This window comes from Phalacrocorax carbo, chromosome Z (genome assembly GCF_963921805.1).
Source record: "Phalacrocorax carbo chromosome Z, bPhaCar2.1, whole genome shotgun sequence".
NCBI classification, from domain to species: domain Eukaryota; kingdom Metazoa; phylum Chordata; class Aves; order Suliformes; family Phalacrocoracidae; genus Phalacrocorax; species Phalacrocorax carbo.
This window is the reverse complement of record NC_087548.1, coordinates 61,974,531-62,046,619: the sequence shown is the minus strand read 5'-3', so window position 1 is coordinate 62,046,619 and position 72,089 is coordinate 61,974,531. Positions and strand designations below refer to the sequence as shown.

Here is a 72,089-nt window from a genome sequence, read left to right as displayed (position 1 = left end):
CAATTTTAAAAAATAATATTTTCCTGTAAGAAGTCCAGTATGTAATGACCAAATCCTACATTTTAGCTGTAACCTTCAAGGACCTAACTCAGAGTGAGATAAATGGTCAGATTATGTGTTGCAATGTGATTTTGTGTCCCAATCTGATAGCAAATAAAGACTATTATACATGAAAGTACATTGGCCCAGCCGCATTGGTTCATGAAAGGCAGGTCCTGCCTGACCAACCTGAACTCCTTCTATGACCAGGTGACCCACCTAGTGGATGAGGGAAAGGCTGTGGATGTTGTCTACCTGGACTTTAGCAAAGCCTTTGACACTGTCTCCCACAGCATTCTCCTAGAGAAGCTGGTGGCTCATGGCTTAGACAGGTGTACTCTTTGCTGGGTAAAAAACTGGCTGGATGGCTGAGCCCAGAGAGTTGTGGTGAATGGAGCTAAATCCAGTTGGTGGCCAGTAACAAGCGGTGTTCCCCAGGACTCGGTTTTGGGGCCAGTCTTGTTTAATATCTTTATTAATGATCTGGAGGAAGGGATTGAGTGTGCCCTCAGTAAGTTTGCAGGTGACACCAAGCTGGGTTGGAGTGTTGATCTGCTCAAGGGTAGGAAGGCTCTGCAGAGGGACCTGGACAGGCTGGATCATTGGGCTGGAGCCAACGGTATGAGATTCAACAAGGCTCAGTGCCGGGTCCTGCACTTCGGTCACAACAACCCCATGCAACGCTACAGGCTTGGGGAAGAGTGGCTGGAGAGCTGCCTGGAGGAAAAGGACCTGGGGGTGCTGGCTGACAGCTGCCTGAACATGAGCCAACAGTGTGCCCAGGTGGCCAAGAAGGCCAATGGCATCCTGGCTTGTATCAGGAATAGTGTGGCCAGCAGGAGCAGGGAGGTGATCATGCCCCTGTACCCGGCACTGGTGAGGCCGCACCTCGAGTACTGTGTTCAGTTTTGGGCCCCTCACTACAAGAAGGACATTGTGGTGCTGGAACGTGCCCAGAGAAGGGCAACAAAGGTGGTGAAGGGTATAGAGAACAAGTCTTATGAGGAGCGGCTGATGAGCTGGGTTTGTTTAGCCTGAAGAAGAGGAGACTGAGGGGAGACCTTATTGCTCCCTACAACTACCTGAAAGGAAGTTGTAGTGAGGTGGGTGTTGGTCTCTTCTCCTTAGTTACAAGTGATAGGAGAAGAGAAAATGGCCTCAAGTTGTGCCAGGGGAGGTTTAGATTGGGTATTAGGAAAAATGCCTTTACTGAAAGAGTGGTCAGTCAGGCATTGGAACAGGCTGCCCAGAGAGGTGGTGGAGTTGCCATCCATGGAGGTGTTCAAAAACCGTGTAGACATGGCACTTTGGGACATCATTTAGGAAGAGTGGTGGTGTTGGTTGGCATGATGGTTGAACTTGATGATCTAAGAGGTCTTTTCCAAGCTTAATGATTCTATGATTCTGTGATTATATAATAAGGCTGCCACTGAACTGGAATGAGAGTAAGCTGCCATGCTTTATTAATGTTGCTGCTGAAACTAAAATAGAAGTAGGAAAGCCAGATTCTACCCTGTGTCCTCAGTCTACCCTGGCAAGAACGTGCCAGAAGGGTCATTCAGCCTATGGGTACTGCTGCTGGCGGACTATGTAAACTTCAGCACCTTCTTGTCCAGAGGAGATTGCAGCAGAACCATGAGATGACAGCATAATGGGAAGGCTATTTTAGCTTTCCCACAGACCATGGTGTCCCTGCAGGTTGAAGACTGCAGATGGTTTATGTGGCCGTTGGCCTACCTGGAGTAGATTTTCTTCTGCATGTATGTTTCATATATTTTATTTAATACAATTAAGGCTGAATCAGAATTTGGCTTGCAGCTAAGAATGCCATGCATTCCAATTCCAGCGTGTGATGTCTAAGGCATTGTAGCACAGGCTGCAAGTGTGTTTGTCACAGCCCTTGGAAGCCCTCAGACTAGGTATAGACAGCTACAGCTACTGTGTTGTTTCATATGTGTAAGATAAAGTTCACCCTGCAAATCCATAACACACTACAGTGACAGCTGCAGCTAAATAATGAGCAAAAACTGGTTTCTGCTTTCAATTACATTTGCACAGCACTTCTTCTCTTTCCCAGGATTTGTCAGACTACAGCTGGAACAAGAATCTGACCCCAAGATCTGCACTGTGGAAGATTTGCATCTGTCTGTGTTAGACCAGAAATAGATAATATTTCTGTTACTTCTTATAGTCAGGTAGCATCTATATCAAGTACTGTTTTACTACTTCAGCTGGGAAATGCATGACATTTTATGTTTTTACAGTTTGCCTGACTGAGTTTCCAACTGAGAATTGTTTTTCGAAGCTAAGCACAACAGACGCATAGATGAGCAACTGTAAAAAGTTTATAGAAATAAGACATCAGCCTCCAAAAACTACTTTAAATGTTTTGTGCATATGCTCATGATTGTCAGTAAAAAAATGCAGATGGGCCAAATCCCTGTCCCAGTGAAATAAACTCCCATTATGCTGGTAAAAAGTGGTGTTGCCCGTGACTTTTATCAGGACAACTTTATAAATATTTACTTGATAAAACTATACACCAGAGAAATTTTTAAGGTACCCAGAACTCCCTTCTTCCTTCCATCAGGCCACTTAGCCTAGCCACCATTTTAGTGATTCTTCCTAGATAGGGTTTGGCAACATGAAAGCAGTAGTAAGTGCACCAAGAAGATTAGAATTAGCAAATGTACAACAGTATACTAGAAAAGTTGCAAACCCAAATAAGATGCTAGCTTGAAAATTCTTTGCAAATATTACAAAACTCTGTGAAATAGAAGTGGAAATGATACTGAAAAATAGGGATTATGGCCTTTTTATAGACAGAAGAGTTAAAGCAGAGTGTTTGGTTTGGTTTTTCTTTTAATATTTCCTGATAAGTTGTAAAGTTTTGAGGACATTGACTTTTTTGACAATTACAACAGTAAATCAAGGAAAAAAAAGTTCTGTTTTGCTGTATAACTTTGAAATGTGTTTGATTTCCATGATTTCTAATAAGAAAGTTTCAGTTGGAGTTTGTTTTTCCTATCATAATCTGTAAATTATTTGTCTGCTCATATATTTTCAGCAAATGTAATGTCCTTTTTAAAGAGTGCAGAGATTGCAATTGCATTTACCTTACTATGCAGTCAAATGTATGGTACAGTGGAGGCTGTATTATGACTCACACAGAACAGCAACTATTTAAATTCACATTTCACATTAACTGAAATAAAAATATATTTATTAATTGCTATTAAATACAAACACTATCTAACACCCCTTTATCAGTCCAGTTCAGCTTTAGGTGCCCCTAATAGCCTAACGCAAATGCTTAAATACAGTATGAATGCAGTACTTCTAGTGCATAGAGGCATTGGTGTCAGAGCATAGGCACCATCACCCACAGGCACATTTCCTGCATGTCTGGCAGCCTCGTGAGAGAAGTAGCTGACAGTAGGCCAAAAGCCACCTTTGGACATCTGGACATAATTTCTGGTTAGAAAAACAATAAACTTTCTGGAGCATCTGTATGTATAACAGATGTCATTCTTTCAGTATTTGAACTATGCCCCTTCATCTGCACTTTTTGCCAAAGAGTGGGAAGTATCCTGATAGTTCAGTTTGCCTTAGAAACAGGAGTGATGCTGAGAATTAAACATAAGGCTTCATTCGCACAAAAATCATAATTACATCAGTGAGTTACAACCCTTATTAAACACAGATGGTAATTTTCCTAGGGGCAATACTAACACTGAGATAAAATCCTTACTCATTTACAATCCCTTCTACATCATATCAATTATTGGCATTCATCAGCAGTCTGGCTTCCTCACGGAGCATATTAAGCTCTTACAAGTAATGCTTCAGCTTAGGCACTTGATGTCTCAGGAAGCTAGTTTGTTCTCCCAAGAGTGTTTAAACAAAGGAAACTCAAGAAGTTTAAGTAGAAGGTATTGTGCTAATTCTCTGTGGTATCTGCTAGGACTAAGATGACAGGACCCTGCACACAGATGCCTAGCAACCATACCCCTGTATATGCTACCGCTCTTATTAAGCTTGTCATGGGCTTAATTGCAACCCCAAAGCAAAATAACATGTTTCAGAAAATTCAAACATTTTCAAACAGCTACAGGTAATTATTTTGGCTACATTATAGTGACTTATACTAGGTGGACAATCTTATTTTAAGGCTTTGGTAGAGCATTAAGTAGATAAGAGATTTTCCTAACACCAAGCCATTAAATTTATTAGTACTGTGTGATAAACAGATGGTCAATGCCCACCCCACAGTGACACCCAGGCTGGCATAGTGCTGTTGCGATATAAAAATAATGGGCATCTTTTGGATAGGAAAGACCAATATAATGTAATTATACACATCAGTAAAAATCATGCCATGTTGCACACTGTAGCATAGTGAATTCAAGTGAAAAGACTTTTTTTTCAAGATAGTATATTTAGCAAGAGAGATTTTAGTGATACTTTTGAACTATAAAATATAATGTGTAGGTGTTTTGCTTACCATTTCCTCAAATTTATGGAATGAATGAACTTGTTACAAGAATACCCCTTTCTGGAATGATCAAGCGCTTCAATGTGAATCATGCTGAGCCAAGCACATGGAAGGGCACAGCATAACTCTGCAGATATCAGGGTGGGATACTGGCATGCAACCGATGAACACATGATATGATCTTGTGAGCATGAGTTTGGGATAGCTGTAAAAGGGGCAAATGGCTACACTGCAGTGGACCTAGCCAGACACCCAGGCACATGACCACCTAATGCTGTTTTATTAAAAAATGGCCCTTTCAGTCTTTGCTCTCAACCTACCCAATATGTTTCAGAAAGTGCAAACTGCATCTCCTTGTCCTGTACAGACAGTGTGTCAAATAACAAGGACTCAATGGTGGGAGCTAGTGGCTAGTTTTTCCACCGGGAGAGTATTTTCTCATGGATTCAGTAACAGCCTGTCTAGAGGAGGTGGCATTGGGAATGTGGTGAATATGTACCTCTACCAACAGTCTTAATTGTCTTCACTTCAAAGGGGATGCTTGTTTTTTGAACGGTTCTGGCAACCAGTCAGCCCCACAACACACAAGCAGTGTGTTGGCATCACAGGTAGCTGCAACACCCATCTCTGGCTTTTCCTGTGATGAGCCTGTTTGCCAACAGGTATTGTCCCTGAATTGATTCTGGACATTCTGTATCTCTCTGTCACCTACTGCCAGCCAGATGATGCCTGCCAACATACACCACAATGGTTTTTCTCTTAGTGAAAAAACCAGAAAATGTAAGTATCAGAGATAGCATTTTTTATCTGGTGGTATATTCATTAATTGTGGCTGCAATACAGAGTTTATATGTTGACCTACTTTGTATGTACTTTTCTGCTATCTTCAACTTACAATAAGGGCACAATTAGGGGTTAAATATAAAAAAAAACCCAGTTAACAGATAATGACTAAAAATCCAGGTGTTTAGTCTGGCAGACACCTCTGCCTGGAAATTGTGCTTCACTCCACAGAGTATTTCCAACGAGGTTGCTAAGTGTTGTATGCAGCTCCCCATGCCACACAGCTTTCATATTTTGGATATGCATCATAGGAATGCAAACATGTTATTTATCTATCATATGTGAGCAAGAATATTTTATCTTTTCCACCTACAAGTACGAGGGTCATTGGCTAACCAGTATGAAAAATTAGGTGCTTTTAGTTCAGCACAAATTAAGACTGACTCCTCCCACTTCATTTCTATTGCTCTTCTCCCCCGCCTTGTCACTGTTCTTGACTCATAATATATTCACCTAGTTTAGATAGGAAATATGTGTTATGTATTTCAGCCTCTTACAGAGAATAATAAATAGGAATGAAGGGTTAGATTCATGCTGTTGCTTCCAACTTCCAGCAGTGGGAAAGCTACTTCAACTTTTGCCTCTATCAAGGATATTTTACCCTCTGTCTTCCAGGAGAACATCTCAACATTCATTTGTTATGGGTCAGTGAGTACTTCCTTGTATCATGCACAGTGTGAACAGGGGAAGTGGAAGGATGCCTGCTTAGATATTGGCTGGGGGGAGGCTTAGGTTGGTCAATGTCCAGATGTCAGCTGGACCTGCTCTAGTCTGTGTTTACTTACTGAAGTAAGGACAGTTCCAAAAAATGCACACTGGCACCTCAGCACCCCCAAACATGCCACAGCATGCTGTTTGAGACATTTTCCGGGAGGGGGAAGACCAGAAAATCAAGTCTATGTCTCCCATATCCTAACTTACCATCAGGCTGTACCTTTTTCACAGTAAAGTCAATATTGAAAATACGGGTTTCTTTTATTGTATGGAAAGTACTGGCTGAGACGGGTACATACCCGTAGAAGTTTCAGGGTGACTGCAGTGCCACATTTTGGTGAGTAAACTCTGCTTACATGGTCTGCATCCAGCTGAAGTCAGGTGGTTCTCTTGGTCTACACAGGCTCAGCTGCTCCACTGACTGTGAGGACACTGTCCCCTTCTACAGGGGCCTCCCATGACAGGGAGGTGGACAGTGCTGGCGTGCTTTATTCTTTTTCCCCAAGATCCAACCAGCAGATCTGAATCAGAACTAAGACCTTCCTCAGGTCCTTGCTAGGACCTGCTGACCTTGATCAGTCCCAGACACATCACGCTTCTCCAAAGGAACTGTGAGATGGACTTTGGTCCCCAAGAGATACTTCTGCTCCAGGAGGAGCCCACAGACAGTGCTGGCCCTTACTCAAATTGTATATAAATCAGTTTGGCATTCTTTCATGTACATCTGTAAGTCTGTGTGTCCTGAGTGAGGAACACATTTTAACACCACATCCCAGGAAAGGCCTCCAGAATTAAAAAGTCTCATGTAAAGTGTGGTGGATTCTGAAATGCTTTTACTCTTCTTTTACTCATTCCTTTTCTGTTGCCTCTCTCCTTCCACCACACCTTCTGCACACCTGGCTGTTAAAACCAGACACACTTAAGTGCAGATATGTTTAATGCTGTCTAGACAAGCACCCTATTAATCTGGGCTGGGGCAGCAGTTGCCTTAGTGATGAACAAATAAGGTCTTGTAGCTGAAAATGAGGTAGCGGGAGATTCATACTTTCTTCACAATATAGTGGCAATGTCAGAATGAATTTACAGTATGAGAAATGACAACTCTGTGTTAACTACTAGCAGAAGAGCCATAAATAGAAAGTGATACAATTGGTTAAGGGCTAGACCTTTCTAGTTCACAAAGAAGGTGAAAAATCTAAGTTTTGAAATAACTGAAAACTGCTCCTGAATCAAAGACGACTACTAAGTTTGCAGTATTTCAGTTTCTGTTTGGTATAAAGCATAACCTTATCTCATATGCTGCTAACATTTGAAGTTTATACTGAAGTTTTTTTCTTAACAGGTGGTAGTTCTTCACCGTTAGAGGGGCCCAGAAAGTCCTTTCCAGTTTTCACACCATTTCTGACTGAAACAGCAGTGCTGGGGAATTTCTGGGGCAGGCTCCAAGAGAAACCACGAGATTTTTCTCACTGCAACAAAGATTCAAGTGAAAAACCTTTCTCCTTTTCACTACATTGCATAACACAAAGACAAAAACACCTCTCATTTCTTATGGAAGAAGTTAAGCTACAGCAATCCGTTTACAGGCTGCCAAGGGGAAGGGAAAGCAGCCTGGAAGCAGCAGCACCCCAGCTCTCGCTCCCCAGCCACCCCTCGCCATGGTAGTGCCTGGGACATGGCACCACTGCAGCCCCTCCATGGCTCACACCCACGTCCTGCCCCGCAGATGGTGGCATGGGGTCCATTATAAACCCTTTTTCGTTGTACAGGAAATGAATCACAGCGTTCACATGGCACATTTCCTGCACAAATTGTTTTTATTTTCATCTGTAGTTCCTGAAATATGCTTGAATTAAGAGAAAAAAAAATTACAACATAATTGTGCTCGGAGGTAATAAAGCAAGGAAGTAGCATTTCAGAGGTATTATGGCATGCTTATGAGTTCCTTTTCTCTTTATCCCTTTTGTATAATTTTTATATCAGACTGTTAGATGTAGCTAAGCTGTATTTTTTAATGTATATGTTAATGTACACAAGCCTGTGAGCTGTAAGACATGGAGAAGATATTTTCCTAATAGAACAAGTTGAAACAAATACTAAATTACCACATTTAATCTTAATCCCAAATTTTTCAACTATAGAGTAGAACTTTTCTCTGTTTCAGAAACAAGCAGATGTGCACTCACAGATTTCAGGTGCAAAAATACTTGTAGAAGCCCAGATGTCTTAAAGTTCTCATGCTGAGGGGTATACTTGACCTCAGTGCTGCTTGTTTACTTCAAAGTGGGGTAAATAAACTGACCATTTATGGAAGTTTCACTTCAAAAGGGGAATCACAGGGATTATAAATCACCTGAAAATTCCATGGAATAGACTGATGATTAGATAGATTGGGCTAGACGATTCAGTTGTAATTATATTTACAAATATTTTAGAACTAATGGATTAAAAATTAGCAAAAGTAGTGAAGATGTTTATTAGTACATATGGATAAAATACCAATGTTTTCCCAAACACCTAATTTTATTGATGTTTGGTTGCTGACTGAGATGAAATGCATACTATTAGAATTACTGTTTCCACCCATTTCTCATGTTAACTTTAGACCAGGGTCAAAAGTTTGCTATTTTTGGTGTACATTTAAGAAGGCTTGTAGGTAGAGTGAGATGTGTAGAAAGTACTGTAGCTGATTGTAGCAAAAGCAGTATTTTTGCCAGTATGCCCTAAACCAGGTCCCTAACGAGTACAACTTGTATCACTGAAAAGACTTTTGCGACAGGATAACTGAATCTCTAAAATCTTTCTGTTGCCAAAGCGCCGTTGATGAGGGGTGTATGCTCTCCTGGCTCCTTGCCAATGTAGTTATGTGGCAAAAACTTGCTGGTGTGGCCCGCATCTCAAAACTGGATTACGTTCAGAGAGAACTGAGACTTGGCACTCCTCCTCAGATACACTGCTACAGAGTTAGGCAAACTCAGAAGTTAAGGGCATTTTCCTCAGGAGTATGTTAAATAAATTATTGTCGGTGTTCCTACTGAACTATAAATATCCCGGTTAGTAACTTCATAACATATGTGGGCATTTTGCTGCTACTGAGGATGTATCCATCCACTCTACAAGAATGAGCTTCTTAAATAAATACTGCAATATCTACCACTGTTATTTCCAATAAATGCCCCTGTTCAAGGATTAGCTGCAGCATTATGAATAGTGAACACCGGGGTGGGGGGGGAGGAACGGTGGTGGTGGAGGGAGACGAGACGCTTCTGGATTATGTATTTAGAGTATATATCAAAACCTTGCCTTCAAGGCCCCAAAGGCTGCGATTTTTGAAGATTTTGTGATTTTGAATCACAAGCTGATTTTCTGCAAAATGAGAAACAATTTCTATGTAAAAGCCTCAGTTTTGGCCTATGCTAAGAGTTTTCTAAACACATAAAAATTGCTAGGTCCTTATGCATGCCCCTGATTTCAGCATGTTACAAAACTTGAACAATTTTTGACACAGTAGTATTTTATGTATCCTTGGATGGTCAATATATTAATACGTATGTTTCTCAGTATATGTGCATTTACCAAAGTACTTCTGGTTTGTCAATGTGTTTTACTTACCTTCACTAGAATTTACAGTCTTTTAAATGATCCTTCTTCAGCTTCTAAGACTCAGATTCTAATTCATTACAGCGTAAACTTTCTAAATTGATTTGAATCTTTTCTCAGCAGAAGTGGAAATAGAAGCAATACATTTTGATTAGCCTTTCATAATACAATTACAAAAGTTTCTATATAATTTCTGCAAAGTTCCCGCAAAGGCTTTCTTCAAAACTATTACTGATAAAGGAATCATTATTTTCCCCAACCTACATGTCCTGGTTTCAGCTGGGGTAGAGTTAAATTTCTTTGTAGTAGCTAGTATGGGACTATGTTTTGGATTTTTGCTGGAAACAGCGGTGATAATGTGGAGATGTTTTGGCTGTTGCTAAGTAGTGCTGGCACTGGTCAAGGACTTTTTCAGCTCCCCGTGCTCTGCCGGGTGCACAAGAAGCTGGGAGGGGACACAGCCGGGACAGCTGACCCCAACTGACCAATGGGATATTCCATACCATATGACGTCATGCTCAGTATATAAAGCTGGGGAAGAAGAAGGAAGGGGGGGACGTTTGGAGTGATGGTGTTTGTCTTCCCAAGTAACCGTTACATGTGATGGAGCCCTGCTCTCCTGGAGATGGCTGAACACCTGCCCGCCCATGGGAATGAGTGAATGAATCCCTTGTTTTGCTTTGCTTGCATGCACAGCTTTTGCTTTACCTATTAAACTGTCTTTATCTCAAACCATGAGTTGCCTCACATTTACACTTCCAATTCTCTACCATGTCCCACCAGGTAGAAGTGAGAGAGCAGCTGCGTGGAGCTTGGTTGCTGACTGGGGCTAAACTACAACACTACATTACTTGCACGTAGGTTTTGCATCTGGTTGGATAACCTATTTTGGAAATCTGTTTATCTTGCTTGCAGTTCTGTAAGAGAAAAGAAAATCTCGCTCAGGTATGTAAACTGTAATGATTGCTAAAAGCCTCATCCCAAGTTATTGAAAGTCAACAAGAACGTGGCCAGCTTAAATGAGCTTCAGATTGGGTCCAAGGTGAAACATAAGTGATTCATTAACTGAAGAGGTGCACAGTTTTACTGAGTACCTTTATGCATACACATGCGGAAGGTGCTGCAGTTCCTGCATACTCCTACAACACTGGCTGGTCTATCCCAGCACCAATACTACTGCCAGAAATAGTATGTAATCAACCCTTAAGACAAGTTTTTCTGGATTGTTTCATTTAGCACTGCTTCATTCTTAGATGAGAGAAAAAGAAACAGGAATATACTTCAGGGCAATAGAAGTATCATATACACTTCCAAATATATAATGTGGCTTCATGAAAATCAGTGATTATGGTTGAGACCTCTTATGCTTCCTAAAAACTCACATGCCTTATTTTACATAGAATCCCTTATATATCTTTTATTCACTTTTCTGGGAAAAAAAAAATCTAGTAAATGTGTGATTTTTGTCCATTATTCTAGAGCGTAGCTGGGAATGTATTCAAACTTCTGTTCACCACTACCTCTTGGCTATTCGGGTCCAGCCTGTGAGGCTTCCCCTATCCCTCTTTTCTTGCATTCTGGGAAGGACAAAAGTAAGATAGTAGGAGAGAGACTGATACATTGTGAAAATTTCTCTTCCAGTTGTGAAAGGAAGGCAGTTCATGTATTAGTGAGTGCCTCAGAAAAAAACAGTTCCCAGATGTGGCATCCTTCCCATTTTCTACAGGATGCTCTCCCACACTCTTATGCCCTTCTGTCCCACCCTTAAATACCACTGTCAGTTGACAAAAATAAACAAGAAATAATCAGTGTTCCATTTTTCCTGAAAAGTTTAAGACAAGGAATGAAGGAGAAACTGCGAGAAGAAGATGCAGAGGAAAATGGCAGAGAAATTGACCTCCAGGATTATTGAGTCTAGTCTTTTGCTCTGAGAGGTATCACAACATATAATCTCTTTCAGAAATATATCAAATTCGGTAATAAATTTACTCCCTTTACTCCCACCACTTCTGTGGAAGTTGTTCCAGAAACTCATGTTCACTCCTAGCTCATCTCTGGCTACATCTTCTCCAGCTTGCCATTTGCCGTCCCAGAGAGTGCCCCAAGCCGGCCAGCTGCGAGAAGCACTTCTCCCCTAGAATGAAACTGCCATCCTTTGACGCAACTAGCCTCTTATCTCCCGCTCTCTCTGCTGAGTAACCTTGATCTCCAGTCTTGGCTCATTCTGAACGTAAGCTGCCCCATTAGTAGCTACTTACTCTTTGGAGGCACAACAGTGAGCCTTTCCAAAAGTGTACATAATCTGCAGAAATAAGTCTGAAAATTGTCTGTCTCTTCCACCTGCTTAGAGATGGCTAATGCTGTCTGTCAAGGTTAACAATGGTTCTAGCATGATTCAATTTTTTAATATTTTATCTAGTGAATCTCCTGTGCTGGTTTTGGTTGAGAAGGGGTTAATTCTCCTCACCGTGGGGGGGCGGCTACCTTTCCAGCTTCCCGCGCTCTGCCGCGTGGCGGGGGGGGGGGGGGCTGGGAAGGGCGGGGCCATGGCGGGGCCGGCTGACCCCGACTGGCCAATGGCACGTTCATTCCATACCACGTGACACCATGACCAGGATATTGAGGGGGGGGTCAGTGGCAGCTCGGGCGCGGCGTCGGGTTGGCGGGCGGCGAGCGGCTGCGGCGCGTGCGGTTTGTTTCGGTGGTTCATTCCCCTCCCAACTCCCCCGGGGCTTTGCGCCTCTCGTTGTTCTCCTTTACATTGCATTTCTGTTGTTGTTTCTTTTAATTATTAAACTGTTCTTATCCCAACTCATGAGCGTTACCCTTCTGATTCTCTCCCCCATCTACTGGTGGGGGAGTGAGCGAGCGGCTGTGTGGGGCTGAGCTGCCGGCTAAACCACGACAGCTCCAAAAAGATCAGGTCTCTCTTCTGACATTAAAACTAGTGACTGTCTCTTCTGCAGCGTGATAGGTTTGTTATTGAACTCCACAGTCTTGGGACAACACAAATAACTGAAAGTCCTCAAGTTGACTGAAAATGCTTCAGAAGCTTACAGATAACATAGTCTTCAGATAACATAAGTTAGTATGAGCTCAGTAGTAAAACTTATACCATATGCTGTAATATTGCTTGACAAAATATTTTTTCATTTATCAGCTGATAGAAGTGTGGGTTCTCCTGCTGCTGCCACACTGGAATTAAGATTCTGGAACTGTTGGCTTCCTTTGTCCATTGTAAAATATGTATGACATCTTAGGGCTGAGTAAACAATCAAGTAAGATGGAGCCAGGCCCTTCCTCGTGGTGCACAGAAAGATGACAGACAACAGGCATGAGTTGAAATGAGTGGTTCAGTCTGGATTTAAGAAAAAACTTTTTCCCCATGATGACAGTCAGGCAGCGGCAGAGCTCACCAGAGAGGTGGTGCAGTGTCTGTCCTTGGAGAGTTTCAACCCCAACTGGACAAGGCACTCAGCGACGCTCTCTGACCTCAGATGCTGACTCTGCTTGAGCACAAGGATGGACTAGAAAACTCCTGAGGGCTCTTCAAGCCTGAATTATTTTGCAGTTATGTGATCTGAAATAAAAATAACGACAGAGGTTGCCACAATTTCACAGCTATGAAAGAATCACCTGCTACCAGCAAACAGATCCCCTCTCCCTGCCAGGCTGGTAAGATAAGTGTTTAATTAAAGGTGCCTCACACCATGCCATGATGGACACATTACAAAGGTACCATCCAGACATGAAGTAAAGCAGCCTGCATAGCATGATCATTTTGTTGAGAACATCCACACAGTGTGCTTGTGGGTATTTCTCTTCTGGGAGAAAAGAGCAAACACATCTCGGTCATCATCCTACAGGCAAGAAACACATAGGTAAGGAAAAGTTTCTAAAGGAATCAAAACTTGCAGAAATTCAGACTTGTGAATTACAACATGGAAGAGGAAATGCAGGCCACTCTATCTAAGAGGAAGAGAAACCCAGAAGTCCACTCCAGGCAAGAGGTGAGCTGCTGTGGTAAACACTGTCTGAAGCCTTCAGTTCTTTTTGAAACCTAATTAACTGCCAATACATTGCAGTCCAATGAGACAGAGCTGCAGAAGTGCACTAAGGTGACCATTTCTAGACAAGGCAGTCTCTCGGCTCACAAATACAGTGAAGCATTTGAAGTCACCATGGTTACCTTCAAATTCAAGTTATAGTTATTATTCCAGTAAAATCCTAGGTCTGCAAACCACTCTGAGATAAGAATAATGAGCCCTTCATTAGCTGGGCAGATATACATCACTCTACCTACCAGATTGCATGAATTCCATTTTATATGGGCTGAATTTGAGCTAAGCAGCTTGCAGCTGAGCACCTGTCATTCTCAGGCAGTTGGAAAGCAGAGACCTTGAGCTGTTTTGCTGAAGACAAGACTAAGGCCTTGATTGAAAGCCCCACTGAGTTCAGCTGATGCTGAATCAAGCTGCCAGACAAGAGTGTCACCATAATGAAAGTACTGTAGGCTAAACCACCCAGTACTTTTCCCCCAGCCACATATTTAAATACAGATTAAATGAGGAATACAAGGACTGCATCTGTGAAAAATCAGTCTGTATTTAAGCAGTATGAACTGTGATGTATTTTGGAAAAAAAACATGCTCTTTTGAGGTGTTACCTTATACAGTTACAATCTGTAAGGAGAAAAATCAGATGGAAAAGCTGAGAGTTTAGTTAGTTTGTTTAAAAAGAAAAGTATTAAGATATGCTTTACTATTTCTTTTTTCACACTTTATTTTCTTAGATGCAGAATGTTTCAAATAAAAATGGATTTTTTTTTCAAATACAGTTTTGCCATGGAACTTTGAAAAATATTACCCAGAACCTCTGAGCAATCCTGGAAAGAACCTGACTCTCAAAAAAACCTAACTATATTGTCACTACTTTCAAGCTGACCTTAGAAAAATTGCAACTCACTTTTAACTTGGGATCTAAAGTAATTAAATGCTACTTTTTAAATTGTTATAGGTTTGAAGTTTGAATATTACCTATAAATCTATGACGTAACACACTGTTTTTCTTGGTCATTCTAAAGAAGTTTAATGGAGAAAGCACGGTTGTTAAACACACAAAATGAGATTTTAATCTATACAGTCTATCTTTAAATTGTTATTGTATAGGAGTACAAAGTCTGAACTTCACCATTAGCCATTTCCAGGGCAACAGACTGTGATGATCTAAATTCAGGATTATGACTTCACCATAGGATCAAGCAGCAGAATCTGAACGGTGATGGAAAGCACTTATTTAAAAACACATATTAACGGTAAAAGTGAAAGAAAAACATACAACAGTATGTATTCTCTGTTTAATTTAAAGTTTGGAAACAATGCCTTTATTGTGATAATACAGCATTTCATGATACATAGTGGATCAACAAAAGAGGACGATGAGACAGTCAGGATCCATTACGAAAGAAAAGACAAAAGCAAAAGGCACAAGGTTACATGAACCTCCATACTGCTGACACAATGTCACAGTGTCAGTGTCACATCACTGACCTGAAAGGACTTTCTCAATTTGTCTGCATTGTTGTTTAATCCACCATCTTCTTACTGTGTCATGAAATGAGAATGCCAGTCATTCTTGACTGCAAGGATTGAGTGAAATAATATAAATTATGAAGCTGATCCACCAAGTGTTGCACACACAGTTGTTAGACTTGTGTCAGACGATAAGTATGGCTAGATTCAGGAAAAGTAAACTATTGAAGACCTCCATAACCTATGGTTAAATACTGGACTTTGCTGCTTGGTTGATTTTTAATTCCTTCGCCACCCTCCTCACCTTTCAAGTTTCCTTTTTTTCTCAGGAGCACAAAATTTCCTTTAAAATGTGTCACTTTGACCTTAGATAGAAACATGACCACATGCAGATGAACAGTTAATTTCTCAAAGGTTAAGCAAAGGAAGACCTGTAGAGTCCTATCAACCTGTACTGATTTGCAGGTTTGTACCAAACCAAAAGGGCCAGACATCATGTGGAAAAATGGAGTCAGTATCTACACTAGTTTTCAGGTGAGATAGAAAAGTATCCAATTAAATTAACAGAGAACACTTTAATCATATAAAAGGCATCGAAACAACTCACAATATTCACTAGCAGCTCCTCAATATTATCTTTGCATCCTACCTTAGCACAATATATCACAAAACACAGAAGGGATATCTCCAAGGATGGAGACCCCACCACCTCTCTGCAACCCATGCCAGTGCTCAGTCACCCTCATATTGAGAAAGTGTTTCCAGATGTTCAGAGGGAACCTCCTGTGTTTCAGTCTGGGCCCGTTGCCTCTGGTCCTGGCACTGGGCACCACTGTAAAGACCCTGGCTACATCTTTTTTGCATCCTCCCTTCAGGTATTTTCATACATTGATGAGATTCCCCTGAGCCTTCTCTTCGCCAGGCTGAACAGTCCCAGCTCTCCCAGGCTGGGAGAGATGCTCCAGTCCCTTCATCATCTTGATGGCCCTTTGCTGGACTCTCTCTATTGTGTCCGTGTCTGTCATAGTGGGGAGCCCAGCACTGGACCCAGCACTCTAGGTGTGGCTTCTCCAGTGCTGAGTAGATGGGGAAGGATCACCTCCCCTGAGCTGCTGGCACCCCTCCTCTTAATACAGCCCAGGACACCACTGGCCTTTGCTGTAAGGGCATGTTGCTGGCTCATGTTCAACTTGGACCCAAATTCTTTTCTGCAAAGTTGCTTTCCAGCTGGGCAGCCCCAAGCCTGTATTGGTGCCTGGGTTGTTTCTCCCCAGGTGCAGGACTTTGCACTTCTCCTTGTTGAACTGTATGAGGTTTCTGTCAGCCCATTTCTCCAGCCTGTCCAGGTCCCTCTGGATGGCAGCACGGCCCTCTGGTGTATCAGCCCCTCCTCCAAGTTTGGTGTCACCTGCAAACTTGCTGAGGGTGCACTCTGCCCCATCATCCAGGTCATTAATGAAAACATTGAACAGGATATTACAGAACAATGTAATATTACATGAAACTATAAATGTGACTGAATATAATGCTTCAAATCTCAGCTTTGCCTATTCGCTTCAGCAGTCACCAGCTATTCTTTACCCCAGTAAAGGCACTGAGCCAAAATTCTTCAGATGCAATTCTATTGTGTCAGTGTTTTATCAGAAGATCAACTTGATCAATTTGAAATACTTTTCAAAGTATGTAAGCAGTGAGTTCAGTTATCGCATGCTTTCTTTGAAGAAAATAATGAAAGTGCACTGTTAGACAACATAATGCAGAACGCGGTACTCAAAGGGACAGGGTACCTTCACAGTTCTATTGCTACAGCAGAGCATGAGCACAGTGCCAGAACTGCACCCTTACAATTAACTGCATTACTGATACAATTACAGAGAAAAATTAAGAGCACTACTTTTAGAAATAAACATGTAAATTTTTTTCAATACAATATTAACATCTTAGCCTTCACATTGTTTCTGATACTTCTACACTGTAGTATCAATGAAGAGCACATCAGACAAAAACCTTTCTCTTTTTTTGACAGCTGGAGATCAGATTTTATAACAGGAGGGGAACAAACAAAAATTAGCAAATAACAAAAAAGATATGATAGGGTCCTTACTAAGTAGCTAGCTCAGTATGAAGTTATAGACATTTCAAGATTATATATGGTATTCCAAGGTCCTCAAATCAATAAGTGGTTGGGCATAGAATCAGTTGGCACCCTAGGCAAAAAAGAAAAATGATACAAACAACTGGCTTAAAGGAGAGAAATACAAGAGCAGCAGAAAGAACTATTATGATGAACCATCTAAACCTCTTATATCACACAGGTTATAGGACTTGACTGAATTAGTGCCACATTTACATTCCTAACTAGACTCCTGGACTATAGCAACTTGCCCATCAGATACTGGGACTGGGTTTGGTTAGCTGCTTGGCTAACCAAGGGAGAGTGGCCTTTCTAGTCACATAAGGAGAGGCAAGCAGTGCTTCTTCCCCCATTCCTCCAGGTCTCCTTGCATTTCCTCTCATCAGCTTGACATGACAGCCTAGTGAGAAAGCTGCCTTGTCTTTCCTTCAGCACGTGCTGTGTTCTGTTAGGCATGGTAAATTTGGCAATCTCACCAATACCACCTTGATCAGCTCTACTCCAAGTTTTCTGTAGATGGTGACCTTGTCTGGGTAACCTAGGTCTGTCAGTAGCTGAGTCCTCTGAGGTGAATTCTCTTGCATCAACCCACACTAATATTTAAAAAGAATACCCCCCAGCTGTTTGGATGCCAGCATCTTCCTTGAGACTCTCCTAAGGTTTAGACAGAGCAGTGGCTGTCACCAAAGTGTCTTAATCCTGTAACTCTCTTTCAACTAGAGATATAACACTGGGGAATGATGAGGTGCAGCACTGATCACTCTGCTTGGCTGATGCTTCCCCTGCATTAGGCACCGCTCCCTGCAAACTTTAATAGAAGCTCTTTTAGTTCTAGACGCAAAATCTCTGATCTGTGTTAAGCAGTGAAAGGCCAACAGCAACATTGCCTTTCAGTACAAACCCATTTATTTGTGCACAATTACATTTTGATTGCTAGCAGTTAGCTGGGGTTTCATCCAGGCCACCAGCATTTTGAATTTCTCTCACTTTTTAATCAAAACATTATAAAAGCCAAGTCAAACGCCAAACAGAAGTCATTGCATCAACTTTATTTGCTTTATCAGCCAAACTTTAGTCTCAGTCAAACAACTGTATCAAGTTACTGTATGCAAGATACCAGTTTGCTTCTCCGGCAGTGTAAACAGACCTTGAAGTGAGTGTTGAGTGTCAGTCACATCTGCTTTAGAAATGCATAAAGTCCAACTGTTAATTAGAATCATGATCTTAAATCCTTCATCAGGCACAACTGGGTCAAGATCTGCACCAGTTTTCAAAGACGTAGTTTTTAATGAACCAAAAGTTGGTATGTGTTCATTGCCATTACTAATCAAGTCACTTTGTAGGTGTGTAACTTCAGACCCTCCCATTGTTGTCTCCACTGGTTACTTCGCTTGATAAAATTGCTTTTCAGTCTAATCAGCTGTTCTTATGTTGGCCTCGTAGCAGAGGAGCTTGTCCTACTCTGCACAGTCCTTCCAGAAGCTGGTGGCAGCCATGCACGCTGCCTCTGGCAGTTCTCCACTGCTTCAAATCCCTGTGTGCTGCCTGTGTACCCCTTCAACGGCAGCACAGTAATCAGGAAAGGGCCTTTGGACACCACAGGAAAACCCATGATGAAAAACTTCTACTCTTAATTGCCAGCTTGCATCTCTATGGCTCTGCCTTTGTTTTTTTAAATATATATTATGATTAAAACTAGCCATTTACAAAACCACAGAACTGAAGGGAAGCACAGCTTCACGGAGTCCACAGCTGGACTGAAAATCCTACACTCAACCTCTTAGCGGAGATTAGTAATTATTTTTCATGACAAGCCTGATGTTGAGTACACCACCTCTTAAAAAACTCCCTTGTTCTTGTTTCACCAAGAAAGGCTGGAAATTAATTTGACAAGATGTTTCTGAGATTTAGGACTTTGAAAGGAAGTACGTTTTCCATTTGGGAGAAAGTCTAGTATTTTTAAAGTTGTTTTTTTAAAGGGCTTATAGTTTTCAAATATGTTTCTTATTAGTTCTTCATAAAAGTAACACTCAGACTAACTTTACAATTCTGGAACCCTTCACTATTGCTGCTGGAGACGCTTCTGCTCTGAGAGTATACATTTTTGCAAATGATGCAAACTGCATGATGTGATGACAGAGCATTCACAAAGACAGAACGCTTGTCAGACATGCTAGGTATGAATAACTGAGTGGGGCCAAAGGAGGAAATTTAACATCATTAACATCCAACATTTAGCCTGAATCTTTCCTACTGCTTGTCAAACTTTATTGCACAGTTCTGAGGCTGTTTTCTATTTCCATCCTAAACTTTCTCATAAAGGTGTTTTGGGTTTTTTCTAAGGTGGAAATTCCCCTCAGCTGTGTAAATTTTTTTTTTTGTTAGTGGTAAATAATAAGCTTTGAGCACTCAGCAGAGTTTAATTTTCTTTCAGAACAGCTCTCTATAATGGCAGAGAACACTTGCTGAGTTAAAAAAAGACAACACCAAAAGGACAATCATGACAAAGCTCTTTTTAAATAGTGCCAGGTACAAACCAAGAAAGCTTTGACCAAAAGCCACCTGAAATGCATTATGGACTTATTAATAGCAAGTAACCATTGCTGTCTGCAGAGGTGACTATACTCTGGAGTGTAACGTGCAGCTGCCTAGGCACACAATGACCTTCTGCCCCCAGTCCTCCATCTCCTGCACATGGTTTAAGTACTTCAGTTGCAGCTGTTCAAGAGGAGGAAATGCTAGTTTTAAGAAGAACTAAACATGATTATCCCTCATAAAAAATATTACTCTGTTAAGAATAAGCCAGTAGATTGGAGAAAGCAGCATATTGTATTTCTATGGCTATGTTATAAGAATTAAAGAGCGATCACAGTCTTTTGGTCTCACATCAAGTCCTTTAACCCAGCACTCTCTGACAGTGGCAAAGCACGTGTGTAGGGAAGACAACACACACACAAGAAAAGCATGTCTGATATTCTACATAGGATGCCAGGTAGGGTAATTACCTCTCCAGGGACAAAACTGGATTTTCATTAAACAGTGTAAAATATGGCATAACTGAACTCATCTGGTACATCTAGGAAGGATTTTGGCATTAGGATTTTTTTGTTGCTTTTGTTAAAACACATAATTTCTTTTTATGACATGCTGAGTTTGCTGAATCTTAAGCTTCACCGAAGTGGCAAAACAGAAAGACTGAGTTCTGCAAAACCTGTGTCCCTCCTGACTCTTCCCCCCTACCCAGAAAAATCATCTTTAAGGAAGCAGCTCTGTTCACCATTTTAAAAGGAATCTTCTTTTGACCTCAGGAGAGTCCATATTCCCTACATGCAGATATTGCTTTGAATATTTTGGCAATCCAGCTGTACAACTGAAGGGCTTGGCGATTTTATGGGAGAACACAAGGTCAAGGTCAAGCCAAGTTCCAAATATTTATTCATGGAATTCTTGGTTGGTATGCAAAGTTTCTTCAAAATTTAATCTATTGGCCATGAATATGTTTTTTGATCTATCAATGTTTAGTATTTTGGTACAAATATTTGTATGAATAGAGCTGATAGCAAATAAGTCACTGTCCGAGAAGTAAAATGCATGTGCTCTGAAAAGATAAATTAGACCAACAGGTTCTAGGTTTTGTTACATCATTCTCTAATTCAGATAATTTTCCATTTCTGCATTTTCACAGAATCACAGAATCACAGGTTGGAAGGGACCTCAGGGATCATCTAGTCCAACCTTTCTGGGAAGAGCACAGCCTAGACAAGATGGCCCAGCATCCTGTCCAGATGACTCTTAAAGGTGTCCAACGTGGCCGAGTCAACCGCTTCCCTGGGGAGATTATTCCAATGGTTGACTGTCCTCACTGTGAAAAACTTCCCTCTGGTGTCCAATCGGGATCTCCCCAAGAGCAACTTGAGTTCATTCGCCCTTGTCCTCTCCATGGGACTCTGTGTAAAAAGGGAGTCTCCATCTTCTTTGTAGCAACCCCTTAAGTACTGGTACACGGTGATGAGATCCCCTCTGAGCCTCCTTTTCTCAAGGCAGAACAAACCCAGCTCTCCCAGCCTATCCTCATATGGCAGCTTTCCAGTCCTTTGATCATCTTGGAGGCCCTTCTCTGGACCCCTTCCAGCCTGGCCACATCCTTTTTATACAAAAAGCAGGGACCAGAACTGTACACAGGACTCCAGGTGTGACCTGACAAGCGCTGAGTAGAGTGGGATAATGACTTCTTTCTCTCTGCTGGTGATGCCCTTTTTGATGCAACCCAGCATCCTGTTGGCCTTCTTGGCCACAGCAGCACACTGTTAGCTCATGTTGAGCTTTCTGTCCACCAGGACCCCCAGGTCCCTTTCCACAGAGCTGCTCTCCAGCCAGGTGGATCCCAGTCTGTACTCCACTCCTGGATTATATTTTCCCAGGTGCATGACCTTACACTTCTCCTTGTTGAACTTCATAAGGTTCTTGCTGGCCCACTCCTCCAGCCTATCCAGATCTCCCTGCAGAGCAGCTCTCCCTTCTGGAGCGTCTACTTCCCCACTCAATTTGGTGTCATCAGCAAACTTCATCAGGCTACACTTGATGCCATTATCCAGATCACTTACGAAGATGTTTAATAACATTGGGCCCAATATCGATCCTTGGGGGCCTCCACTAGTGACTGTACAACAGAAACCCTAACCTCCTCTAAAACCTATGGGAATTGTGAAGCCTAATTAGGGAATCATTATTCTGTTTTACTCAAACGTAAGAATTAGGAGATAATCAATGGACTTGTCAGGCAGGAGATATAAGACATAGCATTTTTTTTATACAGCACAAATAGCCACAATTTTAAAGAGCCAGTCTGATTAAGTGCTATAATTTAAACATGGCTATGGCTTGTTGGAGTTAACCGTATCACAGAGGCAATATGTTCCAGGGGAACACCCTTGAATTCGTATCAAGGAAGAGCATATGCAGGGGAAGAATACCAAGCAAGCGAGGCAGTGTAGCCACGTTTTTCTGCTCCTTGTGTTGCAAGTGTAAATCAGGACTTTACCTGAACTCTTAGGCCTGTACTGGTACTCTGACTACTGTTTTCCAAGTGCATGGCTGCAAAGCTGGAAATCATTAATTACCATCGATTGAAATGAAATGAACAGTCAGTACCAGTACCTTTTTCTTCCCGTCTAGAGCAGCTCTCTTCACCACTTACTGTTGCTTTCGGAGCTCTGCTCACTTCACTGTGTCACAGGGCTGAAATTTGCTTAATTTTTACATTTTTTTCTCTCTGTAGCCACAAATCATGATCAAATCATACTGGTGTTTCTCCTACAACATTCTCAAAATACTTCTCTGCCTGGTCTATGGGAAAAACACACTTTAGCCCAGTCCATAGCAAAATTCCAAAGAATTTTAGTGGATCTAGAATTTCACTTTAACTTTGATATGCTTAACTCAGCAAGGTACTTAACTATATACATGTAGCTTCACTGAACTCAAGGGGACTAATCTAACTGCACAGGCCTTGCCATGATTGTCCTTCCTTTGGTATATTTTTGAAGTGTTCTGAGTATTTTACACCTTCCTGACAAGTGTTCAGTGTCACTTATTGCAGAGGAACTGCAATAAGTGAACCAACAATCCATTCTGGAAGTGTGAGGAACTTCAGTTTCTTAAAAGTGAACATGTTCATATAGCAGCTGATGTATGTTTTTCCATCCAAGCTGTCCTCTGCTGGAGCACCAGTAAAAAATCCTTAACATTTGGTTTATTTAATGACAAACTAATCTTAACTGGAAATCTTCCAGACAGCTCAGTTTCATCAGTTATTTATGCATAGCTCATTTTGTTTAGTAATAAAAATAAATGAAAACAAAATTCTCATAGATTTGGAGATAAGCAGGAAAAAGAAACCCTCTGAATCCAGCCTCCAGAAAACTAAACTGGAAATGGGGCCCACAGTTTATGTCTTCTTAGAAAGTCAGTTAATGAGTAGTCTTGTCCTAACTTCAATCTAGTTGCCACAGAAACATCACACATAATTTCTGATAGCTAGTTTATAATCTACATTGCCCCCTTTATGGCTATGAAAATCTGTTGAAGATTTTTTCTGCAGCAGTTCAATTATCCACTTTCTTCCTTGAATTAATTTACTGATGAATAGAACTTAATAGTAGGAATAGCACAAGAGGCAAAAGAATCTGCAAGAACGGAAAGCTGCCATTTTATGTTGTATCTTTATGCCTACATGGTTACTTTTCAGTGCTATGTGGTGCTTTCAGGATATTTCCATGAAAGTGCTGCAGTGGTGCAGGTATCATTAATGGATGCTGCATATTCACAAAAGCTGCAAATAAGTGTAACCAAATTTGGGGTTTTGGATAGTTTTACAATACGCTGCATGCACAACCTGTCTACAGTTGCCAAACCACCAGCTCCACCGAGCATCTCACGTGCCCTCCTCCCACCTTCTCATTTCAGGTGCTCCAGGCAATTCACTACCAGTTTCTTACTTGAGCGGGCAGCTCCCTGCACTGCCTCTGTCAGGCTTGAGTCTGACCTATTTCCAGACTGGAGACTTGTTAGTTTCGTGTGTTGTGCACAATGTTGGAATTGGATGGCTGAAGGCTGGAGGTGAGAAGAGTGGTAACTGTGGCCCATAGCGTAAAACACAACTTCTCCACTCCCTGTCAGAACTGGGAAGGACAACTTCAGAGTGATTCTCTCATGACTGTTTTATGCCTATTCATTGCAAGCTATGGATTTATTAACAGTATATCTTTGTAACTTCTGCTGCTTTTACCTTCCCCTCAGCCATAAGGGCCTGTTCTGCTCTGTCTGCTTTGCAAGCCCATTTTAGGCTATTTGTATAATCATAATGTTTTGGTGGTCAGGGCTTTATCAATTTTAGGGTTTATAAGTCAGGCCAAAAAAAGAAAGAAAAATAAAAAATTGAAAGAAAATTGTTACAGGTGAGAGGTAGCAAAAGGAAGAAACTTTTCTTCCCCATCTATAATTGACTGCAGAATAAAATCAGACTGGTCTAGGTAACCATAGGGTGTAAAAATCAGGCTTGGGGTTAAACCTATTTTCTTGAAGATGGCAGCACAATTTACCTGAATCCCACATTTGTAATAATGAAGTTTTATACAAATGATTGAAGACAGTGAAGGCTGGCACTGGACTCAGTCCTCAGCTGCAGGTGCAAAAAGATTTCCGCTTCCTCACAACGTAGAATTTTAGGAAGGGCAATATTTTTCCCTAATAGCCTGCTGACCTGTTGGTGTTTCTCAGCATCCTAATGCTCTTTACCTCTTTAACAAAAGCAGAATAAAAAACTGTATTTCTTTTGATGTATTTCTTGACTAATAATTTCAGTAAAGTGTTTTTCAAAGATATTTTCAGCTCAGTCTTAACAGTGTGCTTGAATTGGTCCTTAACCTTTCTCAGTTTCCACCTTATTGTCTGGGGTCAACATGCTCCATATTAGGCTTTTGTCTTGCAAACCTTGGACATGTAATTACGATTCCAGAACTAGGAGCAGCAGAACCTCTCCTGTCCCATGGTGGGGCCAGACTGCCCCACCTCCTTGCGCCGCCTCCTTCTCTTCTCCCATGCAGGCTTCTGCCCTCTTAATTCTTGTTACCAGCTAAACCTTTGTTTCCTAGTTTCCATCAGAGCTGCTAATGGAAGCTGGCTAAAGGAAAGGAAATTCAAGACAACGCAGCCAAACTAAACAGTGCAGACTTTGAGCAGATCCTAGCAACTTAGCTTGACACAGACAGGTAGTACTTTCCAGATACAGTCAAGTACCAACAGCGCAGCAAATTAGTTTGCTTACCTGGGATAAGAAACCAAGTCACTCAGAAGAAAATTAAGGCTTTAAGGGCTCAGATGGAGGTTTCCACCTGTCCACAACCATTCTTGGTGGTTCTCAAATAGGGTGGTGGAAGGGAAGGGTGTATATAGAGAAAGGACTACAGAAGCGAGACACCTAGGGTTTTGAGGCAGCACGGGAGGGAGAAAGACAACACAGCTCTAGCTGGGAGCTTGTATCTCTCCTCCCCACTACTTTTCAGGAAATGCCCCATAACATCCAGCATGCTTTCCACTGGCTTTGGCATGCTCAGCCTGCTTCAGCAGTTGTGACCAGTATGCCCGGCTCCCGACCGTCTGGCAATGTGGTTAGCATAACACCATTTTGTAAGGCAAGCAGCCGTCCTCTGTGACCGAGGGGGTAATGTGTTCTCTCCCTTTCCCTCATTATCAGGCCCCAAAGGTCCTGTGCACCAAGTAGGCAAACCAAACAGATTTCTTCTTCCCCTCCCTACTGGCCTCAAGGTTCCTGGGGCGCCAGGCCGAATGCTCCCTTCCTTGCTGGCCTTGAGGCGGTGGTGGTGGTGGTGATGGCCCCATCGCGGAACAGGGCAGCATCACAGCACCCTGCACACTGCCTATAAAGTCACGCGGTTACCAGTCCTAAGTGGGGAACTTGGACTGGAGCTGCTGCTGTGCAGTGAGACGCAGGACCCTCTGGCGGCCGGGGATGCCTCCACCGTTGTCTGCTTCTTCCATGGACCAAGTGAGTGACTAATATGCTTTTACATGATTTTTGAGTCTAGATTATGATTATTATAGAGCAAACCATGCATTAAGATCTGACCCAATCTGCAAAGGGTCCAGGTAATTAAAAGTCAGAAGTTAAATTAGGATCTAGGTGATGCAAGATTATAAATTAAGTTGTATTATAAACTCTATATTATGCTACTTATAAATGTACTATATTGATTCTGCTTGTAGAAATCTTGTGACATTCTAATAATAAATTCTGTGCTATACTGATCAAGATATCCTGTTATAAAGCTTTAATTGTAACTATCATTTAGTGCCATCACCATTCTGCCAAGGATCCCTAACAGAACCCATCTGTCCCCTTAGTGTCAGGTGACAGCACTGTCCACTTCAGCCTCTTAGGGGCTTCATTAAAGGCAAGCTTCCCACCTCCCACACAGTTATGCCTTTGCTGTCTAGTTTCATTCCCCAGTGTCAAGTCTCCATAGGTAGTGAATCTCTGACACTCCACCAGCTAGGACATGTACTCCTTCGGTCAGAAGATGCACCTAAGCCAAAGAGAACCCATTGCTCTTAGGTGAGCATGTGCCATGAAGGGCTGCAAGCTGAACTGGCAGTCTTTGTTATTCTGCAAAAGGTTTGAATAATGCTCCTTCACTATCTCAAGATAAAGTTTAAATGTACAACTTCTAATGTGCTTCAGTCCCAACAGTTGATTTGTGACAACCTGTGGATGAGACAGGCAGAACAGACACAGCAGTAGTACCTATGTATTTCTGAGGCTAATGATCTTATCCTAACACACTGAAGTTAGAATCACAGCTTACCAGGGGTTTACATATCAGGGGCTGCTTATGTCTCACATTTCTGCCTTCTGGCTGCCAAATTTTCCTTAAACTGACAGGCTTGCAAAGCATTCCCAGAGATAAGTAGCTGGTCAGGAAGCTGCAGAGGCACGCTAGCAAGCTGATTCCACTGAACAAATGGAAATCCTGTGTGGACCACAAAAAAATGCAGTTTCATGGGCAGTTAAAGTGGATTTGAAAAACAGGGTTAGTTGCTCAAACCTAGGCCTAATAGGGAAGGCTTAATCTTCTATTTGCCTGCTGCACATATGATTTCATACCATTTTAACAGCCCTTGCCTCAGACATTATAACCTTGAGGAAGGTAACTACACATGCTGCAGGGTAACAGGGAATCTTGCTTCTTACCACTTTTTCCTCTATTCTTTTTGGGCATATATCCCTGCGTAGCATCTTATAGAGAGACACTGTGCAGCAGGGTACTGTCTCTGTTGCTCTTCAACCTGCTGTGTCTACGCTGCTCCATTTCCCCTGGTGCCTCTGTAGTGGGAGCCTTCGCGTAGCTTTTCACTCGGCTGTTCCCGTCCCTTGTCCTGTGCCCCTAGGCTCTGAACTTGGTCCACTAAGGACAGCGTACGGAGCGGCGCTGCTCCCATAAAGACCGCGGGAGCCCGCCCTGGCACGGAGCTTGACCCGGCGCCCCCAGCCCGCGGGGCCCCGCCGCGCCGCGCCTCTGCCCGCCCTGCAAGTACGCATGGGCCAGAGCGGCCGTCCTTGCAGCGCCGCCTGCGTCCGCACTGCGGGGCTGGCCCGCCCGCCCCCCGCGTCCCACCGCCACCTCACCGCCCCGCGGGCGCTGCCCGCGCCGGCCCCGCTTTCCCCCGGCGCCCCCTGGGCTCAGCAGCGCCCCGCGGAGCGCGGCTCCCGTCCCGGCACCCTTCCCGCTCCACGGCCGCCCTCGCCGCCTGGGGCCGGACCCCGCCGCCCGCCGGTGTCACGGCGCGGCGCCCCCTCCTCCCCGCCCACCATTTTCTTCCCTCCCAGACAGGCGCAGGCGAGGCGAAGCGGCGGGCGGGCGGCCGCCTGCGTCTCCCTCCCCTTCTCCTCAGATGCCCTTTGCTGCCGCCGCTGCAGGGTTATTATTACAGTGTGTGGCTGCTCCCTCCCTCCCGCTCCGCGCCGCGCCGCTCCGCGCCGCTGGCCGGGCGCCGCCGCTGCTGTGCAGCGCCTTGGCCCCGCTACGCGCCTGGCCGCCGCCCAGGCCTGCGCCGCGCTGCTGCGAGGGGGGCACGGGGACACCAACGGCCGCGCGCCAACAGCCAACATCGGCTAACGGCTGGCTAACGGCTAACTCACGGCACCCGCCCGCCCCGCCGCTGCCCTGAGCGCCGCGGACGGCGCGGCCCCACCGCCACCGCCACCCTAATCCGCCCCCGGCGGTGCCCGGCGCAGCGCGGCCAGCGGCGCGGCGGGCGCTGCCCCGGCTCCCAGACGCCGGGGGTACGCGGGGCTGCGGATTATTGCAGACTAAGCAGTCTGGCGCTGCAGCAGCGGGCGGGGGGAGGCGGGAGCGGGAGCGGTGGCGGGCGGGCAGGCAGGGGGAGTGTGTATGTGTAAGGAGGGGACGGGAGGGAGGGGGGAGCGCTGGCAGCCAGCCAGCTACCATCAGAATTAGCTCATTGTTCAATATAACTAGCGCTGGCAACCAAAACCTAGCCTGGGAGAGGGGGAGAGAGGGAGAGAGAGACTTTCCCCCAGCCACCCCCACCCCTTTTTCTTTTTTCTCCAAGGCTGCACTTTGGAAGAGGTGCAGTCATTCTTCCCCACACCCCCTACCCTCTCTCCACTCCCCCAACTATAAATTCCCTTCTGTAGCATGCTGCCCTTTTTTAATCCACATTTGTGTTTCAGATCATGTAGAAAGGACAGAAAGTGAGCAGGGAGCGGGGGCTTTTGTCTGTAAGTATATGCAATTCCAATCCACAGAATTTTATTTTTTTTAATTAATCCTCTTTCTCTCTCTCTCTTTCTCTCTCTCTCTCTCTCTTTGTTTCTTTTCATTTCCTTTTGTCCTTAGCTGGACTTTGCTGCAGCTTGCCTTTCCCCCCTCTCGGTGCACATTTCCAGACAGGCTTTCTTAAGATGAGAAAACGTGCAGCATATATATTTAACTCTTTGTCTTTATGCTTTAAGGTTGGATTTCTAGGCTGGGGATTTTTCTGCACACATGTAAGGGGAGACGAGAAGTGGTTTTCTAAAACTGTTTCCTTTTTTTTTTTTTTTTTTTTGCTTTTGCACTCCACGAACACCAAAATGCATTTTTTGAACCTAATGCACTTAGCTTTTTTAGCATGCATGGAAGGCTCTAGGTTTGGGTTTTCATCTCTTTTCTTCTCCCTTGTAAAACAAATCTCCCTCTTCTCCGCCCTGACACTGGATTCCTCTTAGGCTGCTGGGGTTTATTTTTAGAAAGCAGTCATTCTTGCAACAGCCTTCTGCATTTTTGCATGTGCAGCAGTTAAATTTTGGGTGGTTCTTTTGAGAAACAAAACAAAAACAAACGTATTTTGGTGGACAGTGATGTGCTTTCTTTCAAACGTTGATGTGTACGTTTATGGATATATGGGTTTGCAGTTTTAAATCCAATATGTGTGTATGTTTGTGTGTAAACATATGACTCATACCTAATTACATTTCATACATACACACAATAGGTAAGAAATATATAATCAGTAGCAGAGAACTTTAATTTTTGTCACTGTATGAAAACTGATAAAGGAGGTATGCTACAAATTCAGTCAGTTAAGAGGGTGGTAATTTAAGGTACCATTTAAATCAAGTAGGACCTACTGTCATTTTTTCTTTTCCTCTCCCTATTTAAAATAGGGGGGTGTGTGGAATAGAGAGAGAAAAAACCTGGAGGTTATGTAATGCAGTGCCATTTCCAAAAATACCTACTCTCCGTGCCGTTACATTGTGAAAGCCTGACACTGTTATACTTGTTTCTTGATTGCAAAAAGACACACTTTGTAGTGTCCCTGGGAACAATAGACCACCTTTACAGTAAGCACAGGGTGATGGTTTTCTGTCCTCTTGGCTGATTTTTGGGTGTGTTAACCATTAGGTGTAGTGCTCTTCAGAGATGTACCAAGTGCTAAGAATAGCATAGGGTTCTGCAAATCCAGGTCCCAGGGATTCCTTTGTCCTATATTTAAGCCTACAGACCATTGAAGTGCAGAGAAGCATGATATATAAGCGTACATGTGGTTAGAATAATTTGCATGAGTTTAATCTTAACCGCTGAAGCTTATTCTCAGCTCACCCACTGTTAATGCTGGCAATAAAAAACTATTGAATATTGCGGCAGTTCGAATGACTTTTTTTTTTCATTTTTAATTTTTTTAAATTGTTTTCAGATTGTTCTCCTTGTGCTCCTTGAGAGAAACTGCAATCCCAAGACTTAACAGAATCTAAAAATGGTAAGAATTAGTTGTTTTAGCAAAGAATCAGTAATTTTTTCTATAAATAGAAACCTCCTTTCCCCATCCCCAATACTCATTTATAAATATGACCTTTATTAGACATACTTTTTGAGGCTATGGGGATTTGCCATACAATGACTAATGTACTCTGAAAACCTCCGTATGTTGGATCTTTGACTTTCTTACATTTTTTGAATAAAAATCTGAAATCCCTCTTTGTGCAGTAAGGCTTATTTAATTGAAACAAGCAGTGTTTAGGTTACACACCATAACACATGTAGGAATACATGCAGACAAAACAATATGCAATAATTTCGGCCCCGCCACCTTCCCCCCAGAAAGAAGAAATAGGTCATTGCACTTAGTAAGTGAAGCAGATTTAGTGCTAGTCAGTAGGGAAAGTACATAGGATGCAAACTAAATTTTCTTATTTGGTAATTTTTTCAGAAGGTTAGCCTTTCTTTGTGATACAAATCTGTTCCAGAAAAATGGCTAGGCCTCAGCCTAGCTGAACTCACAGGCACTTAGTTGGAATGTATTTATTGAACAATATTCAACAGTGACCCATTTCCTTCTGTGCTAATTGTGTTTATATCTTTACTGATAAAAGCCTGTTTGTTATACTCTGAGCTACTGCTGCTGACAAATACCTAATTTTAAGGATGAAAAATTATACATCTAAATATTCTCTAAACCTGGTATTCTCTGAGAGGGACTGAGTGTCTCAGAATCAATGGGACAAAGAAAATTGTTCTTTACAGAAAAAGTAGATAAAGTAGGTGGAATTAGTTTAGATCCTGTGTAACATCCTTGACTGAAGATGCAGCTATCACTGAAGCATGTCTGAATACATGTATTGATATGAATGTGATATGTTTTGGATGCTACATGATAATACCATGATCAAAAATCTGTTAATTGGTATGGGGCAATACCTTGTCTGAAGTAGCATTAGCACAGAATATTTTCCAGTGTCATGTTCCCGAGGACATATTAAGTTTGGGTTAAATTAATTGTATTAATTATATTATCCATGTCTGGTTCTTTGGGGTTGTTTTGATTTGAGGGAGGAGGAGGGATGATCAAAAGATGTTTAAAATAAGCAAATATGTAATCTGCTATAAAGGCTTTTTTTGTCTTTTTGGCTCCTTGTTTTATATGATTCCTATCTGCAAAAATAAACTTGCAAATTCTGGAGTTTTAGTCTATTCTGGAACCTACTTTCATCAAAGTGCTTTGCTCATCTGTATATAAATGAATAGTTGGGGGCGGGGAATTAAAAGGGAAATGATTCACTTTAACTGTGAATAGAGATCATGTTAAAATACATTTTGTTCACACAACTATGGAATATTGGATAAGGCAACTGTTTTCCTACCAACACCAAGGTGACAATCAGCCCACATTCTGAGACGGTATGCAGGCTGTTATGTGCAATATATGCCTATCTATGGAACAAAAGATTATTTTAAGTTTTGTTAGGCATAAAATAGCCACCGGTTTTTACCAGCAGATGGTTCTATAAATCTAGCAAGGTTCCTGTAGTAGTCAATGAACTCAGTTTTGTAAAGCCAGTCTCCAGGCCAGAACATAGAATATAGAGCTATCCAAATGCAGAAAATAAAATGTGGTTGCCCACTTGTCTAGTCCTGTTGTTTGCTTTGTAGTGTAACTTAAATATCTTATTTGGCCATTTTTGAAAAGTTTTTTATTACTAAAAGGCCTAATTCCACTTTTTGGTGACTGTTGGTCAGAATCTCAATGTAAGGAAGACTAGGTTTTGCCCCAGCTTGCAAGGTTGCTTAATATGTGATACTTGGCAGAACCTCTTCCCCTACCACCACCCTTTTTTCCCTGTCTTTCACTTTTGGCACAGTAACACCAAATGTAATGTGAAGTCAGACCGCTGACACACCTTCCTTGTAGTAGTGGACACACTTTGGCATATTTTTTTTTTTTTTATTCCAAGTGTCTCCTTAGCCATTTTAATTTACTGGAGAAATTCTCCTTTCAATATCAATACTGTCTACACTGAAATACATGATTGTAAAAGTGGTTACTTTGTTTTTAATACAGCAGCGTATGCAAAGGCTCTGTTCTGCTTTCACCACTCAGTGAAAATTTAGCTGTTACATTTTACCAGGCTGAACTAAACCTTAAGAATAGGGGGAAATGGCCTGCTTATTCCTTTGCTAAGCTGAGTAGTCATTAATTATTTTAGTAAGCTTACAGTAAAATTCAGAGTGACTAGAATAAACTCATTGAGCGAGAACAAATGAATTCTTGGTTTAACTTCACTATTTTACCTTCTTAATTTCTTAATGTTCGTACTCCATAAAATGTTTCTTGAACTGCTTACAAGTAAAAGCAAACAATTTAGCAGGCTAGTTTTCAATGCTACTTCTCCTTTCCTAGCCTTGGAATTATGATTTCCTCATACCTGGTTAATGAATCTTTCTTTGAGCTGTATAATAATAACATAATAATTTAAAGAGAAGTAGAAAGGCAGAAGAGTGTACTTTCTATTCTCCTTATAGTTTTAACTCATGGACATTTTGAGCCATCTTACACAAGAAGACCTGCCATTTAAGGATATGTCCTTACTTGTGTATTGTATATTTGCTTAAGTGACCCCATAAAGGAAGAAGGAACCTCTTGTATTTATTTGCAATGTATAAAGTCCTAAGGTGATTTTAATTGCTATTTTTGTTTGAAATTGCCAGAATTTCTATATACCACCTTCCTGGAAAATGCTGTATGTCATAATACATAAATTCAGATTTTAGTGCTACTTAAAATTAAAAAAACCAAGGTCTCTAACTTAAAAAATTGTTTTAAAAATTTTGTTGGCCTATGTGATCCCATCATTGAAATAAAGGATGTTGTCAGAAGAGCGAGAGTAAGGAAGTCTTAGGCCCAGATTTCTGTGACCTCAAAGATGACTTTTAGCAAAAACAGGAAAGGTTTTTTTTGATGGTAAATGTTTGTTTTCAAAGAAAGCAATCAAACAGGCATTACAGACACCTGAGAAAGTGGTCTGTTTGCTTGCTTCTAGAGCGCTTAGGTGTGTCCTTTTCTGCTGCTTGCACTGCAGTCCATTTCTGGACTTCCAAGTTCAGTTCTGAGAGTTTGCAGTACAGGTGCCAAAGAATTTAAACTAATAACACTAGTAAAAGTGTATATCGGTAAACAGATACCTCCTTAATGATTTAATTCTGGCCTACCTGAAAAGAAACAAAATACATTCTAGAGCAGCACATTAATTTACTGCTGACTTATGACGATTAGATGGCTTTCTTCTTAAGCACTAGTGGTGTGGAATCTCTAGGCTAGGTGTTGTACAGCATAGCTGTGTCCGAAGCAGAAAGGCCCCATAGGGAGGCTATTTGGGCTGAACACTTCCTGTGGCATATCCTTGCCTGAACTGGATCAGTTTTGAGGTTATTCTGTCATTTGCTTGCTCTGCATTTTATAGTCTTATGTGAGGTGAAAAGAAAAAAATGGGATGATGGCCTTCTGGAGAGAAAAACAGTTGGGGGAATAGCTTTTCTTCATTAAGTCAGAAAGAAATTACAACCTGCATTTGCTTGAAGAGAAAAAAAATCACCATGCCATTTCTTTTTTTGCAGTTCACAGGCAAATGTATTGCATCATTTAAATTACGTGAAGAAATTCATGAGGCAAAGATTATATTTAAGATTTCATCCCAGTTTAGCCATTGCAATCTTTTTCAAGTGAGTTGTCTGCAGATATCTTTACACATTCTGTAATTTTCTGTGTCTGTAAAATGACTTCACCTTAGTTGGAACAGCTTTTAATAACTTTAAGATTATCTGTGGAGAATGGAGCCCGGGATTAGTCTGGCAGATGTAGGCATTATTTTGGACCTTTTATATGCTCTGAGGAATAAGGAGAAGGAGATACTAGGATGAGACATTATGCCCAGCCTAATACTAGATGCACACTGGACAAGTGCATCTCCTGGTCTGGCAGGAGAAAACTTGTACTCCTTTTTGGTTGTTACTGAGTCTGGAACTGGAATCTCCTTAACGGTAGTTCAGAACTGCACAGGAGCTGTAGGACTGTGTCACGTCCTCTCCTGTTCATGTGTAGCTCTGTGCAGAACTTGGTCAAGAGAAGTAATGGGGAGGGATGAGAGCTAAGCACTTTCGTCCACCTGTTTGTTGTGCTTTTTCATTACGGTTATGTATTGTGCATGAAGAATACACTGGGGGTGGTTTGCTCAACACTACTTGATTACTGAAAACTTAGGGAGAATTAAAGCCTTTCCAGCTTACAAAATAATCAGAAATACAAACTCACTTTTTTGCAGTACTTTTGCCAAGTCAGCTGTTCAACCGTGCGGAAAAAAAACACCTTTACTTGATTATGGCTGGGAAAAATTGAAGTGGGATTTAAAGAAATGTAATTTTTGTTCAGAGCTATAGACACTGTGGATGTTTCTGTGGTAGAGTTTGTATGCACATTAAAAGACAAAAGCTCTGTAAATTTGTGTTTCTGCCCAGTCACAAACATACATGCTCTGGTTCTAAAATTTTGTAACTAGTGCAGCATACTTTATCTGAACAGGACTGTGTTGGCACATGGAATTGGAGGTTTACATAATATGTTGTCCAGGACAAATCTTTGCTCAACTTTTTTTACAAAGGCTGAAAATCAGAAATAAGAATTAATATGCAGTTTGTAATACTACAGTCATGACACTGATTTTTAAGACTTGGAATCCAAAGCCTTCACCAGCCATCTTTTCTCTCTTTTTGCATTGGGATACTGCTGCCCCACACCTGAACTCTGATCCTTGTGTGTATGGCTAAAGAGAGGGGAGAGGGATTACACCTGATAGCTCTAGAACAACTTCATAAAAACAGTTCAGTTAATATAATTGATTGGGACAGTATATTTTAATAAAAATATTTTTAAATATTTGTATTTTGTTTTTATTTCAAATATTTATTCACCTCATTAAACCATATTGGTTGAGGGTGCAATCTGGAAAGGTGCAAAAACGTTCTTTTCAAATGTTTAATGTAGAATGATACTATGAATCATTGTTTGAGTGTTATATGAAATTCAATTTAGACTGCTGGTCTGGCAAGTTAACTGTAGCATGACTGAATGAATCCCTATGTAGATGTTCCTGGGAGGCTTCCTGATGCTTCCTTCTGTAAATACTGCATAATAAGAACCCCAACCTCAGAACAGGTAGCGTTTTCTCATCCTGCAGGAAGAAATGTTTCTGGATTAGTTTTGTTAACACTAACCTTATTGTGTGCCTACTAGCATGGCATACCTGCATGGGAGTGAACTGAAAAAAGTCAAACTTGTGTCTTCTTACTGAGCATGGCATAAGCCTTGGCTTAATATATTCATGATCAGAAAGAACTCTTGAATTCTTACAGCACTGGTGTTCAGAAGGCACACATTGGCATGGCAGAGCTACTCAAAAAGTCTGAGAGGAACAGAACTTCCTTCTCTGCTTCAGCATGGCTATATCTGTGATAAATCCCCATCATGCAAGAATATGAGTTTAAATAACTCTATTCCTGCTCGCAGGAGAAAATCCTGTGGAAATACTAATAAATGTCCTTACCCTTAATTTCTCAGCTAAGTTATTATGCCAGGCAACACGAACAAAACCCAGAAACAATATCTGGCAGGAAAAGTTATTTTCCTGTGTGTCTCCTCATTAGATGAGTCCCAGAACCTGCAGATGTTTTATGACTTTCAACCTATATAACACACATGGCACAGTTTGTGGTTTTGTATTTTGAGTAGCAGTTAAGCTACATTAAATGACAGTAGGTTCTGGTAGTAGAGTGACTGCAGGTGAACGTACCATAATGCTTTGAAGCACCTGTTACAGTATCATCAGCCATGGCCATTACATCTCTTTTAATGAGGTAAGTACTGTCTGTACAATGTGTTTCTGTCTTATCATTTCCAAGAGTACCACTGGGGCTTTTAGTACTTGCTTGGAATATGCTGGTTGGACAAGAGATTGGTATCTCATGGTGGGAAAGGCTTTCGCGGCAGCGCTCTGCAGAAAAGCAGTCGGCAGAGACAGTGAGCTTGCCACCGCTTGGAGAACAACATCGCTTGTTGGAATTCTGGTCATCTTTCTGGTATGTGTGAAAAATTTAAACAAAATTAAACAACCAAACCAGTTTTAGTCCAAAGCAGTGTATCAAGTCTTCTGTAAGTTACAGTATTCAGGCCATTAATTTAGAAAATTTATAGGAAATTTAAAAATGAACATGTTTTGGGATTCAGCTTGGTGTATACATTTTGTATACCCCAAAACTGGAAGGAGGGAACTGGGAGAGTGCACAGGAGAAGCATTACTCTGGGGTCTCTCTGTTCTTTCTTCAGGATTCCCCTACTGGCCACTGTTATTGCTGGTCTTTCCCTTCAGACCAAAACTTGATGGAGCGAGGAGACTGGGCTAAATGGACTTTTCAGTCAGCCTGTGACCGTGCTGCCTTTTTTCCTCCTTTGTTGCTCCATTAATTTGTCAGCATTGGGTATGAAACCAGTGAAGATCTTAACCATGTGGCCTTTGGGCCTGTATTTTGCTGCCATGCTGTGTGTTCACCCAGCTTTGTAAAAAGAGGCTTGCTTCTGCTTGTTCTGCAGTTACCATGAGGTGCAGATACAAAGGGTTACCAACTAAACTTTCTTTACCATATTACACTTGAAGAGCAAATTACAAGCTTGTATGTAGTTGACCAAAAACTCAAATACTATTCTAATTCTCAGGCTTGTTACTGTTATTTTTCTGTGTGTGCATGTTAAGCAAAATAACAAAAGCTAACACTGTAGTGCAGAGGCAAATAAAATAAGTGGAAAAGGTGCTGAGTTGCACTGGGGTTTGAGTTTGGTTTTCTGGAGGGCTCGTTTGGTTATTTTAATTTCTTTAATGTTTTACAGTTTCAGAATCCATGCACGGAATTTTACTGGTGGAATAAAGTAGTTTGCAGCCATTTTATTGGATAATGGAACTTTCCATATAATATACATTTGTTTCTTGTTATCATTCTGAAATAATTGAATTTCTTTTCCTTTCAAGGAGTGTGATACCCTGGTAATGAGTATTTTTGTTTATGAACTCAGAAGTTGGATGAGTGTTTATGACAACGTTCACAATGTATCTCTTGATTTCTTTCTCTTACTCTTCATATGCGTGGTAAATATTAACAACACTTTGCAATGGTTTTTGCACATTAATGAAGAAAAGCAGCATGAGAGCACTTGTAGCACACAAGCTAGATTCATTCTGACTTGTGCAGAAAAGTGCAAATTGATCTCTCTGCCTAAAAATTGCATTACACTCATGTGGTGTGGGGAGGATTCCTCTCCAAGGAAAAAGAAAGTGTTTTCTCTAACTAACCTCATTCAATCATGTATGCCAGAAGACAGCTAAAGTTTCTGCTGAGGGTTCCTACCAGCTAAAGGATTTGGCAGGAGAGTGCTGACTACATACTCATGCTAGATTAGCTTGTGTTTTCCCCCTTTTCAACACCATACTCGCTCAGTTTTGGAGGCCAGTAGTCACGTAAGAGACTACTTGGAAAAATGTGCCTGCTTTGAGTGCTTAGTGCCTACTAGTATCCTTTCCTGCAGCAAGGGGCTCTGTGGCAGTAGAGCCCATTAGTCTTAAAAGCAAGGTTTAGTAAATTTTGCACAGTCACTCAGATAATTTGCTTATACCTGTCATGGGATGCTGTAAGTACATATATAAAAGATGCAACCTTTATAGTATGAGTGAGGACATGAGTGAATTCTTTGAAGAATATAGACAAGCCAAGGTAGGAGACACTTCAGTGTAGCCTGTAGAATAGAAGCTTTGAGAATGATGAAAGAAACACTGGATGAAGATGGGTTTATATGAGAAGTTTTGTATTTAAAATCTAGAAAAACTACTTCCAAGGTCACTTCCTTGTGTTCTGTATGGAAGGAGCAGATGACATCCTATTATGTGAAACTGACAGAAATTGAAGAAGTGATGAACAAGGACTGCTAAAAACCCATAATGAATAAACTTGCTAACTCATGTGCAGCGTGGAGAGGGGGATGCAAGGAAAAGCATACTTGTCTCATTTAGGCTTTTTCATCTCTATGTGTTGTGAGTTTGAGTCATCAAATGGGGAGGAATAAAATGCAGCAGTAATATCTTCCCCATCAAAAGGCAGAGCCAGCAAAGGATGCTGATGCACAGAAGTCAGAGGCAAGTTCAGGTGTGCAGTTGTCCTGCTATGTTCAGCTGATAACAGGTGGGACACTTGGAGGAATCCCATCCAGGAGGAGAATGATTGTGTAATTCTTCATCAGTTCTCTTAAGCCATTTACCTACCTTTATCTGCTGTGTGGAATTAACCAAGTGAAATGATTGTAGATTTTTTTTTTCCCCATTGACTTTTGGATATTCATAGCACTGATGTGGAAAGCAGGACTTGGTAGAAAAACCTCCTGCCCTGACAGTATACTGAAAATGTGAAGGCAGGCTATTGGGGATAACTGTCACTGTACCTCAACCAGAGGCTCAGACTTGTCATGCAGGGCCATGGAAAAGAAGCGATCAATTTAACAAAAATTGGCAGGCCTCACAGCTGCTAAGCCGGATGTTCACAGGTTTTTTAAATAATTAAGCTAAGGTAATTAAGTCGCCTTTTAACTTGAGCAAGTTGTGGTTTCTGATGTTTTGATAGGGAGAGCTTCCTCAAGTGAGCCTGTTTCAGAGTCAGCCTATCACAACAGCAGCCTTCCATTTGATCGTGTGTACATCTTCTTAATTTTAACAAAGGTTCATCAAAACTGAAATAAGGAGTAATGATGAGCACTCTTGATGTTGCCCTCTCATTCCCCTCTCCAGAAGATTCAGAAGACAAAGCTGATTGATAGCAGAGTGCCATGCAACTAAACTCTTGAGAAGCAGCAACCATTCAGATGACAGTTGCTGGATTTATTAAAAACTGCATGTTAGGTTTGGAACATGGTGGACATTAGTATCACATGTTTTCATAATGTTCCCCTCAGAGTGTTAAAAATAAACTACTGCAGATGGGAGTATTAGTTTACCACTTTGCACTGAAGTAAATGCATTGATCCTGGCACAAGCTTTCCTTCCAGTTTTGTTTAAAATGAATTCATTTTTTTAACAGAATTATTTATTTGGTGTTCAGGCAGTGGTATAGTAAGATTTTCAATGAAGAGGCTGTTTATGCGTCTGGATTGTGATGGTGGGCTGTTGGTTACAAAGAGAACTTTTTACTGCAGTGGGAAGCATTTGGGGGATTGAGAAGTGCAGGGTAGAACGTGCTGGGAAAAGTCATTACAGCTCAAACCAGCTGGTACCTAAGAAACTTAAGAAACTGCAAAGTTATAACTGTTTTAACTTAGCAGGTAACTATGTTATATTTTTTTTTTTTTACAAAAGAAAATGCATCAGGATTCTGTTTGGAAAGAAAATCTGCTAGATACTTTCAGTGATGCTGAGACAGACCAAAAAGGAAATCATCTTCAACTTTTCCTTTAGGAGCCTTGATACCATTGATTTGTGTCACTGCAACACAGAGCAATGGTGATGGAAGACCCCCAAATTACTTTAAAGAAATACAGGTACAGAAATGAGGAGCAGCATTCCTTTCTGGCTACATGTCGCATTCCCGTGGCAGCATGGTAGGAGGATGGCCACTCTTCATTCTGGAGTAAGCATGACAGTCACACAGGGCCCTTGATCCTCAAAACTGCACAAACATAGTTTTAGTTCTGTGGAGGGGAAGAGCATGTGCCTTTTCTTCCTTCTCTTCAACACATACCTCTCATTTTACTCCCGTTCGTCAGCACACAGCCGTCTCTGTCTGTTATTCGACTGCTAATCCGCACAGTAAATCTTTCCCCCCGCTTTTTTCATCTCCTAGGTAGGCTGATGCAGAATTACTAAAGATGGTCACCTTTTATTTGGAATTAGGAATTTCTAGAGTACTTGTCATAATTTCCCTTTTGTTTTCATTCCCCCACCCCCGAATTAGTTTCTGTGATGAAGAAGTTGTCTGAAACTTCTTGAAAGATGGTTGCTGGTGTACTCAGAGCACTTGGTCTTCTTCATTAAGCTTGTAGTCTGGAAATCCAGACTGCAGTAGAATTCAACTCCTGTAAGTCTTGATGAACAGCGATTCAGTTGTGGTCCACATATAAAGGAAAAAAAAAAGCAAAGACAGAAAAATTAGCTCTGGGGGCTTTCTTGTTTGTTTCTTAATTATAAAGCCTTGGGAATGTTTAACAGGAGAGTGCTCATTTTACTAAGTTTAGCCTGCTTTAAATCTGTTTTCTTCCCTCTTGATGTATGTGCCTGAACGTTTGGAAGATGCTCTTAGTGTGTAGGAATGAGGAGTGGGTAGCAAGACATTAATGTTAGCATTTTGATGTGACTGATACAGTAGATTGAGTCCAGCTCTGTTAGAATTATTTTATGTATCTGTTTTAAAGCCGGGCAAAACTTTGTGCTCCCCTGCTATTGCTCTTAAAGAGGACATGGCTTAAAATGGAAGAATAGGCATCGGAGTTTTGAAATGCTGGTTAAAGACAGCCTTTCCAATAGCAAAAGAGAAGTTTTGGTTTGTTGAGCAGACAGGAAGAGTCTACTCTAGAAATCCTTCTGTTTTTGAGAAAAAAGTAGCAGTAAGTTGTTCTGGAGTCTGGATGCTGTAAGAGCCATTAAGTAGACTGGGCAATTACTTTTCTTCACCTTTGCTTTTTCTGATTTTTGATCTTAATTTTTATTATTTGTGTATTTTCAAGATAATGGAGGCTAAGGACTTGGATACATATTCCTCATAGCTCATAATTGTCTATCTGAAGTTGGCCTCAATGTTTCAGGCAGAATTGCTTGTTGTGGCAGAACACTATCTCAGACAGTACTTCCCAGATCAGTGGGTTTCCTTCCCCCTGACTTCTCAAAGTGGGAATGAATGGTTTTGTGTATCACATGTTCTGCCAGGAAGGCAGGCTTCCAAGGGTAATAATGCTATTAGTCAAATGTTTAGGAGTGATCCACTCTGCTAATTTATGGATGAAGCTTACTATCTTAATTTTTTTTCTAGTGATTATCAAATACTGAGGCTATCAATTTAAGTCAGCATATGGATCACGCATTGTACAGACTTGCAGTAACTTTAGTTTTCACTCCATCCCAAAGTTCAGTAATTCTCTTCTGAATCCTGATACTTTGGTTATTTAAGCCAAGGCTGTACTCACATAATAGTCACACAGGAAGTACTAAGAAATGAAAATACGTTGTGTATCAATGGAAGCATTTATTTAGAAGTGGTTGCTTCATGCTAACAGCTGGAATGTTGTAAGCCTTACATCCTAGCCTGTAATGGAGCACTGCTTTGCACTTTTTTTCTCTATATAGCTCATCTTGCAACATTAATATCTGTTGTTTTGAGCTGCTGTAATTGACTAAAACTTCTTGCTATGTTTTTCTAACTCTCTGGTTATCAGAGTATTTGAACATCTAAGTAGCTTCTGCATTTTATAAAGCACTTAGAGTGGCATGACATCCTTTTTTCTTCTTTTTTTTTTTTTTCTTTTTTTTTTCTCTTGCTGGACTGCAGTAAGTCCTGAGTGGACTTTTCTACACCAGTATCTTTTTTCCATTCCAGAATCTTCCTCCACTTAGCCAGGATCCATGAGTCACTGGCCTTTCAGCATTGCTCACAAGGCAGATACTTCGGCTGCCCATTCAGGACTTTGGTACCGTTATAGCGGAACGGTTGCTGCATGTGGACTTGGCCCATATAATTATTTTCTACCAATATTGGCCACAGTAGTTGTTTCTGAAGAGATATTAAGAAAATAGGACATTATTGATTTTTTTCTTCCACAGAAAATTACTGTGAAAGACAGCTGGGGCTTGTATAGGGTTTTTTCGTAGCGCTGGGTTGTGGTAGGGTTTTGATATTGTTTTGTTTTGTTTTGTTTGGGGTTTTTTTGTTTTTTTTTTTTTTTTTTAAAAAAACGACCTTGGAGCATAGTTGTGAGTATATCTTACAATTTATACATTTTAACTCCTACCTGATTCCCAAAATCCACCCTCAAACTGCAGTCTCTGTAAGTTCTTATGAGTTGAAGTTCAGGGTCCTTTCTTTGTCATTTAACTGCAGGTAGTTATTTTATTCCTATTAAAATATTAATAGAGGTGAAAAGGCCTATAGGCTAACCTGAATACATCTCAGACTCCATGGAAAATATAGAAGCTCATATTTGTCATAATGAGTAATACTATATTCTGATGCTTATTCCATCTTCCTATAGGAAAACACATGTTTTTATATACTTGACTGGTTTGAGCATGTACGTCCTGTGGTAGAGCTCAACTGTTATCACTGTTTCCCACCATGAGTTTTCATACAAAGAATATGACTACACAGTAAAATAAGGCATAGTTGCAGGATGGGTAATCAGTGACTATAAATAGCAACAGGAGAGCTCAGAGGTTACTTGGTATCTTTCATTCAAGTGTCTCAAATATTCAGTGTGAACATTAACTGATGAATTCACAGAGCACCCTGTGCTGTGTATTATTCTGTCAGCCATGCTCAGAGAGCTTAACTGGTTTGTCTGAGATCATATACTAATCTAAAATATGAAATAAAGTCTGATTCTTTAATCAGTAGAAAGCACTGTGGTTTGTACTGTGGAGAACTGTGGGATAGTGTTATCAGTGCAGGCACTGCCTTAGGCTCTGTGTTTTAAAATTGCCTCTTCTGTTTCCTACTTTATAGTAGAGTTCACGATTTTCTCTTGGAAAGGTGATTCAGGTAATCTTCTGATAATTTCTCCAAGCTACCTCTAGTCCAGTTGTGACAACTAATAGTCAACATGCAATTCCAAGAAATTAGAACACTGAAAACATTTGTCAGGTTTCAATATAAATACAATAGTCAGGAAGTGAGTAAAGGCAGTCCACCAGGAATTGAACTGACAAGAAAAGTGTTGATTCACAAAGTGCAAACAAGTTTGAATGGTGTAACTTGTAAAGTTCAGCTCAAAACTTCAACAGTTTGACATTCAGGTATTGTGCTGAAAGAGTTCAATTCACAAAACCCCAAAGGCCCAGGAGGTAGACCCAGCAGGAAAGTAAATCTAGGATCTTCAGTGTCGTATGCAACTTGTACCTGACTACTTCAGTGTTTAATGAGGGTGAGATGAAGAAGTGCTTTGATCTTCCTTCTGAAGTTGAGGAACTGAAGCACAGGATGTTTCCAGCTCAGATTCACCAGAACAGAGGTGTATTACCCTGGTATTTATTCAGTCTAACTTCCCACTGTAGTCAGTGGCCAGTTTTGGATTTACCCATCTTCCACAGGAAAAATTTCCTATAGCAGTCATAGGCCAGTACCTTAACCATTAAATCCTGCCAGCTATTTTATTGTATGTATTTTATAATGTGTTGGAGTTCCTTTAAAGCCTAAAATACAGGGTGCTATCACAGAATTGTAGCTGTGTTAATGATCTGAGAAGGTAATAAGTTCTAGTTCATAGTTCTTCGTGAAAGGATAATCAAAGGTGTGTTGCCCTTATCTCCTGCAGTCATCAGCAAAGGTAATAATCTTCATTAAATAGTCTTTTGCCAGTGACTTCTGGCAGAAGAGAATGAGCACACAGTCGTACAATATCCTCAGTAAATGTATTAGTGGACATCTTCTTATACAGAATTTCTTGAAGATATTTTCAAAAATCCATCCATGCTCTTTCTAAAATGCCTGTTGAATGCAGATTGCCATAAACAATCTAGCTGAAATACTCTAGGGACAGCTTTTGTTGTCATGGGTACTCAAAAATATGTACTGAGCATAAAATGCAGCTAGGTCTCTGGGCCAAGCTCAACTGACATTAGACTCTCAGTTTTAGTAATGCAGTCTGTCACATGAACAGCATTTGATTGCATTTAATGAATCTCTCTTTGTTAGTAAGAAGTTGTGTATATTTATGTCGCTACAGGTTTATCAACCAAGGTTAACGATTTGGGTAAGCCAGAAAACCTTCCCAACCAGCCAAGGGGATGGGGGATTTCCAAAGGTAAAGTTATTTATGTAATTTCTTTCATCTAATAAACAGTTTACTAAGATGAAAGTTTTCTGAAAAAAGACATTGAAAGTTCAATGGATTTTATTTTATGACTGCTTCAAGAGAGTAGCCAGCTCCCATGATTTCATCACGAGTCTCGTGGTATTCTGTTTTTCTTAAAGCCTTGGCTCCTTGAGCTGGGCAGTTAAGTAAGGATTTCAGTTTTCATTTTAAAATTATGTTTTTAGCCTTCAGGCTTGCAGAAGACGTGGACTCTTGCTGGCTACATACCAGAAAGAAAACATACTAATTTTCAAGAGCTCATATTTCTTAAGTCTGTCTCATGATTTTACAAGCTTGACATCTGAGTTTTGAATGCTTGATTTTGGCAATTCTCTCAGCCATACAGATCAAAAAGTCAATGATGATGCAGGAAGAGGAAGGTGGTGCTGGTTTTCTTTTGTTAAGTTTTCTGCTTGTGCTTTACCTGTCTTTAGTAACAAGCATACAAAGCATGGCAGTTTTCATCTGAGTTTGACAAGAAATACCCCAACATAAATGCAGAAGATGTGGCTTGTCAGACAAGATTCATAAGATTTTGTTCCGTTAGCATTGCTGGTTTCATAAATTGAAACTTGATATGAAATTTGAGTAGGAAAATAAAACAGTTACTCAGAACCACAAAATGTACATGGTTTATTTTCATATTCCCTTTCATTACTGACTCAATATTTGGCAAAAAAATGGCAGGTAAATAAAGGAGAGAGCACATGGAAAATTGTTTTGGTTGAGTTTTAATTATTATCTAGACTCCAGCTCCTTGTTAAGAAAACTCTGCTATTTCATCTAGATAGGACTATATTTTCCACACTTTTTCTTTACAAAGGAACATCTGAAATTTATAGTTGGGCTACTGCAGTCTGCTATTTGCAGGCTCATGTGCTAGCATGCCAATCTTTAAATTAACATATATGGGAGTACTGCCATTCTTAACATTTGAAGTGTTTCAAAAGTTCAGCTGAGTTGGCTGATAGCAATTCCAGATTACAATGAATGTGTTATATACAGTTATATTAAATGAATTTGCTAATTGTATGAATCAGCTCTGCATTAACTTTTTATCCAAAATTTTAAGTTAGTAGCTTTTAGTAAGTTGTCATTCATCATTAACAAAGTTGCTCCTGAAAGAAAGGAATGAAGCTGTGAATGATGTGCAGCATTGTTAGCAACAATGCTGCATTATATTGAACTTATGAATAGCCATGTTTTTATGCTTTACATACCTTAAAAAAAGTTTATCAAAAGGGATAACTGTTTCTCAACTAGTCAAAAAATATTATACTCTTTTCCTTTAAAGTGATTGGATTCCTGCTTTTTAAGTATGATGCATTTCTTCTAAACTTTATGTAATTCTTCAACAGATATTTGGTATATGCTTACAAGGACCAGTTTTTAGAACTAGGTCCAAATCTTATTTCACAACTGATCTTCAAAAGCAACTTGAATATTAGCTGCACACAATCCAGCTTCCAGCAGAATATCAGCCTTAACAGAAGCTGTGTGTCTTTGAAATCTAATTTTTTTCATCCATCTTACAAAATGAATCAGGGTAAATTCCTGAAGAAGACTGCAGAAAGTGCTCAGTCCTTCAGCTCAACAGTTGTATATACGCAGTGCTAAACAGCTTGAACTACTGAAATGAAAAATTAAAATTAATATATTTTTTTAAACTCTTATTTCAGATATAAGTGTTTTCTTGTTTTCATGAAACTAACAAATATAAAAGGATACATTTCTTAAAGACAATTTATTTCCAGTCCTCAGAGGGTCATATGGGACTTTTTATCTTATGATTGTGTGGCAGAACTTCAGGACTGAGATTGTTTTCACAGCTGAAAAGGAACTGCCCAACACAATGCTTTTGGAAATTTGCCCAGACCTTTGGTCTGTGTGGTGTGCCTGTTTGCATATGTAAGTTTCTAGTTTTCTTCTCATGTCCTGTAATGATACACAAGTAGCAAAGTTAGTCAACAAAAACCCAAAAATATTATCACGAGGATGGAATTTTTAGAGTCCTGTGAGGAAACATGTTTGTGCAGTCACTAAAATTCAAATGTTATTTTTTCATTCTGAAATTGTCTCTTGCAAAATCCCCAGCTTGGCCCTAGCAAAGGCAAGGTATGTTTCTATTCCTACTTCTTCCCCTGGCTTGCAGAGCCCCTCTGCATACGTGCTGATCAAAGTCTGCTCAGTTTCTCCAGTTGTGATGCCCTGAAGAGAGAGGGCACCATCTGCCCTTAAGAAAGTATTTTACTGTGTGTTCAGCCCGAAAACTGCTCCTGGCTCTGTGCAGTGCAGAACCCTGGGGGACTTCATCTACCCCAAAGCAGAATTTATCCTGTGATAAAGGCAGTGGGAAAGCCATGGGGCAGCCTTATTCCCAGCAAATATGGACATCATAGTGAAAATTATGGCTCTGAAGAGCCAGGAAAGGAAAATTGCTGAAAATCATACTTTCTTGGTAGTTGTGAGACTGCTGTGTGTTTAATTCCCAACTCAGAAATTCACAACTCTCACATCAGAAAATTGAACTTGAGAAACATAATTTCAATTTCTTAAACAAACTAAAAGCAATCTGCTTATGCAACAAACATGTCCTAAGCAATAAAACCAATAAAACATCTTTACAATTCTGATCTCTTAAACACAAAACCCACAGATTTTTCCCATAACTTACAATATATTACTTTCTAAAATTCTTTTTGTTTAAGATCCCATAGTGACAGAGCATCAGCCAAGTACTTTAAGCGTATGCTTAGCCTTTAGGCTTCCTACTGAGGCTTAAACTGAAACATCTATTTAAATACTTTGCTGGATAGGTATAGACTTCAGCCAGTGAATGGTTAAGTATGGTTACAAAAACCTAACTGAGGCAGCTGGCTGACTTAGCACACCATCTCCGTACTTGTCCAGAGACAAGTAATACACTATACACTACAGTGCCTTTAAGTGCTCTTTTCAATGAAGTACTATAGGAAAGTCACTTAATAGTGTACGCTAGCTGCTTGAGCTGTAAGGTGTTTGTAAAATGAGAGGTCTAAGCTGTAAAAGGTTCTCTTAACAATATGATGTTTCATAACTAAGATGCACTTTTATGTTGGAGGCCAAGGCGAATCATAACATGGAACCTGGGGTTTATAAAAAGCAAGCAAACAAATTAATTTATCGATAGATATTACCATTAACATTAGTTTCTTGGTTACCCAAGTTGGTACAGGATTATATTTTCAAAGGGGCTTGGTGCCATCTGTCCATTTGTGGCCACGAGTTTTGCATCCATGGAGGTGAGACACTCTGCCTCTTGTGCTTCATGTGTGCAAAATAGGTAATTGCTCATTTTTGGCCATATTTGTATGCCAGAACAACCGCACACACAGCACCTGCAGATGCAGTTTTAGGCCTGAGCTGTCCCAGCTATTAAGAAGAGCACAGAAATAGCTTGGTTTGGCAAGAGTGAGAAAACCAGGAGCAGTGTAAGGATGTACAGCTGGCAGTGAGCTGCAGAAAGTGTTGTCACTCTACAGCTTTTTCTGCTGTAACTGCTGAAATGGTTGGGGTCTCCCCAGGTGCGGTGCAACAAATGCCCAAATTCCCCAGTGAAGCAGTGGAGGATGGTCATTGGCTCAGTTCTTGCATTTTGGCACACTTCGTCCCCAAATGAAGAGTTTTCCTCAGATGCTGCAAGTCTTGCCTGGTGATTAAGGGATCCTTTGCTCTCTGTGGCATTAGTATTTACCATTGATTAAGCCATGTTTAGTAGATGTTTACTTCTGAACTAAAGGTAGGGAACTATGAAAACCTCAGGATGGGAGATGGGAAGGCCCCACCAAATAGACTTCCCTGAAGCACAGCTAATAGTGGTTTTTTTCCTCTCTACAGGGAAGTCTCCCCATCTCAAAGGAAGTAAATCGCAAGAAGAAAAGCGAGGTGGAGGGGGCATGCCTGGTTCCAGTGAATGGCTATGGACACCATTTCACCAAAATCAATTACCTCTACTCTTTTTAATCATAATTTCTCCATTTGTATTACATATGGTGTATGGGTTTGATGAGGTCATGGTGTCATATATCGGGAATTGTTTCTGTGTAAATCATCAAGTGTAAGAAGAAACTATGGGACTCTGAGCCTTGCTTTAGAGAATAACAGTGGACAAACGTGTACCATAAAAATAGTTTTTAACATTCTGACTCAAGCGAAAGCTCTCAGAATATCACACTGTGAATCCATGTTTACAAACATTACAGGTGGGCCCTCAGGCCTGGTTCTACCACAGCAATGTCTTCCACTACTCAAACTCCACTGCTCACATGCAACCGGTAAATTGCTCTCTCCATTTCCACCATCCTGAACTGCTTCTTGCAGAGGCTGAGAGTCCCCCTTTTTTTTTCATTTAGATGTAACAAGCCTAGTAGTTTATTTTCATTGATTGTCTGTATATCTCTATATTTTATCCATGTACTCTTTTGATGTATAGAAGTAGTATGAAACTCATGGTTTCCTTGTGGTAAGTGATTGTGATGCTGCCACGGGATTTGAGACACTGATGAATGGTGCTATTTTGGACTTTAAATATGCTCCTTGGCAAGGTAGCTCTGATGGAGTTATTTTTTATTTCCATGTTCTGAGAAGGTGTTGGTACTTTGTTTTTCTGAATGTTGTTCTTTAGACTGGACTGACTTGTTTACTTGTGTCTTCAGTGTGGCTTTCTTATTCAGTGCTGTAGGTGAGTAACTACTTATAGTGTACAAGTGAGGAACTGATTCCCTATCAGGGTCCACTCACAAACATGCAGTTATAGTGGGAGCAATCACAAAACTGTAATTTACGTAGAATCTCCTTTCTGACTCCTATCCACCTCATGGAGAAAGATGAGCAATAATTTTCCACCAACCTCTCAAAATCTCTTTTGATTTTGTCTTTTTTTTAAGCCTTTTTTTAAAGAAGGGACAAGTTTTAATGTCCTCTTCGAATCCATAAAATAGGGGATATTGTAAGAAAAACACTGCAAATTTCTGGGAGGAGAAGTCCTAAAGGGGAAAGAGTACATTTCCACGGTACCGTCAACATGTGGACTTTACATTTTTGTTCTTGCTCCCAGACTACTATCAATACAAAACAACACAAAACACAAAATTAAACAGTATCATCTACTCATGGAGTGTTGTTGTGTTAGACACAGTCTGAAAGCCCACCTTAATTTTTTATATAACTCTGTCTTTTAGCTCTTCCTTTTACAGGGCAGGCCTTGTTCTGAACTGTTTTAGCTTCTGACTGTTAAATACCAATGCATGCACTGCAATTCCTAGATTTCTTTCCTTTTCCCAGGTTCTGTATCCCTTTTCTTGTACATTTTCTTTTCAAATAGATTAGATAGGTCTACTGTGCTGTATATAGTGCAAGAAATAATATTCAGCAGTTGTGGCATTTATGTATAGTTGCAGTTGTGTACTGCTGAAAATGCAGGCTTTTGTAACAATGTGATCTTTAATAATGCACTACAAGTACCCAATGTATTTTAGCTATTTTAGTAGGATTTGTTCAATAAATATGCAAGCTCTAAGGGTAGCCGTGATATCTCTGTTTCCTTATTACAGTATGGGGTGGGATCCTTTTCTGTTTGTTTGCACCTGTTCTTTACGTGACTTCTGAGGGGTTTTTTGGGAATATCCGCTGTTGTCTGCTAAACAATAGCTGTTAAGATAACTTAAATACCAGACCTGGGTCTGGGAAATGATAACTGCTGGACTATGATAGTCATGCACTTCACTTTCAAGACTGCAGAGTGGCTGGGTCAGATGTGACACTTGACGCCATTTTCAGTAATCCCAGGAGGAGACTGGTGGGCCTGTGCATGTCAAGCACAATATATTCCATTTTCCATCTCTAGTAAATGGAATGAAAAGGCTGTTTTCCTAGTGTGTGTAATTTAGTTTAAAAGAGTGTTGATACAGTCCTCTCTTTAAAAGCAGTTTTATTGGGGGTAAAATAATACCTGCATTTGTAAGATTTAGAACATATATTTGTTTCATTTTAGCATAGAAAACAGATAGAGCAGCACTTTTTTAAAAACGCAAGGAGTGATCTACCAATGAATACCAGTTGAGGGTCTGCCCCAAAGTTTTCCATTAACGAGACCAAACAAGTGCAATTCCATATGCCCTGACCCCACTGAGTGAATTTACACATTTACTTCAACTGTATCACAGGAAACTGACCATGCATGTGTGACACCTGATCCAAATGGCCACTGACCTTACTGTAGGAAAGACAACAGATGGCAGCGTATTTGCGCTAGAGCTTGGCTCTCTGATTAGAAAGCAGTTTTATCTATCAGTAGTATATGTATATACATACAGACATTACTAATATACATATCTGTATACATCAATAAATGATATGAAACAGTTAATAGAATTACAGCGATGATTAATTGATTTTATTTTCTTAACCTGTGGTCCACTGGTTTTGGGAAGTATGTGAACCATTTCTAAAAGAGATATGAAAGGTGATTAAAAGGCCTTTAAATCCAAATCCTGTTGTTAGTAATATTTAAATTTGCTACACAAGGAAAGTTTTTAAAGCTGAAAAATTTAAAAGGGTTCCACACTCATTTGGAACTTGCAGCTGCTGAAATAATTAATTGCTTGACCTTGGCACTGGATTTTAATCTTCACAGAAAAATGCCACATTTTGATACAGACATAAGGATCTGTGGATTAAGGTCTTTGATCAAACTACAACAACTGAAAAGTCATTCTTGAATACCACAAATAACAGGCCTTTTTCTTAATAATAAACCTGAAGGACTGTATAAAACTGTAAAAAACAACTTCTAACATGCTAACATTCTAGAGACCAAAATTTGCCAAAGATGATTTCTTATACGTTACGATTAATAGAGGCTTCGTGAGTAGGCAAAGGTGAGCTACAGTTTTGCATCAGCCACAGTGGCTTTAGCATGTATGTAGCATCATTTTAATCTTTAGAAGATTAAAAGAAAAAAAAAACAACAAAAACATTACAGAGTGACCATACCTAAAAAAACCAATGGTACAGTCATTCTAAGGAATGCTCATAGGATTTCATATGTGTCTTTCCTGTAGTGTTCCATGAATCATAATTATTAGACATGTTGTGAAGAAACTCCACAGCCTGACTGAGACATTAGCTACATGCATCACTTGGTTGCCCCTGTGTGGTGTACATATGATACGCCTTCGTGCATAGCAGGGGTTGGGGTGAGCAGTGTGCTTTGCACCCCGTGCCAGGTGTTGGTGTTGGGGAGCAGAGGGAGGAGGGTGGGAATCTCAGCTGTAGGCTCAACGCAGCCATGGCACAACCGAACTTTGCTACACCAGGAGTGAAGGTGACAGAAGTTAGACTGTTCTCAGCCTTCAGATGACAACATTTAATTTTGCCTATGGCACAGAGACCTTGAGCTGGATCTGAGAATCAGCAGTTTCAGAGCTGACCCAGAGAGCTCGTGGTAGGGCAAGGGTGGGGAATAGAGCAGGTTAGTTCTTCTCAGGTTGTCAGGGAGGCTTCCAGTACCTGGAAAATCAATTAAAACAGTTGAAACCCCCCTGCCACCCACTGAATGTGTCTCAAGTCAGTTGATGCAGTACAGCATGACAAGCCACCTTTTAACCCTCTTGTTAAATAATTATTTGCACAATAGAAAGGCTAGTGAGAGTATTTTTGAAGTGTTATGGTCAAGTCAATCAATTCAGGAAATATTGGTTCTAACTCACAAACCTTGTAGTAACATCTCATGGAGGATCTGGTGAATCAATCTTTGTCCCTCAGCAAATCAAACAAGAAAAAAACAATGACGAATTCTGCAAAATATGAATAATAATATATCCTTGTATTTCACAGAGAATTTTAAGCTATGAAGATAAAATCACCAACTAGGAACTTGCTATTGTTATTGCTGAGCATCACATTTTAAATTAAAAGTAAGGCAGAATGGCACGAGTTCTCTGTTAAATGCCAGTACTAAAAAACCCTGCATTGTTAATTACCAAATGAAGAAAACATTAACCCTTATACCTTGGAGTTTACGCTGCTAACAACACCCTAAGGAGGTGGGTTAAAAAACCTGATTTACACTCATAAGTTTATTCAGTGGAACTTAGCTAAATGCTGTTTGCACACATATAAAATCTACGCAAAAGAACAGTAACAGTTTTAAAACAATATTTTTTTAACACCAGACTCCAATTAAATAGACTCCAATTAAATTTCCACTATTAAAGCTGTACTACCACATTACAAAAGAAAATTTTAAAAAAAGTCAATATTCCAGATAAGAAGTTCAAATGCAAAAAAGCAAGTTTAAATAGAATGAAAATGAGCCCAGATCTGCCTCAACAGCATTGTGTTCCTGTGGGGAAAAAAAAAAGAAAAGAAGCCAACATGATAATGGAATAACCTGGAGTATAGCCAGCACGGCAAGTGAGGTAATAGTTTAGCACTACTCAGCATTGGAAAGGCGACAGCTGGACTAAGACATCCTACTTGGGCACCCTATCTCAGAGAAGATGGGTGCCCAGCAGTGAGAGTCCAGGGGAACACAGCAACCACGGAGCAAAGGACAGCAGAGAACGCATCTGATGGGGGGTGACTGAAAGAAACAGGTTGGTTTGGTCCCAAGTGAAGCTAATGAACTGGTCTTTGTGCGGCTAGAGAGGTCTTCAGTGTCATAAAAGAGGTTGAGGTAATACCTAGACATTTGGAAAAGGCTTTCAAAGGTGGAAGGACAGGCATGTGCTTGAGTGGGGTGCCGAGGTATGTTCATCTTCTGAGATCTTTCAGGATAGATTGGCAAATATCTGTTATTATTTGTATTACCAGTTACTCAAATGCAGATGATACTATCATGAAGTAATGATAGGATAATAATAATATAGGATAATATAGAATATAATATTATATATAATGTGATATGTAATATATAATATATGTAATATATAATATAGGATAATAATGCTAGGATAATGATAGTCATGAATTTATGCCTTTTTATAGCTTTCTAAAAACTTCCCTGGTGAACACAGCATGGCTCCATACATTTCTAAGACCATCCACACATGCCATGCATTCCCCACTCACCTTTTACTCACGCGGCAGACTGAGTCCAAGAGGACTATGAACTACATGCTAAAGCATGAGACCCCTTCTTGCAGTCCCTCACACCTCTGTTTTCTAAGATTCATTTACGTTCTGGTGAAATGAAAGAAAGAAATACAGAAACTTACGTGGGCTTTGCTGCTACAGCCATGAAAATGTGGGTAACTTAAACTTTACTTGAGAGAGAGGAAAAATCAGGAGGGAAAAAAAAAAAGGAAATGCAGAAAGAATGTAGCAGGCAATTAAGGGGAAATAGGAAATAAGAAGTTGTGACTGCCTGAGCTAGAGCTCAAGAGATGCAAGGTTTGCAGAGATAAAATATGAGTTTTACACTCCAATTTGCAATAGATAGTTTCCTTTTCAGATGCCGAACTCTGTAGTACCTTGTTAAAAACACAGAGGAAGCAAACTTGGCTTCAGAAGACAATCATTGATGGTTTTTCTCCCCACATTTCATGAGTGGGGAACTGCAAGAAAGGGGACAGGCTGGCAGCCCCACTGAGAAAAGATGTAGCAGGATATGAGACCCTTGGCCAGCTGTGTGGGGAACACCAGCATGCCTTGATGCCTCAGCTGTGCCTGCTTAGCCCAGCTCAGGCCTCAAGACCCGGGCTTTGCCTCTGCCCCTGGACAGGCCTGGCAACATTCACACAATGGTCACCACAGTTGGACCCTGTGTCTTTAGTCCCAGGCTAAGTGCAGGAACATGGTAAAATAGAGCACACATGCTGTAGTTTGCATCCTCCTGAAGAAAAAGTCCAATATTTGACTACTCAAATACTGCTTACCTATGCTGCAGAATAAAGAAGAAAATACATCGTGCATTTATAGTTCAACTGCTATGTAAACATAACCTAAAATCCTCAGGTAACCTACTAGCATACTGACAATTCTGACTGCCTACACCTATTTATCTGAACCGTTTTGTAAGTGCAACAGAGCTCTGAGCTACCATCTGTCTGTCAGGGTATGGCCAGAGCTCTAAGTGCTGTGTAGGCTGGTGTAAATTATCTCAGGAAGCAGTGTAACTGCAAAATCAGTGCTGCTTTAAAAAAAAAAATATATCAGAAGGATGCTCATGGTCTTTGTGCCTTCCTTTCTACCTTGCCCTTTCTGATATTGCCTGAGTGTGCTGGTGACACTAACTTGATCCCATTTGTCAATTTGTAACATAAATTACCTTTCAGAGCAGCATAACCCTATTTCTGTTCTGAAGGCTCTAATTTGGTGTTTTAAGTTGTGGGTTTAAAGACTTTACCCTGTATGTCACTTGGTGCGTGCTGCTTTTCAAAGCTTTCAACTCCTTGTGACTCATCTAATATTTTCCAGCTGCTGATTCCAGAGGAAGAGATGTGACCCAACAGCTGATGTTTTATACAAAGAAAGAGTATCCTGTTTGCACAGCAGTGTTTCAGATTTGTATTGCACGTGTCCAAAATTAAACCCATGAATTCATCCAGACAGATAATTGTATTACTGGGAAATTTACTTTATGTAACTTAGAACAGATCCTGAAAGTTTCAAGAAGTCACAGCAGTAGGGACTTCTTTCTTCCGAGACACATACTCAAGATGAAAGTGCTGAGCAGGTTTACTGAGCATTTTTTCAGGTATTCTCAGGTGGTTTTTGCAGTCTCGAGTCTTCAGTTCATCTCAACAGATTCCCATTAACAAATATAAGAATTCAGAAAGCTATTTGTGCCATGATTTCTCCTTTCAACACCTCGTCTTCCCAAAAGCTGCATTTCTTAGCTGAAAATTCCAGTACGTTTTAAGCTCCTGTTAAAATTCTCTGTAGCCAGCCACTCAAGACTTACCATTGACCATCTAACTTTCTACAGCAAAGCTACTGGACAGCAAGTCCTAGAGGCTGCTAAGTTTAGGACTAGACTGCCACAGGTTTATGGCTATATCTAGATTTACTTTCCCACCGGTTATGCAACCAGTCACATCGCTGACTGAACTGACAGCTACATGACGGTTGCTAGAGTTAACTGCGTTAGCAGGCTGTCAAATCAGCCTTGTCTCTGGAGGTTTCATTTCCCTGTGAGTCATTTTGGCTTGGTCACTTTTTCCTCACTACTGTTTGCTCAGAGGTGAGTTTCTGCCCATGGGTCAGTAGCACGATTGTGGAGCCCTCTCTGGTGAAGTCCCTTGGGAGGCTCAGGAGCTGTAATGCTGCTGGCACAGAGTTCAGTCAGCCATCCAAAACCACCTGTACCCTCTCAGAAATCTGCAGTCCATTTGCTTTCTTTCCAAGCCCAGCAAATTCTTGGTGTTTCCTCGGTAGCCCACCCAAGCTGGCAGTGCTGTTCACAGGAAGGCTGTGTGAGGACAAGGCTATATGGGGCAAAAACACCCTCCAAAAAAAGAAAGGAGGGGGAGCGTATAAAAAGGATGCCTGAACATTGAGTTTGTAAATACACAGCAGTAAGTTATCAGTAAGTTAACTGTAGCAGCAGGAAACATTTCTGTCAGATTCTGGAAAGATAACCATGGCAGGAAACAGTTATGTAAAGTGCAAAATTGCTACTATTTAAAAGTGCACTTTGATCAACAAAGTGAGAAAAGAGGTATTTCACGCTTTTCACTCTGAAATAGAGCAATTTGAGCAATTTAAGAAAGTTCTTTTCAGTGGGGAGCCCCAAGCTAGCAGACATGCAATTTGCTATAACAAGGCTCACAGCATTCCTGGATCATATATGAGGGCAGAGGAAAAAACAGAGTGCTCTTCCCTGAGTTTCATTGCTGTTTGTTCTTTTACTGAAGGAATTTAACATCTGTCGTGGTCTAACCTGGCAGGCAGCTAAACACCACACAGTCACTTCCCCTGCAGTGGGATGGGGGAGAGAATCAGAAAAAAGGTAAAAACTCATGGGTTGAGATAAAGACATTTTAATAGGACAGAAGAGGAAGGAAAAATAATAATAACAATGAAGGAATATGCAAAACAAGTGATGGACAGTGCAATTGCTCACCACCCGCTGACCAATGCCCAGACAGTTCCCAACCAGTAGCTGTGCTCCACGGCCTACTCCCCCTGTTTTTTTGTTCAGCATGATGGAGTATGCCTTTGGCCAGTTTGGGTTAGCTCTCCCAGCTGTGTCCCCTCCCAGCTTCTTGTGCATCTCCAGCCTCCTCGCTGGCAGGTCAGTATGAGAAGCTGAAAAGTCCCTGACTTGGTGTAAGCACTGCTCAGCAACAACTAAACTATCAGTATGTTATCAACATTATTCTCATGTTAAATCCAAAAGACAGCACTATATCAGCTCAAGGAATAAAATTAACTCTATCCCAACCAAAACCAGGGCAACACCTAAAGTCAGAAGGGAGGCGCTGAGCACCAGCAAAGAGGAACACAATTGTGCGCTCCACCTCCCACCTTGCCAAAGCCCAATGCTACAGGTCTCTACTTCTCCAGTTTCCTCTGCCCCAAGGGTTACAGAGAAGCATGCCTTAGCAACAGGAGGCCACATCTAACAGCTGTGTGAGTTAAATAACCCACCTACACCCTCAGGTGTGTTTGATAATCCATTATAATATAGCACACAATGGCCTGAGGTTGGGGAGAAGTTTTCTGAGGGGAAATGAGAGAACAGAGGTTGTGCCAGTCCTTGGAAGCAAGATGGGCAAAGGTCTGGAAGGTAGGAAATGACTCCTTGTGGTAGAAAAAGGGGCCCTTAATCAAATCACACAGCACTGCAGAATGGCTCCTTTTCTATGATTAATGTTATCTACCCTAATTTCCAAGAATTTAGGTGGAAGGAGAATCCAAGAACACTCTGTGCCTAAATTACATGCCAAAACACTAGGGATGTTGAAACAACAAGCCACCTGTCTTATCTCACACAACTGTAAATCCTGAGCTATTCTACTAGAGTTACTAGGCTGGATAAACAAGATCAAACCCAGGTTTACAGGGTTGACCCAAATCTTTTGATGCACTTGTGAAGCAGATGTTTCAACTGACTGATTGACACCATGTAGTTTGGTTCTTGTAGTCTGAATTTGGTCACTGACAGTGTTTCACAACAGGCTTTGAGCAGAGGAGCAGGCAAGATTCCCTGGGTGAGCTCTACCTGCTCTCATCGCCCCTACCCTTCTCCCTCCCTTGGCTGCTAAATGGCAAACCTCAAGTTTTTCCCTTCTTTGTGGGGTGCTTTGCTGCTACTGACCAGACATTAAAGCTTTTCATGTATTTTAAGTGAGGCCACTGCTATAATTGTTAGCATGTTTCCTTTATTATTGTGGTGAATGTACTGTGCCATTCCCTTGTCGGAGGCTGCACTGCTTTGCTGTGGAAAACCAATGTGAACCACAGCTTGTCTTCTGCTGGGATGCTCTGGGACCTGTTCCTACATATCCCCTAGTAAAACAAGCCTAGACCACACTTAATCAGCTGTCAGGCAATTTTTGGATAGGCAATAATTTTGGACAGACTTAGGGATTATGGCCCAGGGAAAGGAGTCATAACACAGGTTCCCTGAAAACTCATCTTTCCCCAACTGCCTCAGTGAGCTTTGCACTGCTCTCATGTGCTTGAGAGGCAAAGATGACCCGGGATTGGCATCAAGAACAGGTCTTTGTTCTGCTGGGCCAGAAGGAAGGCACAATGGGGACACAATTCTCTTCTCTTGTAGTAATTCCTGCCTGGGTCCTGCTGCAAAATCAATACCCCTTTACACTCCCACCTAAACATTTGTAAAAGCATTTGTAAACTAATCTCAGAAATGTGAACAGCAATTGAAGTGATGTGTCATAATGAAAGCAGACAAATTCTTGTTTGCTGATAGTGCACTAACATGTCCAGCAGCAGGTGAGGTTTATTCCTACTTCTGAAAATCATGCAACTGTTTTTTTTTTTATTTCAGCCTGGTACATGTGAACCCATTTCAGAAAGCTATGATGAATCTATCCCAATAAGCATAAACTCTCTGTCTTGATGGCTTTAAGTAACTGGATTTTCAATGACTGGTAGAATATTTACCTGTGCCCTTTTTTTTGCCCCCTTTGGAGAATAACATACTATTTTCCAGTTGACCTTAAAGCCTTGAACCCCAGAAAACACTAAGAAATGAATTAGATGAGGAATATCATGCAAAACCAAGAAAAAAATTTCACCAGAGGCCTCACAGCAATAAAAAACTATTAGGGATAGGCAGAGACATTAATTTAAGAACAAATAGTTTCAATACTTTAAACTCATATAATAATATAATAATGCTATAATAATAGCATTCAATCATTTTTGACACTACAATGAACATAGCTATTTATACTCAGGGTGGTAGATATAGCTGAGGCAAAATATGCATTTAAAACAGACCATGTTGCTACGTTTTATGTAGATAATGTTTAGCATTAATATTCTTAAAGCAAAATACCAGAAGTAGGATGGTGAATATGATGCTGTCCTGCACTTTGGGAAACCCCCTCTGGGGCAATGCAGACAGAAGGCCAGAGTTTTGCTGGATTATGAATAACCAGTTTTGGCCTGGTTCTCTGGCAGATTATGCAAGTTCAGTGTGGAAGAGGAAGGCGGATTAAGGGCCCCATGTTGCCTATTTCTGAGCCAGGAGTTTGCTTTTACAGGTAGGAGCCAAAAGGTCAGGACCAGAATGACTGCTGTTCCTCCAGGGGTGGGCAGAAAAGCAAATGGCACTAGACACCTCCCAGCTCTCTATACTCTGCAAGCAATTCCTGTGCTATGGACAGATCCCTTTTGATAATTTGGGATCTTAGAAGGCACAAAATATCATGCTGTACCCTCAGTATGCCAGCTTGTCAAAGCAACTCAAGGCCACTACAGGTGCATTTTATTTGTACCTGAGAGAGGGTGACTTGTGTAGTCGCTCTGGGTAGCAATCAGCTTCTTACTGACAACAGTTTGGAGACGTGTATTTGTGGCTAATTGGGATTGCGCTATTCACTTTTAATTTGGCAGGCCTCAACTTGTACTGCCCCAAAGTACACCATTTCCATGCAGGCCTGTGCCACAAACTGATGTTCTGATTTCATTCATATTTCCAGAATGATATGTAGACGCTGCTGAAAAGAAAGCAAACAAAAAGGAAGGAGTCAGCAAAACTACTTCATCCAATGCACTCAGAAGTCCCTTATCTTCTACTAGTTGATGAAAGTATCTTTGTGTGTGTGTGTAACAAAATTATATGTGTCACTATCTTGGACCGTGGTATTGGTGAGAGTATGCACCTCACATTGCCAATCTGAACAGTCCTGTGTGTCCACTGCTGTGCTACTTCTTGATGTATTGCTGTATTTCCCAACACTCACAAGAAGTAGAGAGAAAACCCAATAGTGAATGAGCTACATGTCCCAGCTTGATATCTGACCTGCACAGTGCCCTCTGAGAATTCACAAAAATTACTGACTTTAATAAAAGCAAGCAGTTGTAAAACCAGAGTTAAAATCGCTGAGGGAGAAAGTTAATGGTCACGCCAGAAAAGCCTGTTCCCAGCACCAGCACACCCATGCTGCTTCCCGCAGGAAAGCCAGGAAGATGCACAGCGCAGCCCAGGGACATCAGGAGGCAAGTCTAGTAACAGTTACAGATTTTGTAAGAGGTTGGTATGTTGAAGACCTTCAAAGTCATAGTTCCTGATACCCCCGCAAAAAAAGTTGCTTTTGAAAATGCAGCTTTAAGTTTTCTATGGCTCCTTTTTACAGACGTAAGTGGAGATAATACTGATTATTAGGTTTTGTAATATGAGAGGCTGCAGAGTCCTCTGGGGACAAGTTAAAAGTGTGCATTAAAAATAGCTCAAAGACCAGAGCATGACACTAAAAAAATGTGGGAAACCGGTCAAGTTCACCGATTTCTTATGCAAACTAAGGCAAGTCACTCTGTGTCAGATCTAAAAGAAAAAAAAATAACAAAAAAAAAGAAGGAAAAAGCAATGATCTACAGGTTCCATGTTGGAATGTAGTTTTTGGCACTCCAAATGTGTAAACCCCAGCTCATCCTGCCTCCCTGTGCTTCATGACCCATTTTTGCTACAACTCCTTTATAAAACACTACCTTCAGCCTTAACAGCAGTGCTGCAGGGACACCTTAGTGACCATGAAACACTAAACGCATGATGATGCGATTCATGCAAATATGAAAGATGCATGTAGCAGTTGATGTTACTCCTTTCTACACACTATTACTGCAATGACTCAAAAGACTGATTAATGATACTTCCTATCTCTACAATTATGAAATATCTGCTATAGCTAACAGTACTTGCCACAGCCTGTTCTATTCCTTTATTCTAGTGATAACATTTTCTAGGACCATCATTAGTGCTTCCTCCTCCCTTTATGTTCAGCCCTGACTTATTTATGAAGAACATCTATATGTTTGTTGTGTCCACTTTGATTTTTGTTGGGTTTTGAGTCTACTCTCAATGTACGCTATTCCCTGACCACCTAAAGAGTTTAAGTAACTCACAACTTTCCAAGATATCATTGCAAAAATCCTATCATAACTTTCAGTAACAATAGTTACTACTGGTAGTCAAAACTAAGAGTAATTACACTGACTATTGTAACCAGGTCTTTCTATGCCTTTGTTATTCTCCCCGGGTAAGTTGCTTGCTAAGAGCATAAGAGTCTATTCTTATTGCTGGCCCTGAGGTACGGGATTTGGCTGTTATTTTTTCCTAGTTCTAGTAATCTATTCCTTAAAAACGGTTGGATGGGCTGATCTTCCTCCAGAGTTAGCAATACCCTGCAACAAAAGTTCCCAAATCCTGCTCTACACTGCAGGGTATTGAGCAGAGGCCCATACCTTAACCTGTGCAAGCTAACAGAAGTTTTTCTTAACCAATTAAATTAACCGATCACAAAAGTTCTACGAAACAATACTGAAAGTTTGAAACTAGAGGATCTACTGATATTATACAAACCATTTTTTAACAGTCAGCAAGGACTCATCAGGAAAAAAATTGCACCCAACCAATCTAATTTTCTCTACAATAAGGTAAAAGTCTTGCGAATAAACAACAGAAACCAGAAATCTTACCTTTCATTATGTTTTTGACTGGCTGATGTGATCTTTTTATAAGGAAACCATACCAGAAAAGTGCTAAGACATTTACTACAAAAACACATGCATAGATTAAGTCCTGTCTTGGGCTTTGGGCAAATCAACATTTTCAGCAACTAGGATATTAAACTAGAAAGTAAGCCTGTTGAATTTTAGGCACTGAGATAGAGGTACAGGAGGTGGCACTGGTGAACACCATGAACACATTGACAAATTGATATTTTTTCCTTTTAAGCAGGTGTTGTTCAATAAAAAGAAGGTACTACATGCAGAAAATGTCACCCAGTGATTAGACAGGCACCCAAACTTTTGGGTAGTACTTCGGTAGAAAAGGATCTGGGGGTCATAGTGGATCTGAACCTAGCAGGAGTTAATCTGCTGCTGTTGCTAGAAAAGCAAACACTGTACTGGAATACATAAACAGAGACATACCCTGCAGTGCTCATACAGTACTTGTTCCACTCCAGTCAGCATTTGCAAAACCTCAGCTGAACCACTGTATCCAGTTTTGGGCAAAGCACTTCCTGCAAGATGGGGAGAAGCTGGAGGGATTCCAGAAGAGAGCAGTGAGAATAGCCAGAAGTCTAGAAAATACACTCAGCAAGGAAAGACTGCAAGAAGTATAACTGTTTATTTAATGTGAGGGGAACATGACAACACTGTTGAAGTATACAGAAGGCAGCTGCAAAGGGGCAGGGGAAAATCTTGTTTCCCGGTCCATGACAGTTAGGGCAGGAAACAAAGAGCCTAAATCCTGGTGGAGGCTCTAGGTTTAATGTTAGGAGGTGTTTTCTAACAGCTCTGCCATTCCTGCAGGACATCTTGGAAAGTCTCAGACACACTCAAGAAAAATAGGACAAATTTCTCTCACCAGTATCACAGCCATGAGGCAGTTCATTCTGCTGCAGAAGGCTGAACCTCTTGGGGGACCTTTCCAGAATAATAATTACCAACAACAACATTAATTTCATGTAAACAAAAGAAAAGGGAACAACAGATGAAAGATAGATGCAAGATTTTAGACCCCACTGCTAAATAAATAAAGGGAGGGATGAGATTTCTCAGGCCTCCATTCCACTTTGCAGTGATTTAAAAAATGCTCAGTGACAAACATAGAATGGATGAATAATTAATGATCCAAAGCTTTCCCTGGTTCTGGTTGCTCTGTCTCCTGGGATCTTCATGTCTACCCCAACACCACTGCACCTTCCTGGTCTCAGTGGCCAGAAAAGGAGGATGTTGGTCAGCTAAGTTCAGGACACCATTCAGAAAGGGGAGCACGCCTATATTTCTTTCTTCCACGTGCATTTCTGCATCTGTTGCTTGGGCAGAACAGCCCTGATGGCATCAGGCTATGAAGAAGCAGCTAACTGCAGTCAGCAAGCCACATCTTCCATGCTCGCTCTGGGCAGAAGAAACATCACACCTCAGGCTCAGCAGGACAGCAGAAAATGCCTGCCATGGTGCAGTGGCCTGATGCAAGCTGGCAACTGCCTGTCCGAGGTGCTTGGCAGGGAGGGCACACGCTGGCCACAACAGGACTATGGCCAAGGGAGAGATCTGCAAGGCTGCTCCAGAGGTGGTAGTAGTGCTCTTCCAGACCCTGGCAGCAGCATCCTGCCCCCCGACAAAGGCAGCCCCTCCAAGCCCCACTTCCCCTTGTCTCTCACTCTTTCTCAGCTAAAAACAGGTCTTTTGCAGACTGGCTGGTGACCACAGCAGCAGCTACTCGCAGTTCCATGGGCCATGCACAGAGCTTTGAGGGAATCAGTGGGACTAGTGAGATTGTATGCTAAGTTGAGTTTCTCTACCATCAACCTCACTAGTGTGTTGCCAACGGGTGGAGAAGCTGTGGGTCTTCTTCTCCACTCTTATGTGTACTTTACTGTTGCTGACCAGGCATAAACACCAGGTCTCTAAGAATAGCTGCCCAACACATCTTCACTGAATTTTCACTTCAAATGGGAAATTTTAGGGGTTTTTTAATAATATCTGAAAGAACAAGACTTCACAGAGGTTTTTTCCCCTTACAGCAATCTCTTTCTACCTAAATGGAAAAAAAAAAATAAGAGGAATGCCATACCATGTTAATGAACCAAATGCTTCCATGCTTTATACTTCAAATAATTTTAGGCTTTTCTTTCTATACCCTATTTTAAATATTTGATGTGTTTTTAACTGCACTGGTGTCCATGAGTATAAGCAGACTAGTATGTAAAGCTTGGAAACATGACTGTTTGCTTGTCACACTGTTCTGGGTCTGTGCTACAACTAATTGTTTCATGGCTGCATGTAACCTAATTACAGCATCAGAAGAAGCAGTCACAGCCTGCAGGCTCTGGCTTGCTGACCCTACAGTTTACTGAAGGTAAGATGCACTAGCCAGCAAATACAAGGAGGAAGACAAATAGTGAGTGAAACACAACTGACATGATCAAACTTGCTACACCCAGTTTCTATTATTTCCACCACCTGTGGTATTTATGTTGTTTCAATGATGATTTTCATTTTTCACTTTAGTTCACTGCCTTAAGAAAACAATTAATTAAAAAAAGAGAGGAGTTTGTTTTCTTTAAGACACCTACTCAGATAATAAGCCAGCTTTTCCCCTCAAAGTGTCTGACTGATGTGCTGCCAAGAAGGCAGGGAGATCCCCACGTTTGCCCTTCAGCCATGACCAGGTGCTGTTTCCTGCACGTGCAAGAGAGACAAGCATGGACCAAACTGCAGCTCATGGGACCGGGCTGAGCATGGCCCCAGCTGCCCTGAAGGGTGACCTGCTCCAGGTCCCCTCTGCTCCACCCTGCCAGCCACTGCTACTCCCAGGAGCTTACAGAGGTGCCCAGCAGAAGCCACATTTTGGCTTGGCACGCGTCAGTTGGAGCTCTTATCTACTTGGCTATTACAACAACCTTCACCCTTCCAAATTCTAGCAGGTAGTACAGCCTAGTATATGGACATAAACCACTTGACACACTGGCTATAGCTGCGTTCCCTTTGAAGAAGAAACATGGGAGCAGATCTGTATCTGCATGCCTGCTCCTAACTCACACAACATGACACTTAACAGGCTAAGGACAGTGTCTCTGGCCTCAGCTGGTAGCATTCAAGCTGCCTCATGGTTTGTCACGGCACATGTAACCACCAGGAAAACACTCTGTCCAAAAGTAAACTTTACTTTTGTGTTAGTATTTGGGTCACCCCTCAGAAGTATGTTTGTAACACCTGCATTCTGCCCATTGACTCTGGCACATCAGCTACTGAATGCCATCTTATCATCAGGAGGATTATATTAATTCACATACATTTAAAAGACAATAATTCATTACGCATATCACTGAATATAGATGTGTAAATCTGTTTCTGGGAATCTTTCTTACTTAATCCTGAAGACTGGTCTCCTAGTGTGTTTAAGGGGTCAGTCATGAGGGATAGATGTGAAATTGTACATTCAGTCCTGACATGAAATGTTCTTTATCCTAGTAAAGAGGAAAAAAAAAAAAAGGGGTTTTTTTTTTGCAGACTTTCCACAAGGAAAATTTAACATGAAGAATTATTTGTGTTTTTTATATATGAAAACAGTTTATGCCAATTACTTAGCTTTTCCTTGTTTTGCGAATTTTAAAGCAGTTAGAGTACTTTGTGTGGTTTTCCTCATTTTAAAGCCAACACAGCTATTATTAAACTTCATTAAAGCAAGCTTTGTAAGCATTCCTCTTCAGAGATGAAGCCAAGAATTTAGAAAGGTTTACAGAGCTGACTTTCATGCAGATAAGAAGACCACCATCAAACAGTGTCTCTTTAACTTTTAACTTTACTTTATGAGTTCTGTTACTTTGCTACTGGAGATAAAAGGGAAGACCTAATGTGGCAGAAATATTTTCTTCCTACCTGCTTTTTGTACAGTTATCAAATGCATCTGATTATAGTCACTCTAGGACACAGTACACTCAACTAATTAGGCCTCAGATCTGATTTATTAACATCAGACTAAATTTACCAGCTTCTACTGCAATGTGAATGAATTGCTAAAAAGCATTTTATAATTATGAATTGAATTCTCCAGATTCTCATACAGTTCATCTTTATGAATGCTCCAATAGCTTTAAGGTATTTTATCAGAACAGTCTGGAATATAAAATAAGGTTATAACAACAACTTTCCATCCATTATTTCCTTTTCAGTATATAATAATCATTATATTTGTTTTTAGTACAGTTCTTTGAGTTAAATCTGAACTGACAAGACCAGAGTGAATGTCTGACTCGTTTCCTTCACCTGCAGCTTTGATCACTTTATACAATGATGTAGCCAACAGCAAATGCTACCAGCTGTTTAGAATCCCTGAAGTCCACATTTTCCCAGCAATTATATCCAAATTACAGAAAAGGACAAAACAAGTTTTATTTCGACTTCTACAATCAAGAGATTATGTGTTCTGTCTCCCCTCCCCCCCCCCCCCCCCCCCAGTCTTTTTGTTCAATGCTGGTTTTGTTCCAGAGAATAGTGTAAAGATTAAAAGAGTCTGCAACAGAGAAATTCAAGGGAGAAAATGAGCAAGGTATGGAGGAAGCAGACCTGTCTTGAATCTCTAAAAGGCTTTTCTTTAACTTTGGCATGCTGCTCTTCATAGGAATATAATTCGCCTGGTGTTTCAAGGTATTTCAGATTAGATATGCAATTGTGCAGCTAGATGTCAAAGGCAAAGTTCAACTATAATGAATGTTATTAGCTGCAGATTGGTTCTTGCTCCATAGCTATGTTTGTAGGAGTAGAGGAAATCATTGTTTCTCTGGAAATCATCTATGAAATCATACTGTTTCAGGGCTACATTTGTGCCAGCTGGTAAATAAAACTAAGAGACGGCTACTCTGGGATATTACATGAAATTTTTCCTTAAAGATATTGTTCATATGGAATATTACACTGTTAAAGTAACTAATAAATAAGAGCATCACTGAGTCAGTACTGTAAAAGCGGGGACTAAGCACAATTTTTGAAAGGGATAATACTGCTGATCTAGTTTCACAGGAGAACTGCTGTGTTTTATGTTTATCTCATGAAAAGAAAACCATGGATCCTAAAGGTCACCATTACACAAGGACCATCTGCAGCCCCTCAGATTTTGACTGACTGTATTTTCAATATTGGTCTGGCATAAAGATACTGAGAGAAAAACTGGGACATTTTGAATGAAATAAAGATCTTAAAACTGGTGACTTCTGCTCACTCAGAGGGCTTTTTCTCTGTAGTGTTCAGCCAGGAAGCCAATTGTGTTTCAATCAAAGAGTCTCCCCTCTCCATTTTTAGCCAGTTGACTCTTTTTAGAACCTTTGCAGTTAACATTTGTGAATTTAGAAGCAATTGCATAATTTCTAACTAAATTGTTGATGCTGTTTAAAAACACAAAGTGAAACTTATGGTAAAGAAGCCATTAATTCTAATATATGTAAATAAAACCCCCCAACATTAGTGTTTCCCAGCAATGTTTTTTGTTGTTTTGTTTTTGTTTGTAATCTAAAGCTACTGCCAAATTTTACCACCTCTTGCAAATAATTTTGGGTCTGCTGAGAACTGAGGGGGAATAGGAAAGAGGGAATTTTGTCCAGTCCTGCAATGATCTGTTTCTCAAAACTTGCCTCTGGGGAGCTTCTGAACCAAGTCCATAACATATGGCACGCGTGACAATTTATCAGATTTTGTCATTCACAGGGACTGGCTTGCATATTTCACAAAACAGTCATTTTCCCAGAACTCGGTCTGCACCAAAGTAAATTTTTTATTTTTAACTGAGTATCTGTGCTACACGTTGCCTTCATATTTGTGCTTGTTCACATCTTCTCTGCATTACTGCTAGCAATGACAATTCTAAGAGGATAGGGGAGACCACCTCCAGCTGAGTGGCATATATGTGGTGATACTTCTCTAATAGATTGGAACTACAGGTTTATTGTCTGCTAATGACCTAATTCGGAGTTAATATAGAAATGTGGGCTTTTGTTCACGAACTTTAGGCAGTTTATTGACTGCCTCTCCAGACTGAGTTCACAGAAAGATAAAGGCTACTTTGGGCTTCTACTGTGTGTAAACATAATGTGAAATTATTGGGACAACCTCAGAACTGCAGCACTGTAGTGTGTTGCACTGTGATGATGTAGGAAAGTAGTTAGTGTGCAGACACACAGTACTTTTTTAAAGCCAAAAAATGAACCCTATCAAAAAGTTAATTTTTGCCAGAATACTCAAAAGTACAAGTCAGTACTTTTCTAATTATTATATTTCAGTTTTCAATCCAAATCACAGCACTTCTTATGCTAAAATTTCAATTAATTTTGAGACATTTTCCCAAGACCCAAGAATACCACAATATCCACACATCATTGTATGGATTGTTTCTCCTCCACCCACAAATCTTCTAATTCTATGCAGAACAAAAATTGAGCATTAGACAAACCCTAACCTTAAAAGAGAAAATAAAAACAGAAATACTGTACATACCCTAGTACTTTTCTTCCTTATTTTAATTGGTTCTTTTTCTCTACAGCGGGACCATTACTCTCTGAATCAGATGCTTCTCTAGCAATTCAATTAATTATAATTTGCTGGACTGAAACTGCACTCTTCTGGGTAATGTACAAATACATGGGGCAGGAAGCAGCAAGCAAGGAACAAATCCAAAGGTCAGATAAGGCAAGAATAAAAGTGCAAAAAAGGGAGATATTTGTCTTCCCTCAAATGTGCCAGTGGGAGAGCAAGCAGTGCTCTGTTCCCTTAACTTTGCTGGGATTATTCATGTGCATAAATGCATACGTGCATTCATGTTCTGATGGGCTGAGATTTTTAAGAGTAGACCGAAGAAACTGGGGGAGTGATTGGAGGTTTGAAATTCTTATATTCATTCAAGTGAGTTGTTGCATCTGAGTTTATTCTGACTCAGTGCTGCGGTATCAATCACTTCATTGTGTGGGCAGGTTGGAGTGGAAAACGCACATACACACATGCACGCACACGCTCACTCTGCTCTATACAGTCCAAATTTACTCTACCCATTGACATAGTAAAGACACTTTACATATGTGAAATGTTATAAATAATAAGCCAAAAAGCAGCCTTCCTTACCTACTTAAGTTGAGGGGAGCCTACTGTGACTAAGTAGCAATGGTGGCAATTCTCTTTCTTTTCTTCCCTTGTTCCCATTCTTCTAGGGGTTGTAACCATCTTTGACACCTCCTTGTTATCTTCTGTGTTTTTACCATATGTGGGATTTTTACAGGTGGGATACATATTCCTCGTCTTCGTGATGCCCTACAACCCGTTTCCCCAGCTCTCCAGGCTGCACTCCTTTAGTGACCAGTAACTGACCATTTGTGATTTGTGCTTCCACTCCTGGCCTCCTGTTACCCCCTTGTGCCTGTATCCTCAGGGCCTCTACTATTATATTATATTGCCTTTTGGTTGTACTCTTCAGGACTCCTGCTACTGAGTAGGATGATCTCAAAGCTACGCTATCAGAGAGCTCATCTCAAACCCTTGCAAAATTCCTGCAGTTTGGATATGCTGGAATAATTTTAAAGACCATTTTAGAGTACATATTTCCCACATGTAAATATGGTTGTGTAGCAGGTACAGAGACCTGTATGCAGCGCTGCCTTCCACCATCTCCAGTAGGGTTTCTTTTGTGTGAGGAAGCATGCCTCCATCACATCAGTAGTCTTTAGCCAGACCTCCATGAGAAGTAGGACACAATCATCTTATGCAATAATAAATACTGTAAAACCCAGAACAAACTCTGCCTGACCTTCAACCACTTTCCAAGAAATAGTTCAAGTATTTTCCAAAAAGGCAACAGTTATGCAGTTATGTCCATCTTGGCAAGTATATGAGAAAGACATGCCAAAAGTCCAACCTCATTCGCCAGCCTCAAGAGTATATAGTATCTACCTGCAAGTTTCCATTTGGGAAGTCAGAGGTAAACATTACACACTTTTCACATCATAAGAGCAATGGTTCTCCATAGATATATATCAGTCTCTCTAGTTCACCATATTTATTTTGGTTGTAATGTTAAACCATATGAACACCTTACTTAAGCACAGACATTTTGTTCTGATTTGCAACTTGATTTCAAACGGTGAAAATTCCTTTACCAGCACCCATTAATATAACCTGAAATTAAAGCTAAACAAAAGTCAGAGGTTTTGAATAATGGCAGTGGAAGACTTGCTCCAGCTTTTGTCAGACAGCTAACAAGTTTGCCTAGGCACAGTGAGGAAGATAAAGGTTTTGCCCTGCATTTCTTTTTCAAACCTTCCTTAGTTATGCTGAGAAAAGTAGGTGACTGCAAAACTATGTATTTTGAAGGCTATCAAACCCATTTGCTCTCTTGATGCTTCAAACCAAATATGCACGACTAATTCCAAGTTTTGTTTGTTTTCAGGTCTTCTCGTTTAGAGGCAGCTACATTCCAAGCACTCTGCAAGCAGAGGACCCCAATGCTTCAGGGTATCCTGGTTGATAATACGTTTCTAATGCCAAAATACTATGGACAATTATGTAATCATATATACTTTGTCTAAAAATAGGAGAGCAAGTTTTTCTATCAGGAAGAAAGAGATTTTTTTTCCCCACCTCTAAAAGCCAACTGGTTACAATATGTTTCAGATGACTGCAAGTGGTCTAAAGCACACGAAACCTGTTTAAAATGCTCATTTGAAAATTAGGCCTGTTTCCACAAGAAGTTCTTAATCAGCCCTTGAAAAACAACCTTGACTGTGTCAGACAATTATTGGTTGCTTCTTATGGAGCAATTCAATTGTACTACAAACCTGATGCACAACTGGCATATTTTGAATTTGACAAAATACCAAATGAAAGAGAAGAAGGGCTGAGTTCTGAAATGGTCCAAGTGCCCTGGCTGTAGTCCAGCGGAGCACTTACTCATGTTCTCCATTTAAAACAACCAGGTCCACTGCGGACTGTTCACTTGGATAAAGTCAGGTAGTACAGCTGTGCTGTGTTGGCAAGGCATTTTTAATTTCTCTGCATGTTGAATTTTCTTGCTTGGAAGCTATGTCTAGGAACAATAGGGGATTTTGGTCTTCTGGATGGGAGATCAGACTGTCTGTTTGGAGCATAAGCTGCAGATGCCCAGAAAACCTGGGCAAACATCTTGCGTGCACAAGCAGATCGAAACAGCACATCGGAAGCTACTGCATTTGTACTGAATGGACATTCCCCAAAGTGCCACACACAAGCTGTGTCACAGCAAACCTGCCTCGTTTGGAGTTTCCAAATAGCAAATACACGCAGACTTCTGCTGGGAAATCAGGCAGCTAGCGCAGCCGTGAATGTGTAGATGGGATATGCTGCTGCCTGGCTTTTAATTATGTAATTTCTATTCACAGATGCAGAGCTGAGTATTCTATAGCTCCTAGCACACAAACTGTCATGATAAAGTAGAAAATGAGGGAAAGACACTAGAACTACAAAGTAACCATAGAAAAACAATTTCTAAGACAAAGTGATTTTCTGAAGAGTGCTTATTGTTGCAATTTGTTTTATCTGCTTCTGCTCCAACAGCAAGATGTTAAGAAAACAAAATGACCCGCCCCCCCCCCCCCCAAATGTAATAAACAAACAGTAAGGAAAGGAACATCAGAAACACCATCATTAGAAATAGACACTGTATTTAATGTTTATAGGACAGGGAATATAGAAAGTAACACCTCACTCCACCACACAGCCCACACTCACTCCTCAGTAGGAAAAGCAGAATCTAAAGTTAATGTACAATGAATTTTCTAGTCACTACAGGCAGCCTGGTAAACAAGCCACAAAATAAGAACAGGTTTGAGTCTCCCCCATCCTGCTGACTCCACTTGTATTGAATGTTTTACTGGTTCAAAGGGCTGCTGTATAAACTTTTCATACTGTCCTGCATGTTCTGGTTTAAGCCAGGCAAAAATCAGAAATGTTAAGATAGAGCAATTATGACATTTACTGGCCATATGTTGAGCTAGATCTTTAATTAACTTGAAATTTTAACCAGTCAGATAGCATCATCTAGTATTATTAAAATATAATTTTTATATGATTGCAGAAAATCACATGTTTATATAGCAATGTAGATGAGAAGGTGGTGAAATCTATGTATAAGGTTAGTCACCTATACTGTTTTTTTAAATTATTTATTTAAACAGACAATTTCTGCTGGTATTGTAACAATTTTCTAAAATTTATGAAGGCAAGCACACAATATTATTACAGCAAGAAAATACTGCACCTTGACAATTTAAAATATATACCAGAATGGTTTCATAGCAGAGGGCCGTGTTGTTACATGTGATACACAAGGTGAAAAAGGCTGAAAGAACCATACTCTGCAGATAAATAGGGCTTCTGAGAGACACTATTCAAGTGCCTCAAAATCTGCCTGAGAATGTTTTTAGGACAAATATTCTGCTGGTAAAAAATAAAGAAAATCAACTGAAATAAACAAAGGTCATTTCTTGATCAGTTTATTTATGCTGGAAAAGTATTTATTATCATTATTCTTAAG

General features: G+C 40.8%; 1 protein-coding gene across 1 annotated transcript; it reads left to right on the top strand.

The window, feature by feature from the left end:
- Nucleotides 1–28,401: 28,401 nt before the first annotated feature.
- On the top strand, nucleotides 28,402–49,915 carry NREP (neuronal regeneration related protein). Its single transcript, XM_064438169.1, has 5 exons — nucleotides 28,402–28,524; nucleotides 28,629–28,676; nucleotides 30,134–30,196; nucleotides 44,225–44,302; nucleotides 48,230–49,915. Exons 3-5 carry the CDS (start codon nucleotides 30,194–30,196, stop codon nucleotides 48,353–48,355), a joined length of 207 nt encoding a protein of 68 aa, XP_064294239.1. The 5' UTR covers nucleotides 28,402–28,524; nucleotides 28,629–28,676; nucleotides 30,134–30,193; the 3' UTR covers nucleotides 48,356–49,915.
- Nucleotides 49,916–72,089: the final 22,174 nt, after the last annotated feature.

Coding starts and splice junctions, on each gene's coding strand:
- NREP (XM_064438169.1), top strand. Junction 44,303..48,229: donor GGGATGGGGGATTTCCAAAG/GTAAAGTTATTT, acceptor TCCTCTCTACAG/GGAAGTCTCCCCATCTCAAA.